Source organism: Urtica dioica, chromosome 3 (genome assembly GCF_054948205.1).
Source record: "Urtica dioica subsp. dioica isolate 48M chromosome 3, U.dioica_male_clone48M_v1_H2, whole genome shotgun sequence".
Taxonomy (NCBI): domain Eukaryota; kingdom Viridiplantae; phylum Streptophyta; class Magnoliopsida; order Rosales; family Urticaceae; genus Urtica; species Urtica dioica.
The window spans coordinates 42,817,288-42,889,376 of record NC_142758.1 but is presented as its reverse complement, the minus strand read 5'-3'; the positions used below and the strand labels follow the sequence as shown (position 1 = coordinate 42,889,376).

The 72,089-nt window shown below is 36.7% G+C and overlaps 4 protein-coding genes and 1 pseudogene across 5 annotated transcripts; all 5 read left to right on the top strand.

The window, feature by feature from the left end:
- Positions 1-18,504: 18,504 nt before the first annotated feature.
- On the top strand, positions 18,505-19,760 carry LOC149402930 (uncharacterized). The gene has a single exon (XM_089609858.1). It carries the CDS (start codon positions 18,541-18,543, stop codon positions 19,501-19,503), a length of 963 nt encoding a protein of 320 aa, XP_089465984.1. The 5' UTR covers positions 18,505-18,540; the 3' UTR covers positions 19,504-19,760.
- Positions 19,761-24,225: 4,465 nt separating this feature from the next.
- LOC149402929 (cytochrome P450 CYP749A22-like) lies at positions 24,226-27,166 on the top strand. Of its 2 annotated transcripts, XM_089610010.1 has the most exons (6): positions 24,226-24,516; positions 25,078-25,148; positions 25,209-25,304; positions 25,385-25,620; positions 25,996-26,371; positions 26,469-27,166. In XM_089610010.1, the coding sequence occupies exons 1-6, from the start codon at positions 24,228-24,230 to the stop codon at positions 26,904-26,906; spliced, it is 1,506 nt and encodes a 501-aa protein (XP_089466136.1). In that variant the 5' UTR covers positions 24,226-24,227; the 3' UTR covers positions 26,907-27,166. The 2 variants fall into 2 exon arrangements, with proteins under 2 accessions (XP_089466136.1, XP_089466135.1); XM_089610009.1 differs by having other exon boundaries at positions 25,078-25,304.
- A 2,292-nt stretch (positions 27,167-29,458) lies between these two features.
- LOC149402928 (cytochrome P450 CYP749A22-like) lies at positions 29,459-37,803 on the top strand. Its single transcript, XM_089608566.1, has 11 exons — positions 29,459-29,747; positions 30,984-31,210; positions 31,315-31,538; positions 31,616-31,985; positions 32,062-32,469; positions 35,517-35,744; positions 36,401-36,664; positions 36,834-36,991; positions 37,090-37,155; positions 37,395-37,473; positions 37,762-37,803. Exons 1-11 carry the CDS (start codon positions 29,459-29,461, stop codon positions 37,801-37,803), a joined length of 2,355 nt encoding a protein of 784 aa, XP_089464692.1.
- A 22,448-nt stretch (positions 37,804-60,251) lies between these two features.
- Positions 60,252-61,416, top strand: LOC149402927 (uncharacterized). Its single transcript, XM_089609734.1, has one exon. It carries the CDS (start codon positions 60,321-60,323, stop codon positions 61,179-61,181), a length of 861 nt encoding a protein of 286 aa, XP_089465860.1. The 5' UTR covers positions 60,252-60,320; the 3' UTR covers positions 61,182-61,416.
- A 5,291-nt stretch (positions 61,417-66,707) lies between these two features.
- On the top strand, positions 66,708-68,152 carry LOC149402926 (uncharacterized; annotated as a pseudogene).
- The last annotated feature ends 3,937 nt before the right edge of the window (positions 68,153-72,089 follow it).

Below are 72,089 nucleotides of genomic sequence, written 5' to 3'. Positions count from 1 at the left end.
TCTGGGTTTTGATTTGGAGATTTGTTACGTGGTTGGGTTAAACTCGCTAGTGGATGTTTTCTCTCGTGCTATCTGTTTGGTCTGATTAAGCTTCCTTGGTTGTTTCTAGCCGTATGCGTGTATATGTATACATGTTTGAGTTTGATATGAACCTGAGATTGATGTAGTTTATTTAGCTTGTAAATAAAATTGGTTTCAAATTTGATGTTATTGTTCGGATTCATAAATGGTCGTTAAGTTTGGTCTTGTTGTGAGTTCGTTGTCGAGAGTCTCGGCTTGGTTTAGGTAGGATGAACAAGGCTTGGGGAAGCGGCTCGGGACGGTGAGGAGGCTGTCCGAAGATTTGGCAGAGGTGCTGCACGAGCGACAACGAAACATGGCACGTTATCGTGGTTCATCGGCACGGTTGGAACGAGTTGTTGGGCCGGGGACGGCAGCGACGCTGTGGCGGCTCTCGGGGCTGTTTACGGCAGTCTCTCCCCAGTGTTTAGCGAGTCGAAATTTCCCGAGTTCCGACTCGAGTCTAAGACGTAATTAAGTAGTTTATTTTTTCGAGTTAGTTATGAAGCTTTGATTAAATTGTACGAGTGCTCCGAGTTAGTGCGTTAGTAGATTTTATTTGTAGTGTTGTTATGTTTTGTTGATTGACAATCGTTTTAGTTTCAAGTTGGTTTCGATATAGATCGTTAGAAATTATATTATTAATATTATTATTCTCGTTGATTATTCAAGTAATTATTTAATATCTTGATTAAGTATGTATATTATGTATCAGAGCTATGGTAAAAGTTAAGCATGTACATGTGATTAAAACTATGAGCTTGAAAATCATTTTTGAAAGATTACTCATTTTTTGACAAGTTAGAATTGTTTTCTTAGATTTTTTTTAATTTATTGCTCATGTCTTTAAATTAAAAATCATGTTGATTTTCTATGACCTTGAGATGTCACTAAAACACATTATAATTAGTTCTAAAAGTTTTTAATTTAATTAAGTTTGAGAAATTTCGGGTAATTTTATGACTAGTTATATTGTCTTGCTAGTTTTGTTTGTTTACTCATTTCGTTTTACGGTTTTTGTTATTTACTTTTATACTATGTTATTACCATTTTAATAAAACACATATAAAATCTTTAACAACTCTCTAAAACATTCTGTTACACTCGATTCTTTTGCACTCAAGTCCGGACTTTAATTATTTCCAGTTTTCTTTGAGCTCGAGAAAAACCTACTGTAAAAGTGGCATAACTCTCTTATCAGAATTCGAAATTTAATGATTCTTAAGTTAATTAAAGGTCTGTTTGTCCTCTTTCCAATGCCGTTGGTTTTAGGTCAAAAGAATGTCGGAGCCGCCTGTTATGGCGATTTTACTCCAAGGTGCGCAGCTACTCTAAAAGTCCAGTTTTCTAGAGTTTTTGAATTCCGGATTTCGACCCCACTCCATGAGTTATAGAACTCTAATGAGAAAATTTCCTTGAGAAAAATTGTTTATCATAAGATATAAACATAATATGAATGATTAAAATGTTTTGTTTTTTGAAAACTTTACTTGAATTTAATTTCTATAAAAACTAGTTTGATTGTTGAAAATCGTTTTGACTTTCAAACTTGAAAATGTTTTGTCATCCAAATCATATTTGTTTTTAAAAAAAAATTCAAAACTATATCTATATCACATTTGTTCAAAATCTATATGCTCTTGAAAATTTGAGTGGGAGGTCTCCTAGAAGACGAGCCGAAAATATAAAGATGTGTAATCTCAAACTTTCAAGTGTTTAATTGAGTTGAAGTTCACACTTCCCTCATGCACTTTCCCGAATAGAAAATAGGAAAATGTCTGAGTATATACCTTGTGCCTTTATGCACTAACACTGCTCTCGCTTGAACATGAAGATCTAAGATTCCTTTCTAGAAGTCCACTCTATCTCTCTAAGCAGTAGGAAAGCATGTTTCCGAAATGTATTAGAGATGATGCACCTATCCTAAAAACAAATTGGGAGGGTTATACTTGTTATTTGTAACCCATGATCCCCAACACTAATGAAAAGTGCAATTTTCGTTAGACTAAGAGTCACCCTCCTGGCCCTCTCTTAAATGAGAGTACTCAACGGCGCTTTGCTCTGATCATTTCTCAATGAGCTACGTCCGAGAGTGAGACGATGAGAGAAGGCCTCCCCTTGGTGGATTATTATTCAAAATCGATCTTTTGGATTAAGTTAATGGTTACACACTTAGACTCCATCCCAAGTAATCCTCCCTCGAGGCCCTGCGAAAGGATGTGAGTGATCAAACTATTTTATAAGGTGGCTAGTCAAATATGATGTAATGACATCTTGGCTACGTATTAATGATGAGTCATTTACTTATGAAAGGAGAATCTTTGCGGCCTTCCCTCGAAGGAGTAGAGTGTCATTTCGTTCATAACACCTTTGGATTTTTCCTGTCTTGTTCATCATTAAAAACTTACACAAACTTAAATCTTAAACCAAAAGATTAATCATAAACTTGTTTCAACTTCAGCAACATGTCTCTCGGCACTTTCTCAATCATCATTTCCTCAAACAAACTCAAAACCGAAAACTACGTTGATTGGAAATGTAACCTCGACATCACCCTTAGCGTTAACAAGCACAAATGGGTGCTCACCTACTCACCACCCCGTGTCCTCCTCAGACGAATGATGATTCGACTCAAGAGGACAAAGACGCCTTGGCGGCCTGGCTCCGCTCCAATGAGTTTGCGAGGTGTTATATCTTAGCATCTATGAAAAATGTGCTGCAACAACAACATCATGACATTGAGACAGCCACTGACATGCTCTATAATCTCCATGAGATGTTTGGAGGGCAAGGGCGTCAAGCAAGGCAACAAGCGGTCCGACAGTTTATGATCTGTCGCATGAAGGCTGGGACTCCTATCAGGGACCATATGATGATGATCATTAGTTACCTGAATGAGATGGAAATCCAAGGATCTGAGATTGACGAGGAGACCAAAATAGGTATAATCTTGGAAGCTTTCCCCGAATCTTTCAATATCTTCAGGATGAAATAATCCATGAACAAGCTAGAGTACACTGTTACCGAGCTTATGAAGGAGCTTCACACTGCTGAAGGTCTCACTAAGAGAAAGAGGAATCAAGGAGAGATACATGCTACTGAGCACAAAACCTTCACCTCTGGATCTAAGAAGAGACCTCACAAGGCCGAGAAGAAGAACTGTCCTGCCTACCGCAAAGCCAAGAAAAATAGTAATGCACTTATTACTGAAACATGCTTAGTAGCTGATAATGAATCAACGTGGATTCTTAACTCTGCTGCTACTAACCATATTTGTTGTTCCTTGATTGGTTTCAAGAAAACTAAAATATTAGAGGAAGGTGACTTCTCCTTCAGATGAGGTGATGGGAGCTCGGTGCCAGGAAATGCCGTGGGATCAGTGACGCTATCTTTTAAAGATCGAACTCTAAACTTGAATAATGTTTATTTTGTTCCTTCCTTCCGAAAGAACTTGATATCCATTGCTCTTCTTAATGAGCAAGATTATTGTTTAAAGTTTATTAAGAATGGAATTAGAATTTTTCTTTCCAATAATTCTTTCGTCACTGATGCATGTATGAAAAATGCTCTCTTTTACATTTATCCCACACAACCTTCGCTTTTAGATACCGAAGTAGATAATGATCTAGTTAGGGAGCCAAAGAGGATCAAACTTTCTAATTCCTTCGATCTAATAAAATCAACATATCTCTGGCACTTAAGACTTGGTCATATCAGTCTAGACAGGATTAAGAGACTTGTGAGGGATGGTCCACTCCAAGCCTCTGTAATAGGTTTATTACCTACTTGTGAATCATGTATAGAAGGAAAAATGACTAAGCGACCTTTCTCAGCTAAGGGTCGAAGAGCCACTGAGTGCTGGAACTTGTGCATTCTAATGTATGTGGTTTGCTCAGTACACATGCGCGGGGAGGATACGAATACTTCGTTACCTTCACCGATGATTACTCAAGATACGGTTTTGTCTATTTGCTCAAACACAAATCTGAGACCTTTAACGTATTTAAGGTCTTTCGGGCTTTAGTGGAAAAGAAAACTGGCAAACAGATCAAAACTATTCGATCCGATCGAGGTGATGCGAATATATCTGGAGAGTTCGATGACTCTCTTAAAGAAGAAGGTATCGCTTCTCATCTTATGGCACCTAGCACACCTCAACAAAATGGAGTGTTAGAGATGAGGAACCGAACTCTAATGGAGATGGTTAGATCAATGATGAGTTACTCATCACTCTCTCTTTCCTTTTGGGAATATGCCGTCGAAACAGTAGCTTACATCCCGAACCAAGTTTCGTCTAAAACGGTTCCTGGTACTCCTTACGAACGATGGCCTAGTCGTAAAGCATATCTAGGCCACATCCAAATTTGGGCTAGCCCTGCACATGTGCTAAGGCAAAAGACTAGTAAGTTGGCAAATAGGTCAGAATTATGTCTGTTTGTTGGATATCTGAAGGAAACAAAAGGTTTCACATTTTATAGTCCCGAGGATGACAAGACTTTCATTAGCACAAATGCTCGTTTCCTTGAGGAAGACTTTATGAAACATGTAAAACCTAGAAGCAAAATTGTGCTTGAAGAAAAGTTGGGTGAGGAAGCTTCTACCTCATCTGTAAGAACTGTTCTTACCCCAACTGAAACACAACCAAACTCAACAGAACCTCGTCAAGTAGTACTTCGACGTAGTGGGAGGGTTTCTCAAAGACCTGACAGGTACATGTCTTACGTGGATACTCTTATAGTCGTCTCTGATATGGATGACTCTGTTTCCTACAGCCATGCTGTTGTCAATGGTGCCCACAAGAAGAGTTGTAATCTTTATATCGTACATTTGATGTAATAAAGTCTCATGAAGACTCTTGCTTGTGATTGCTTATTCATTAATAAAAAGTTGAAACGTTCATTCATTCTTCCGTGTCTGTTTGAAGCTTTATGATAAAACATTAGTCCTTAGTCCATAGACAAACTAAACAACTTACGAAGAGACAAATGTAGATTTGCATGAACAAACTCTTCATAGTTTGCTTAAAACGATATATTCGCAATCTAAGGGTCAAAGGACTATTGACCTCAGTACGATTGTTAGAAGAATCTATGATGTCTGGTTATGAGGCATTGAGAGTTGGAGACTCTATAGTTCTTCTAGGTATCTTCCGAAGGTACTAAATTGACCAGTGCACTTCTAGAGACAAGATAAGAACAAACCATTTAACCTCTTATGTCTCGAAGTCAGTACGTATGAATTGCATCGTGCTTTCCTTAATCCTGAAATGAGACATGTCACTTCACACCTTAGTATTCTCATTTGAGAAAGTCAGAGTTCGGACTCACTATGTGATTCCGAACAAGGCCTATTGGTGAAGTACTAAGTTGTGAGAATGTCATGAGTATCTTTGTGAAGTTCTCATAGATATGGAATTCATGTACAAGATTGCTGAAATGCAATGTATATCACCTCATGCTTTGTTCCTTGGAGTGTGAATAAATGAACTGGCCAGTGTCCAAATTGAGTCTTGACTCTTTTGGATGAAACAATGTGACTTGTTAGCTCCTCGTCAATACATTGTTTCTAACTTATTCACAAGCGACAAAGGAGTTGAGGAAATAACAGCTAGAAGGGTAAAATGGTAATTTTGTAAATCCCGACTAGCTGATGATATTCATGAAGGGTAAACACTGATAATATTCTATGGATCCACTCATTACAATTAGGTTGAATTCTTGAGTAGAAAATAAATTCATTTGAACCGAGAGATTTTCAGTGTCAACTCTTTAGTGGAGTCAGTTGACATTAAGTTAAACTTGGAAAAGCTTTGTGAACTTTTGAGTCCAAGTATTTTAGCTCAAGCTTTGTACATTTCGATCCATGAGGTCACTGTCACGAATCACATCGAGTAGGAATAGTTAAACTGGAAGCTAAGTCAAAACAAGAACGAAAATTGTCAAAATGGTATTTTTATCTTTTGAGACATAGGATGAAATGAATGTCAATAAATTTTTTGACAAGTTCATTTAATGACTTAATGTCACTCGGCCAAGTTAGAATAATTGGGCCTTGTGAATTAATTTCATTTCAGAAGAATTTTATTGAAAATTCTTAATGGGCATTTTCTCATGTTGTCATGAACATATGAAGAAGCTTCTAGAAGCTCCTTCTAGATGAGAAATAGGCGCCCAACATACCCATAGGAAGAGAGAATATTTTGTGCATAAATGTATGAAGATACTTGCCAAAAGAAAAAGAGGAAACAAATTTCCCCTAAGAGGAAATAAGGTAGGCGCCCAAGAGAGAGACAAGGCAAGGCAAGGAACCAAAAAGGAAACAAATCCAAGCCTTCTAGAAGGCTTACCTTGGCCGAGTATGTCATAGAGGAAAAGAGGAAATTGGCTCATGAATATGTGATATTTTATAGAAGAGGAAACTACCTTATTGAAGGTAAGACCTCTCCTATAAATAGGAGCCTCATTCTTCTCATTCCACATAAGTTAGAGATTGAGAGCCTCTCTCTCTAGAACTTGTGGCCGCCCCTCTCCTCTCTCTCTCTAGTCAATTTCATTTTATTGTTTTGGCACCTAGGTCCTCATTTGACCTAGAGTTTAGCTCTGCGACTTCAAGACTCGTTCTTAAGTCGTAGTGTTTAAAAGTGTCCACTCGCTAATTCCTTTTATTTCGAGTGATTTAGTGATAGAAACTTTCATGGTTGCTCGAGGTGCCGAGGAAAGAAAGAGAGACGTACTGTGAGGGAGACGAGCGTTGCAACTTTCCAAAAGCTTCTCAAAGTTCAAGCTTCAAGAAAGGTTAGTAAACTTCTATGCTCATAATAGTTTTTATTTACATGTGCTTGCTCTTTGTCTAGGTTAGTAAAAACCGGTTTACTTGAAAAAGAAAATTTTTAAAATTCCGCCGCTTAACGAAGCGTTAAACTTTTTCTTAAACCCTAAATCAATTCCAACACATGCAATGGCTGGTTCTGAATCAAACATTTCGCTTGACGCCATGAAAGTTGAAATGCACTCGATGTATGTCAACAAAGTCTGGAAACTTGTAGACCTTCCCGAAGGGATTAAACCTGTAGGGTGTAAGTGGATATACAAGAAGAAAAGAGGTCCGGATGGGAATGTCGAGACGTTCAAAGCACGACTAGTGGCTAAGGGTTATACGCAAAAAAAGGGATTGACTATGAAGACACCTTATCGCTAGTCGCGATGCTTAAATCCATCTGCATACTTCTATCCATAGCTGCAGCTCTCGATTATGAGATCTGGCGAATGAATGTTAAGACTGCCTTTCTGAATGGCTATCTTGTGGCTCAACCAGACGGTTTCGTGACAGAAGGTCAAGAGACCAAGGTTTTTGAGTTGCTTAAGTCCATTTATGGATTAAAGCAAGCATCTAGGTCATGGAATATTAGATTCGATGAAACTGTGAAAAGCTTCGGTTTTGATCAATCAATAGATGAGCTGTGTGTTTACAAGTTAATACACGAAGGCAAAGTTGTGTTTTTGGTATTGTATGTTGATGATATATTAGTCATAGGAAATGATGTGGGTAAATTATCTAAGGTTAATATCTGGCTAGCGAAGCAATTCGATATGAAGGATCTAGGAAAAGCCGCGTACATTCAGGGGATCCAAATATTTTGAGATAGGAAGAACCGAACTTTATTGCTCTATCAAGCATCTTATATTGACAAGGTGATGGATCGCTTCTCGATGCAAGACTCCAAGAATGGTCAAACACCCTTTAAGCATGTAGTCTCACTCTCTAAGGACCAGTCTCCCAAGATTGCACAAGAAGGGTCAAACACCCTTTATGTCAACAGTTGATGTCATCTGTTGACAAAACTGTTGACATAAGATGTCAACAATTGACGTCAACTGTTGACATTTGACGAAACTTACGAACTTCGCTGAACAACTTCAAAAATTATCCAGAATCACGAAAACCTTATTTTTGCCCCAAATTTAAACATACCCAGAATAAACATACACTAAAATGAAATAAATGGTAAGAAAAAACATTAAAACTAACCAAGTAGAGTCTTTTGCAAAGAGATTCGTTGAAACTAACCAAGTAGAATCCGGGCAAGGAGAAGAGATTTGTGGAGAAGGAGAAGGGATTCGTGGAGAAGAAAAAGGGTTTCGTTCGCTGAAATGTTTGGGCAAGGATTTCGATTGTGGTTCAAAGAAGAAGAAGGGTTTTAATTTTGGGTGAGTTTGAGTGACGAGATTTTGGAGAGGTACCAGACTTAGGGAGAGAGAGAGAAGGAATCAAATGATAAAATGTAAAAAATAATTTTTTTAAGAGTATTTAGGGTTTTACACATAGAGGCAAGTGGTATATTTGGCCAAAATTATTGTTTGATGGATTATTGGAAATAGTTATTGAGTTGGTGGTAGTTATGGCAATCCCGTTTTTTATATTTCTCATTCGTGACGTTTTTAGTCCCATTAAACAATCCGTGTAGAAGTCACAAAATCCCATATTTACGTGACATAAAAGTCACGAAATCTATTTTTTTAGTGACAGAGAAGTCACGAAATCCCAATTTTTCGTGACATAGAATTCACGACATCCAATTTTTCCGTGACAGAGAAGTCACGAAATCCTCATTTTTCTTGACATAGAAGTCACGACATCCAATTTTTCCGTGACAGAGACGTCACGAATTCCCGAAAGTTCCCGATAGTTTGTGACATAGAAGTCACGAAGTCCGCGCCATTTACGTGAAACATGATATCTTTAAGTGGTTTGACCGAGTTGGTAATGGGGATATCGATATTTAATAGCATCTACTGCGAAAAATAGCAATAAATGGTATTAATAGCAATTAAATCTCTGAACAACCAACTTAGGAAGTTAGGTAAGAATATTTATTTTAGCATTTACTTACTACAAAAGTTAGGTAAGGAATCCTCATATTTATCCGACCTTTGATATTTACCCCATATCAAACTCATAATATTGTTCGAAAGAGTCTAACGTTGAAATGGACGCTAAAGATCCAACGACGAAGGGAAGCAATTCGAGTAAAAAGGTGTCGACGGTGAATGAGACGTAGGAGATGCCTTCAGGAAGTGCAAACTCGACCGTGAGATACTACTTGATTCCATGTTCGCGCCCTCCCAGGAAATTTAACAGGCGTCATGACATGAGCGACGCTGAATTCAACGAGTACGTAGAGATGCATGCAGGTGAGGATTACAATACTCCGTTCTTCTCGAAATATTCGGCGAGAATCGGGAGGAATTTTTGAAAGAAAAAGGAGCTATTGTCAAAGACCATAAAGATTTTTAGGCTTGCCAAATGGGGTGGACGGAAAGAAATAAAATGTAGTTTGAGATAAGGTACTCAATATTTACAATGCTTTCTGAAATGATTTAATGTTTAGACGATATCACATGTTTTAAAAATATTTGTATAATTCTCCTCCTATTTCATATGTTTAAGACTTTTTATTCATGTATTTATGTTTGGTATGGACGTTTTTTTCGTGACATGAATATCACGAAATTCTCATTTTTCGTGTCATATAAGTCACGAAATCCCGGAATATCGTGACATAGAGGTCACGAAATAGTACTGTTTCGTGACTTGAAGAGTTTTGTTTCGTGACAGGAATGTCACGAAATCCCGAAATATCGTGACATAGAAGTCACGAAATAGTACTGTTTCGTGACTTGAAGAGTTTTGTTTCGTGACAGAAATGTCACGAAATTCCAATATTTCGTGACAGGTACGAATGATAAATATAAAAATTAAAAAAGAGGTATTTTACAATACCTCATTTTATTATTTTGTAGTTGTTTAACTTGAGTACGGTACGACCTTCGAACCCGTTACCTAGAGGAAGCCACATAGCAACCATCTAGGCTATCGGGAGAGTCGTGATAGGTGGAACATTAAATTTAAATTTATACAATTAAAAGCTGGAGTTCAGGATAGACTCGTTATACTCATTGTTCGTTACATTTTATTAACAACACTTTGAATTCTGTCCTTTTGAAATGATGAAATGAAACAAATGAATGTATGTCAACAACACTTCACATTACAAAACACATTAGTTCCTCATGATGTTATAGGTAAGTAGAACTCACTTACCATTGATTTTTCTCAAATTTTCTTATTTTTATATTCGTAACAACCATTGATCCCCTACGACGTAGTTAAAGAAGAAAAAAAAGAGATTTCTCATTAAATTCCATCAAAGGTTCCAATTTCGTGACTGGGATGTCACGACAAAGTACCATTTCGTGACTTGAAGAGTTTTGTTTCATGACATGAACGTCACGAAATCCTCATTGTTCGTGACATGAACGTCACGAAATTCTCATTTTTTCGTGACATGAACGTCACGAAATCCTCATTTTTTGTGACATGAACGTCACGAAATCCTCATTCTTCGTGACATGAACGTCACGAAATCCTCATTCTTTGTGACATGAACGTCATGAAATCCTCATTTTCGTGACAGAGAAGTCACGAAGTGTGCATCAATTAACCGAACATGATCTACTTCGCTCATTTGATCTCGTTTGGTCGTCATAAATTTTCTTCTAGACTCTTAATTGAGTGGTTTTGGGAGGACTAACAACGCTAATACGTGATTTATCAATAAATTCCAACATTAACGATAAATTAGAGTTGAAAACGACAACTCGGACGGCATGACGTTCAACCTCATTCACATATGCTCATATGTTTAGACTACTTTAAATTCTATCCATTTGAAATGATGAAATGAGACAAATGAATGTATGTCAACAACACTTCACAGTACAAAACACATTAGTTCCTCAAGATGTTCTAGGTAAGTAGAACTCACTTACCATTTATTTTTCTCAAATTTTCTTATTATTCTAGGTAAGTAGAACTAGCTTACCATTTATTTTTCTCAAATTTTCTTATTTTTATATTCGTAACAACCATTGATCCCCTACGACGTATTTAATGAAGAAAAAAAGAGGTTTCTCATTAAATTCCATAAAAGGTTCAAATTTCGTGACTGGGACGTCACGACAAAGTACCGTTTCGTTACTTGAAGAGTTTTGTTTCGTGACATGAACGTCACAAAATCCTCATTATTCATGACATGAACGTCACGAAATCCTCATTTTTCGTGACATGAACGTCACGAAATCCTCATTTTTAGTGACACGAACGTCACGAAATACTCGTTTTCCGTGACATGAACGTCACGAAATCCTCATTTTTCGTGACAGAGAAGTCACGAAATCCTCATTTTTCGTGACAGAGAAGTCACGAAATCCTCATTTTTCGTGACAGAGAAGTCACGAAGTGTGTACCAATTAAGTGACATTAAGAATCTATTTGGCGTTGTTATGAAATCATATGAATAGTATTTAATATAATCACATCCAAAAGAGTATAGAGTTACTTTAATAATTTACTGGCCCCTATAGGTACATATAAAACATAGACAATGTCTTCGTGACGACCTTGTCACACAAATTCTAAAAAGGAGAATTAAGAGTCACACTGCCATCATAAAGACATTCCAAAAAAGTACACATCACCCTATTTATAATATTTGGATCACTAATCACTTCTCCTATTTTCAATTTTCTTCGTCTGACTCAATATTGTTTGCGATCTTTATTGCCCCGTGCTTGTACAACTCGGTTGCCATCTTCTTTCTGTACATGGACATATTGTCTTGATGCAAACTAGTGACCGGAATCCCATGGATCATAAATTCGGCGGCCTTTACGCAAAACATGCCACAGTCTCCCCTGTTCATGATTGCTTACTCGTATTAAATATGCATCAAAATATAACATGACAATCAAATATGAGAAGAGATCTTACCCATTGCTTTGTTGTGGCATAGGCGCAATTACTATTCTAAACGGCTCCGGGTTGCCATCTGCAAGACCGACGACGCCCAACACTATCGGGATGAAATCCGCCATCATCCGAATGCTGTCACGAACATTGCGTGCATACTTGGAGTCCATGGAGTCGTATATTGTTAGCGATCTACGAATTAAGGAAATTACGACAAGAAGCCAGTGTGCCGGCACGTGGACATGGACATAGATAGTGTTAACATCTGCCCATGGAGTGTTCGCAAAACCTGTTTTTTTTGGTAGTTATGTAGTCAAGCACCACTAAATGTTTTGTCCAGTCAAACATGTCCTTGTTCTTCGCTTTGGACCAATCGTCATGGCATCGGGTGAGCATTGGTAGAAACTATGAGTTGGTTGTCGTGAACGGCTATCGGACATTTCCATACTTCCTTTTTTTCTCAGGTAGTAGAAAATGAAGTCCATATGCTGCAAAAAAGAACAAATTCACATAATTCAGTGACATACTTCGTGACAAATTCACCAGATTCTGTTTACCTCGTGACAATATTGTCACCCGATTCTTTTCATCATGTCGTGACAACAACACAGTTTCTGGTGACAAACGTAGTAAACATTAACAAAAAACAAATGTAGTTGATCATTTCGTATGTAGAATAACAAGCGAAATCCAAGTTCAGCAATTTATTGTCACCAAATATAGAATTTATTACATGAAGTTCAAAAAACAAATTAAAAACACGTCACAACATAGCTACAAAAAACAAAAAACAATCCGAAGTGAAGTGGTGTTTGTCATCCTTGGCTCTAAAACACCTGGTCGAGTGGACGTACCTCTCCCGTAAGCCACTTAACCGGGGTCCTTAAGGCGTAAAACCAAGTCTTCGATGTAATCTCAACCACTGTAAACTGGAACGAGGGAGATAAATTTTCTTCTGGTGACTTGTACTTCACAATGCTGAAAATAACAAGCATGAGATCCCATTTTTATTTAAAATGAACAGAGAATATATGTAAGAAGGAGAAAGATACTTACGCATTTTTGTGATTCGATTTAAGACCAGCTTTAATCCATTTACCCATTGCTGCAAGATCTCCCTCGGAAACCTCATTTTTAGGGTAGGAGAATGGATAAAATGACGGTGGCCGAAGTGGTCGTGTGAACCTCGTAAACACAGCAGGCGCAGGTGTCGGGGTGTAGACCGTTGGCGCTCTCCTCTGGCGATTAGGTTTTTCTTCTGATGATGAAATCATTATGAGCTTGCCAGGAATCGTCAACAACGAGGAACATACCTCATCAACCGCCTCTGGACGTGGCATGGGCGTTTTAGACTCTTGGGTCTCTTCGGCTCGGGTCTGGTCCTCGCCGCCATCAGCGTGCGTTTGGTTCCCGTATACTTCTTTTGGTCCTTCATCTTCAGGACCTCTCCCACCGTCTTCGTCATCTTCACCATCATCTTTTTTCTTCTGAAGATCATCTTCTTTACATTTGCCTCCAACAGATGGCTAATCTTCATCATTTTTCTCGGCTTCTTTGTTGTTGTTCTCCAACTCATTTGATTTGTCCACAACTACTTTTTCATTACCCTTCTCCTCTTCTTTGTCCTTCTCCTCTTCCTTGTCCTTCTCCTCTTCCTTGTTCTCTTTTTCTTCTCCTTGTTTCTCTTCAACATCGACGTCGTTCATAGGAACTTCTGTCCCATCATTCCCGTGCCCTTCTTCTCTATTCACATCTTCCATATTCTCTTCTTCCTTCTCCTTTACATCCTCTTCATATTTCTGGAGGTTGACAAAATCATCATCCCGAGAGACTTGTTGCTTGTCCACAACCTCTTTCAAAGTTTCTGAAATGACTCGCATTTCAGTGGACAACTGCTTCTTCCACTCAAGAAACTCTATTCTGAAATGTTTCAGATCTTTTTCCATGACGGACATGCGTATCTGCAATTTACAAATAATTTTATATGAGAATAGAATCACGAAATGAAGTATTTTCGTGACAGTAAAGTCACGAAATCAATTATATTCGTGACATTTAAGTCACGAATTCAAATACTTTCGTGACATAGATGTCACGAAATCAAGTATACTCGTGCCATGAAAGTCACGAAATCAAATACTTTGGTGACAATAATAATGTCATGAACATACTTGATTTCGTGACTTTTATGTCACGAACATACTTGATTTCATGACTTTCATGTCACGAGTATACTTGATTTCGTGACTATTATGTCACGAAAATATTTGAATTCGTGACTTACATGTCACGAATATAATTGATTTTGTGACAAACATGTCACAAATTTACTTGATTTCGTGACTTTATTGTCACGAATTTACTTTAAACTATAAGAAACTAATTACTTAAGAAACCATTACCTCAGTTGATGATGATGTGGTAACAATGTCTTCTTTTTTCTTCTTCCCCCTCTTCTCAGAGGGACTCACAACAGTCCTCGGAGTTGTCGCAGACTCTACCTCACCACCGATCGGCTTGAATTCGATCTGGAAGAGGTCCGAAGTTAATTAAATTTGCATGTTCTTATAAGTAAGAGATTAAAATTTAATTAAATGTGCATATTCTTATCAATCATATTCATATATCTTGGAATCGAATCTTTTGTAGTTAGGACTCCAAGACCTTCCCTGATTTAGTAGCCCAACGCTTCATCAGCGGCGTTGCGTCGGCAACGAGTATCGAGGCGAAGTCCTGCTCCACGAATTGTGGGATGCACTCGTAACCCCATATCTGGACTGGGAGCACGAAACCCGACAGGTGGAGTTTTGGGTTCTTACCCTCCTTGATGGTCTTGGCCTTGCTCACAAAGCCCACGATAGAATCTAGAAAGAAGTCCCAGGCGACGTTTCCCCATGGGTAGTTGTTGAAAACAACCGGGTCGTCCACCATCTTGTTGTAGCTATCGCAGGGGAGGTTGACGGTCTTCTCGGCCGCCAAGAGATCATTGTACAGAAAGTGGAGGAGGAGTAGTCTCACCCTCCTCTCATCTGGCCATTCCTGGCTACTCTCAAGGACTGCACCAATGTTGGCCCTTTTCTGGCCAAGAGCACCATTACAGAAGGTGACATTGTATAGCCCTCCCTCAACCACATTAGCGTACCGTGGTTGCTCTGCGTAATTTTCGCTCGCGGGGTCTTCCACCAATCTCCATGACCAGAGATTCGTTCGATACACCGGCCCCATCATAATAACTAGATCTCAATACCAAATGACTTATTATTCTGAATGATTTTGTTAGCAAGGGCATGTCTAGAAACTGCCCAAAACACGTCTTTTTGAATAAGTCTTTTTGGTTGGCGGTCATGCCGGTCTCCTTTTCGAAGGCGTTCTTGAGATCCACACAAACAAACCTAAAACGACAACCTTAATCATCATTTGTTCGTGATTGTTAGATCCGATTTTGGTGTCAACAATTCTTATCCTCCAGAGGACTCTATAGAGTCACATAGGATTGACTTGTAAAATTTGGACTTATTAGACAACACAAATTTGGGCTTAAAACTCACAAGGCCCGAAAATACAAACCAAAAATCATGAATTTATGATGTCAACATCAAAGTCCTAGCTGGTCTTGGTGAAGCCGTGGCCACTATTAAGCGAATAAACAAGAGGTCGCCGGCCGGACTCAGCAAAGGAGAGGGGAGGGAGGATAAGGTGGCGCAGTTCTCCCACTTCTTGTAGATAATATACTGAAACTAACGAGAGATATACAAAATTAAGAATGCAATTTCTATGCGTGCAATAAAAAAACTAAATAAATAAGTATACTAACTAGCGTAGCTAAACAAGTACCTGATCAATTTTGTAGACATTCGATTAATGTAGGGTTGTATTCAATATTAAAATTTTTAGAAATAGCAACGTATAAGTTTGGCTATTTGATTAGAAACGTTACCTATTTTAAATCATTAAAATTATATTTGAATGACATTTTTTATTTATTTTTCAGATATAGTCAACAAAAAAAAATTTCCTCTTCAAAACGGAACACTTGCAAGACTCAGAGAATTCGGAAATGAAGAAAAGAAGGAAAATATTGTTGTCGCTGATTTTCGGACAACGATTTAGGAGCCCAAAGTGGTTAGACCCAAGGCCAGACCAAGTGGTCTCACTTCGGCTCGAGCGTGTCGGACTTGGTATCCCAAGTCGTCCCTTTGCCGTGAATGTCCCTTGAGTTCGTAAGAGTACCTGAAAAGGAGTAAAGAACATGTGAACTAGGAAGGGAAAACAGAGGGGGTGCCTCTGTTTACCTCTCCGACGCTCAACATTAGTAGGATTGAGGTGGAGTATAGAGGTTTTAGAGGTGGTGAGAGGCCAAAGATGAGCGAAACGAGTGAAGTACGAGTTCGACAGCGTTTCGGGACTCAAAATTGGATTACCTGGGTCAAGGGAGGGACCCTTGTATTTATAAGCGACTGATGGGCATTTTGGGCATCCCCCTGGTCGAAGGCCGACCCTGGGTCATCCATGGAGCTCGGAGGCCGGCTCTGGGTCGTCCATGGAGCTCGGAGGCCGGCTCTGGGTCATCCATGGAACCGGAGGCCGGCTCTGGGTCGTCCATGGAGCTCGGAGGCCGGCTCTGGGTCATCCATGGAGCCAGAGGCCGACCCTGGGTCATCCATGGAGCTCGGAGGCCGGCTCTGGGTCGTCCATGGAGCTGGAGGCCGGCTCTGGGTCGTCCATGGAGCTCGGAGGCCGGCTCTGGGTCGTCTATGGAGCCGGAGGCCGGCCCTGGGTCGTCCATGGAGCCGGAGGCCGACCCTGGGTCGTCCATGGAGCTGGAGGCCGAGCTCATGAGGCCGGAGGTCGGCCATGAGCTGGAGGCCGAGCTCATGAGGCCGGAGGTCGGCCATGAGCTGGAGGCCGAGCTCATGAGGCCGGAGGTCGGCCATGAGCTGAGGTCGAGCTCACGAGGCCGGAGGTCGGCCATGAGCTGGAGGTCGAGCTCATGAGGCCGGAGGTCGGTCTCCAGCTCATGGCCGACCTCCGGCCTTGTGAGCCCGGCCTCCAGCTCATGGCCGACCTCCGGCCTCATGAGCTCGGCCTCCAGCTCATGGCCGACCTCCGGCCTCATGAGCTCGGCCTCCAGCTCATGGCCGACCTCCGGCCTCATGAGCTCGGCCTCCAGCTCCATGGACGACCCAGGGTCGGCCTCCGGCTCCATGGACGACCCAGGGCCGGCCTCCGGCTCCGTAGACGACACAGAGCCGGCCTCCGAGCTCCATGGACGACCCAGAGCCGGCCTCCGGCTCCATGGACGACCCAGAGCCGGCCTCCGAGCTCCATGGACGACCCAGGGTCGGCCTCTGGCTCCATGGATGACCCAGAGCCGGCCTCCGAGCTCCATGGACGACCCAGAGCCGGCCTCCGGCTCCATGGACGACCCAGAGCCGGCCTCCGAGCTCCATGGACGACCCAGAGCAGGCCTCCGAGCTCCATGGACGACCCATGGTCGGCCTTCGACCAGGGGGATGCCCAAAATGCCCCTCGGTCGCTTATAAATACAAGGGTCCCTCCCTTGACCCAGGTAATCCAATTTCGAGTCCCGAAACGTTGTCGAACTCGTACTTCACTCGTTTCGCTCATCTTTGGCCTCTCACCACCTCTAAAACTTCTATACTCCACCTCAATCCTACTAATGTTGAGCGTCGGAGAGGTAAACAGAGACACCCTCTCTGTTTTCCGTTCCTAGTTCACCTGTTCTTTACTCCTTTTCAGGTACTCTTACGAACTCAAAGGACATTCACGGCTAAGGGACGACTTGGGATACCAAGTCCGACACGCTTGAGCCGAAGTGAGACCACTTGGTCTGGCCTTGGGTTTAACCACTTTGGGCTCCTAAATCGTTGTCCGAAAATCAGCGACAACAAATATAATACATGTGGTCATTAATATGGCGTGTATAATGTCACGGTCACAGCTATATGATTATATTGTCTATTACATATTAAACTTATCGAATCCATGCAATGAAGGCGACGATTACCTGGTCTACTTTTCAAATATGGTAAACTTTTCTATTTATATTTTGTTTTAGTCCTCATTTGACTTTAGACTATTCGGTATAAATCATCATTTAAATTACATATAGTGCATTCTTGAGCGGTGATAGTGCAATTTTCGTTTGCGATAAGGTTCCGAGTACTTCAATACTTGAGTTTCATAATATTGGACATTTTCAAATACTTGACTCGGAAAACTAAAGTTAATTAATAAGACTTTTCCATATACTTAATCAATCAAACTGCATATAGTAAATTATTGAGTGGTGATAGTGCAATTTTCATTTGCGAGAAAGTTCCAAGTACTTTAATGCATGATTGTCATAATTTCGGACATTTTTCAAATACTTTACTCGGAAAACTATATTTAATTAATAAGACTTATAAATAATATATTTCTTAAGAGTATAGAGTTGACCGAGTATATCAATTATTGGTTCAATGTACGCGTATTTTGTGTTATTTCCCTCATAGATGTCATAGTAGATTTATCAGGTAACGTATCTCTCAAGTTGTTTCAGCCTAAAATTCAAAGGTACTAACACCATCACATATTATATAATAGCTTCTCGGTCTCTCATAACATAAAACCAAAACGAATCTTGTATCTCAGTCAGCCACACAAACCATGGAATTATTGTCTTCACCACCAACACCAAAGCCAAAACTCACAACCGTACTCTCGGAATCTCATTGGCTCATCAAGTCCCATCCCCGCCAATTCTCCGCCCTCTTCCTCACCTTCTTCTTCATCCGCCTCCTGTCTCTAATCCCAAGCTTCTCCATCACCGGAGATGGAGATATGATCCCCGGCGGTGACGATAACGGTAATCTCGCCCAGTTCTTGTCAGTCAGGGTGTTCCTGATCAGCCTTGTCTTTAGATTATTCTTTCTCCTCGCCACCATTTCGGTGACCTCCGTCGCGCTCCAGAGCTTCAATGGCAAGTCCGTCTCAAGTCTGAACTCCGTGGCCAAGTCGATCTCCGCCTCGTTCTTCCCTCTCGTCATGACGAATCTCCTCCAACTCGCGATAATCTTCCTGCTGATCCTCGGCTTTGCTTTGATCTTCGGCTGCGTTGTGCTCTCTGCCTTTTTTCTCGGGTTTCACATAGATACCAACAATCCGTTCGTTCTTTTGCTCGGGATGAGCCTGGTTACCCCTTCGACACTGATAGTGATCTATCTGAACTCCGTGAGTTGGGCGTTGGTCACCACAGTCGTGGTGGCCGAGTCGACGTGGGGTTTGGCGGCCTTGAAGCGGAGTAATAGTTTGGTCAAGGGAAACAGATCTCTGGCCATAATCATGTTCCTCGTCTTAGGGGTTTCGTACATTATCATTGACTTTCTTAAATATAAGCCTTTTTATGCCGTGGTTGGTCTGGAAGAGAACAAGAGCTTTGTGGCAATGGCGTTTGTCTCTGTAGCTAGACTGGTCGTGACTTCGATGGTGACGCTATATGAAATCATTGCATACACTCTGTTTTACATGTTTTGCAAGGCGGCTCACGAGGAAGGGCTTAATGGGGATAGTAAGTACGTGAAATTGGCCATTGATGATTGTGAGAAAGTCGGGCAAAAGTTCCAAACTTGATGGTCATGGTCTACTTTAGAGCTCTCTCTCTCTCTCTCTCTTTCTCTCTCTCTCTCTCTCTCTCTCTCTCACACACACACACACACACACACACACACACAAACATCTGTGTGTATTATACCATAAAAGGGTTATTATGGGTTTATGTAGCGGATGTGTAATCATAAATTTGAAATAGAAGAAGCAATTATCTACAAATTCGGATCCTCTTTGTGTGGTAGTCATGTGATAAATAAGGTAATTTGCGAAATGTACTCAAATTGTTACCGATGCATAATTTTCCGTGATATCAGGGTAGTAAGTGCGGTATTTGAAACCTTGCAATCAAGAAATAATCCAAAAATTAATATCCCGCCAATAGTTCATATTTTTAATTAAGGACGCCATGCATTTATTTATATTAAATATATAAATTGGATTGGAATGAGTGTGCAAATAAATCATTAAAATTCAATCCACTAATATATTATAGTGGCGTGAACGGTCCGATCCGATCCGATCTAAAACCGGTCTTTAAATGGGATTGGATAGTTTTAAACGGTTTGAAAATTTTTAGATCGGATTAGAATATTTAAGAACATAAAAAAAAATCTCACCAAACCCTTTTAGATTGGTCCGATCCGGCCTAGATCATTTTAAAACGTTTGACTAGCTTTTATTTTTGTACATAATCAATTATCAAATAGCAAAAAGAATGAAAAAAAAAAAAAAATTAGTATGAATATGAACATATATTAATTAGGGGCAATTAGGTTTTTAAAAATAGTTCAAATTTCATTTTATTAGGAAAATAGCTCACCAAGTCGAAATGAATTAAATTAATTGTTCTAATTAATTAAATTATCACAAAAATCAATTTAACTAACTGAACAATGAATTTAATTAACTTCGGCCTGGTTGACTATTTACCTAATATAATGAAATTTGGACTAAATTCTTAAAATGGGTTCGAAGATTTGCTAGTTGCGACAAATACTTGTATTAATTACGATGTCCAAATCAAATTAGTTCATTTAAATGTCTTAAAATTATTTAAAAAAAATAAAAAAAAAACTTTAAAAATTAAGACCTGTCTGATCTGGTTTAAACTGCGATCTAAAATTTTCAAATCGGATCAGATCGTATTATATCGGTCAAAAAATCGAACCGAACCAAAATAGGCATAACCGTTTTAAACGTGATCGGCGGTTTAAAAAACTTGGTGGTTCGGTCCAATATGAAATTTCTCAGACCTAGTAATCTCTTTAACTGAGTGCCATATTACGTATTTCTCATAATGAATGAATGAATCTCTATACCAAAATCATTATGATATGCTACAAAGTTTGGCTTAAAGTCCTACTTGACGTAGAAACCTATTATTCATATGTAACGCCTGATGAGGCATTATTTATTCTCTAAGCACAAAAGTATTGGTTGTTATAATCCAATTTCATTTTGGGAAAATAACACATTTATACCCTGTGTTTTAGTGAAATGTCGAGTTTAACCCTCGGTTTTCAAAAATGTCGGGTTCATACCCTCTGTTTAACTAAAATGACGAAATTATACCCTGAAATAGACAACAGTGTCACGAATATTCTTTTTATTGACTTTTCATTGACGTTGACTAAAATATTTATATATAAACACCAATTATCTTTATTCATTCGCGCCATATATGTAATTTATTTAAAAACTAAAAAATAAACAACAGTCTCTTAATCGTGAAGAACACAGAAAGATGCAAATGGGTAAACATCGATAGTTGATAGTCATCAAAATCGCATATTCGAACAGAGAATCCAGGATTTAGAGTTACAATTCGAATACGGAATGAAGTAATTTCTTATGAGGTATGAGTTTTATTATTTAATTTCAATTTAAGGCTATTTTTATTTCAAAATTGAGAATTTGGAAGTTAGGGCACTGATTTAGATTTGATTTGGTTTTTCTTATATAAGAGTTAATATCAATGAAATTGAGATTTGTGACGCTGTTATTCATTTTCAGGGTATAATTTCGTCATTTTAATTAAACAAAGGGTATAATTTCGTCATTTTAGTTAAACAGAGGGTATGAACTCGACATTTTTGAAAACCGAGGGTTAAACTCGACATTTCACTAAAACACAGGGTATAAATGTGTTATTTTCCCTTTCATTTTTGTTGTTTGAATTGGGGGGAAATACCATTAAAAGAAGAGAGAAAATAAGATTAAAAAAATGTATAATTAAAATGAGATTCTAATTTTTCGGATAAATCGGATGGAAAATGATAATCTCTTAAATAAAATATTTATTTCGGGATCACGTTTTTGTGTATTTTCCCCTCTCTCTCTCAATTTTTCTTTCTATTTTTCATAAATTCCGAACACAATCTAAAATTTTGATTTTCCCTTTTATTTTTTTTATAATATTTTCAATTTTTTTTTGGTAGTTTTACTGTTCTCATATTTTTCGGGTTCGAAAGAACTTTACTCGATTAACATAAATTCGCATGTCCGTCCATCAGTCCTCGACCTCCTCATCATCGAAAGTTGAGAGTTTTCCATTGCTCCAGAAATCAAAATTTCAAAGAGTACCATCAATAATGATTGCGTAGGGTATTTAATACCCTTTATTTTTTTTATAAAAATTAAAGCAGCAGAATCATCGGATTTATATTCATTTTGTCGTTATTTTTTTTTAATGTGATTTATTTCATCAATATGCATATCTTTATAAAAAGAAAATAATAAAAAAGACTTTGAAGGGTGTACAGACTTTTCTTTAGCTTTTGAATTATATAGACAGAATTTTTTTTCAAGGTGACTGAACATAAATTTATAACATTGTAAGTCGATAATTATTTTAATCATCCAATGAAATAAAATCGATTTAAAGATAACTATTTAGATTATAAGTTGTAATCATTTTTAAAATAAATCATGTGGATAGTTATTTTTTAAACTAATTTAGGGATTTGAAGTTATAATATATAATTATGTTTTTTATGATAAGTTACGCAGGGAAATTATTTTTAAAGAAAATTAGGTTAGGTAAAACCCTTTCTACCTAGCTTCGTTATGTGTGTGTTTATATATATATATATATATATATATATATATATATATATATATATATATATATATATATATTTATACCCCTTTGTATTCAACGTTTTAATAAGACTTATATATAAGAAATTAGTACGCATAAAAATACGACTTATCGTAATCAGGCCGGCTTCAATTTCATTATGGCCTACTTTTCATTATCCTTGTTTTTTTTTTTTTAATAAATTTCATTATCCTTGTTGAATAGTTAAACGATCGTATATATATGGCCTAATTTTCATTGTCCTTGTTGGATAGTTACGTATAAATTTACTTTATAGAGTACTAGCTTCATTAAAAAAAAAAAAAAAAAAAAAAAAAAGAGTACTGGCTTCATTTAAAAAAAGAAAAAATAGAGTACTTGCTTCTAGAAGGAAAGATAAAATTAGAACACACGACGTTACATCGAAAATTAAAGCGTCTCGTCAACCTACAATACTTGAGATACGTCTGTGATTTAAATGACTTTTTCGGATTTGATTAGGATCACTTTTAATATATTAATTCGTATGGCTCTTGCGTCTAGACACACACATTTAGCAAAATAGGAAAACCGGGTAAATTTAGCCCACTAGTTTAATATAAGACATAGGAGCGACATATATGTTATTTACGTATAAAGATGTTACACACTAAAAATAATGTCGACAATATTACTTGTACAAAGGTTTTTCTTTTGCAGTTTTACTCTTCTTATTTGTCCACTTATGGAAATCATTTGCTCAACCACACCACTAAGTTTAGTGTCAAATTACACTATTTCAGTAGAATTTTAGCACCAATTTTTTCTACTCCAATTAGAACAATAAATTTTACGCTAAAAAATATTACTATATACTATTCTGTTATTAATATCAATAAAAATATAATAATGTAATTCGATAACAAAATATAAGCATTGAAAATATAATTTATTTTTTTTTCGTATGCTAAGTACCCATAATTTAGTGTGATGGGGCATTAGAATTTGGTACTTATTATACTGTGTATTTGAAGCGTGAATTGTGCAAATTTTAGTAGTTTGGAATGTAGTTAAAGATGCTCTACTGCGTCTCTAGGTCGTAAAGCTTCAAAATATTAGAAGCTAATTTAGTGAAATTACCATAACACAACATTTTATAAGCCCTTTCAAGAAAAAACAAATCCAAGATATTTATCACGTTTTTTCGTCGTAATTTGACAGTAGAGTTTAATTTATAAATCTAAATCAGACATAGTTCTCTGCAGTGACGGAGCCAGTATAGGCTCAGCAGGGGCTTAAGCCCCCCCTCAAAAATTTTTTTTTGCACTTTTTGCCCATTTTAAAAAAAATTACATTTTTTTCCCTTGAAAATTTATATTTTTGGCCCAATTTTTATAAATTTTTTACAATCAAGCCCCCCCGAGTTTTTTTTTCAAATTAACCCCCCTGATGGGCTTTTCTGGCTCCGTCACTGGTTCTCCGTCACATTCTACACGATATCACTGAAGATATAAAGTGGCAAATGGGACAACATTTATAGTAAGAGAGACAAAAGAAGAAAAATGTCTTAATTTCTAAAAGTCAGGCAATACGCAAACATCATCATGTGCATCATCAAAATGTTGTTATATATAGAGTCCCATTCAGAGCTATGTTATAATCACTGAGTAAAGCAAAGAAAAAAAAAATGAATGAGCTAATGACAATCTTCTTCTCTTCGAGCTTATATCCTATTTCTCTCCTTCTCTTAGTGGTCACCTTGAAGGTCTTCCACAAGCTATGGTGGGCTCCGAATCGGTACCGGCGCTTCATGGAGTCGCAGGGAATCGCAGGACCTTCTTACAAGCTCTTCCATGGAAACAACAAAGATATTCTTAGGATGGAGAGCGAGGCGGCTTCGAAGCCTCTCGCCTCGTCGTCTCATAATATATTTCCCAGGCTTCAGCCTCATGTTCACCTCTGGACTAAACTCTACGGTAATTGCTACTAAGACACTTAATTTATAAATTAATATCTCATTCCCGAGTTTCCTTCCCTTTAAACCTATTTTCTTTTTACTTTTAGTATACTTCTCAATATACTTCTCAATATATCAAAATATATATATTGCTACTTTTACTTTTAGTATACTTCTCAATATATCAAAATAGATATATATAGATATATATATATATAAGGTATAAAGTATGAGTAAAATATATATTTTTTCGTTAGTTAGCAATAGTTTTTATAAATTATATTAAAAAATGATGATTTAGCTAAATAACCAATTTAAAGTTATGATTTCGCAAAATAACCAAAATTTGTCTAAAATGAGTTAAATAGTCAAAATGTACAATAATCTGGTTTCAAACCTTTTTTTTATCATAAGATTAATTTTTTGAAAGTTATAAATTGCTTGTATTAATCGGCTTCTTTGTTAAAAAGTTTATACTGTGACTATTTTGATAATCAATAAGTTTCAAATTACTACTTTGTATAATTTAACATTTTAATTTTGACACGTTTTTTCTTTAATAATGGACGTTGCGCAACAGGAAAGAATTTTATTGTGTGGAAAGGTAGTCAAGCTCAGATGGTGATCACTGACACAGAGTTGGTGAAAGAGGTATTGATTGATAGAAACGGATTGTTTCTCAAACCAAAGCCCACAGGCTATGTGTTTAAGCTCTTTGGCGATGGAATTGGAATGTCAAGAGGTGCAAAGTGGGCAAGGATGAGAAAGTTAGGCAACCATGCATTCCATGCCGAGAGATTGAAAAAAGTACAAGTCCTTCAATCTCTACTTTAAACTATACCAAATATGAATTGAGAGAAATAATATTGTATCTTTGTTCGGAGCAGGATATGATTCCATTGATGCTCTTGAGCTGCGAGGAGATGATGAAGAGACTGAGTCAAAGCGAGGGCAAAGCGGTCGATTTACACAAGGAATTCATGCTCATGAGCTCGGATATTATTTCAAGGGCAGCTTTTGGAAGCAATTACAGAGAAGGGCAGGCGATTTTCGAGTCGTTGGACAAGCTGGCCATTTTAGTGTCAAGAAACAGATTCGGACGGTGGATTTCGGGGGGGATGGGGTAATAATTATTAGGATATATTTATTATCAGAGTCCAGTGGCTATCTTACCATTTTAAACGTTAGAAATTTCTAAATAACCAACGTTTCCTTAATTTTTTGTAAATATAATCACGTAAATCTATTTACGCAGAGTAAATTTCTAATAAATATTTGTAAATAACGTTGATTATGTAATATTTTTTATTATATACGAAATATTTATGGTCACTTAAAAAAAATTTACAAAACGTTGGTTAAAATGCAAATGGTTATGTTTTTTAGGCTTATATCGCTAAATATTTGTTATTATTAATGCAGTTATTCTCTCTAGCTCACAGCATTGAAAATGAATCCAGTGTTTGATTGCTGGGTGTGATATTTTTTTTTTCTTCAGCAAATACCGTGATCACGTAGAATCCGTGAGGCTCGAGAAAACAACGCGCAAATCCGTCGTGGGAATCATCAAGAAAAGAGAGGACAGAGCGATGAAGAACGATGAAGAAGGGTTTGGCGCTGATTTTCTCGGGGTATTGCTTAAGGCCCACCATAACCACCGCGAGAACGAAAAACCGAGGGTTTCGATGGAGCAAATCGTTCAGGAATGTAAGGCTCTTTATATCGCAGGACAAGAAACGACCAGTGCTACGCTTGCTTGGACGATATTCCTTCTGGCGGTGAACCCGAAATGGCAAGAGATCGCGAGAAAGGAAGTGATTGATTTGTTCGGGAAACAGAATGCAACACCAGATGGAATCTCAAAACTCAAAACCGTAAGAAAATCAATTTTGTAAGTTTTTTATTTTTTTTTTTCAAAAACTATTTTAAATATGATCATAATGTAAGTATTTTTGAATATTTTTTAATCAGATGAGCATGATCATAAACGAGTCCCTGAGACTGTATCCCTCGGCTCTTGCGACAATGAGAACCGTCGAGCAAAATGTTAGATTGGGAAAACTCGTTATTCCGGCCGGAACAGATTTTATCATATCGATTCTAGCGATTCACCATGACCCCGAAATATGGGGAGAGGATGTTCATCTTTTCAAACCCGAGAGATTCTCGGAAGGGGTTGCCAAAGCTACCAACGACAACATCGCCGCATTTATTCCCTTTGGACTCGGAGCTCGGAGTTGTCTTGGCCTAAATTTCGCGTTGATCGAAGCCAAGATTGCTCTGGCAATGATATTGCAGCGCTATTCCTTTACGCTGTCATCGAGCTATGTCCACTCGCCACACAATGTTATTCTAATGAAACCTCGGTTTGGAGTTCAGGTGATGTTGAAGCCACTCTCTGAAGATTGATTTTTGCAGGGTCAGAGAGTAACAAGGAAAAGTAATAGCTTCAAATAACAAATTATGCTAGTTTGTTGTCTTCATAATAAGTAGAACAAGTTAACTCAGGTCTTGCTGTATGTACCCATTGCGATACCTCTAAAATAAATAAGAAGCGTTTAAGTGTGTTTTTTTTTAATTGATATTTTTCAATTTAAAATTAGTCTTGGATGTGTTACTTACTGCTTGCCTATGTGAAATTAATAATACAAACATTTAAAATAATTGTTTATAGTTGTTTATAAACGAAAAAAATATAATGCAGAGTAACCCTACCCTGCGCACCACCACGATCGATCTCGTCATTCGAATTCTTCTTGCATCTCTGCTCCGATTAAAATTTATTTTAAAATTTTAATAATTTCAAACATAACAAATTCAAGTTTCTAACAACGTCAAACATAAAAGAATTCAATTTTCCAATAGTTTTCACTTCTTAATAAAATTATAACAATTTCAATTTATAAAAAGCGTCTAACATTCCAAATTTATAATTGGCGGAGATTAACCTGTAATCGGCGTTATGCGAAAAGACCGGTGACGACTCTTATTGTTTAGAAGGTCGGTGACAGCATTTGAGGGAGAAGAAAGAGTTAAAAAGGGGAAAAAAAATTACACTGGGATTTAAGCTAGAATTTATCTGCGAGTTATCGCGGCTAAGTTACGTAGCCGAGTCAAGTCGCTGCTAAATTATTTTAAAACACGAATTTAAACAGTACCAAATGCCTCTATTTTAAGTTGTAGAAATTCGAATTAGCAGCGACTTGTCTTGATTATACGTTGTTATAGCCAGGGTTATAGCGCGTCTTGGCTGTACCATTCGTTGACTAAATCCAATATTTGGTGAAGTTGCTCATGCAGACATTTTACAAGGAGCTTCACATTTGACCTTCCACTCATATTATCTTAGTTAAGTACGAGAAACCTACTTTGGTTGATTAAAATTACAACCAACTTTGTCTTGCATTATTCATCTCATAAGAGTTATGAAATTGTGGATATAGTGATAGAGATTTTGTTCTCCATGGGAAGCAACCGATAGTCACATTGTCAGCTTGTGTAGCCTACTACAACAACCGTTTGTCACATGCAATTTGGTTTAAGGAACTTATTAAAAGAGTTAAAAATTCGACAAGAAGATCCAATGGAGATATGTGTTGATAACAAGTTAGCACTTGCTTTGGGGAAGAATCCCATCTCATATGAAAGAGCAAGCACACCGATACCCGTTAATTACTTAATATGGGAATACATCGACAACCGTTTGTCACATGCAATTTGGTTTAAGGAACTTATTAAAAGAGTTAAAAATTCGACAAGAAGATCCAATGGAGATATGTGTTGATAACAAGTTAGCACTTGCTTTGGGGAAGAATCCCATCTCATATGAAAGAGCAAGCACACCGATACCCGTTAATTACTTAATATGGGAATACATCGCGCGAGAGGAAGAAAGTCAAGTTGGAGTAAGTAGTGTCTTAAAAAGAAGTCGCATACAATCTTCACCAAACCACTCAAATATGAAACTTTCGTGAAGCTAAAATATATAGTTGGAGTCACAAATTGTGTCAAGGGATACTGAAATATAATCTTGATTTTGGTCTTTCGATTGTTAACATATTAGTATACAAGCGGTATGTCTCGCGCATTGCAGCGGAATAATTAATATATTTTAATTTGGAACATTTGAAAAAAAAAATTAATTTTCAAGTTTTTTTTAGACATTTTTATCTTTTTTATGAAAAAAAAATCGGTACGAATGAGTAGTATTTGTGTCTAAGGTCCAATCTCTTCTTTTTTCTAAAAAAAAAAGCATTGTTCATTGAACAGTGATTTTGTCTCTTAAACTTTATATATATATATATATATATATATATATATATATATATATAAGAGTCTTTTAGCTGTATAATCATTTGACTAATGGCGTTTTTGTATAATAACGAACTTTTTGTTAATTTTCTGTAAATAGTCATTTCAACTTATTTACGGTATTCGAAAAGACAAAAAACCCCAAAATAGGCGAGAATGTTTTTGGATTTTTTTATATTTTAAGTGCCTTAAATAAGTTGAGCTGGCTATTTGCAAATAAATTATAAAGGTAGACTATCTAGCAATTCTTAGACTTTCGGTGGCTTATTTGACTAATTTTTTGTATATATATAATATGGTGCCTCTTTGTTTTGAGTAGAAAACTATAAGTCTAACTTTTTTTTTATAGAATGTAGCACTTCTAGAATAGTCTTCTAGTTGGTATATTATCATTAAGTAGGTGGTTTGAACAAAATTCTCTATAATAGATGTTTTCATATGGCACTATAAATAGGAATGTAAACTTAACATTTTCTATCAAACTAAATACAACGTTCTCAATTTAAAAAAAAAAAAGATTATCCAACCACTATCAAGTTTTATATAAAAGCCTCTACTAATTCCAAGCACTTTGTCTAAAACAAAAACTTCCTTCCAAACACCAAGTAGGTAGTCATAGTGGAGCAAAAAATTTAAAGACAGCAGAAAGAATGAGTGAGATCATAACAATCTTCTTGTCTTCGAGCTTATATCCCTTTGCAATCCTTCTCTTAGCCGTCACCTTGAAGATCTTCCACAAGCAATGGTGGGCACCGAATCGGTATAGGCGCTTCATGAATGCGCAGGGAATCACAGGACCTTCTTACAAGCTCTTCCATGGAAACAACAAAGAGATTGCTGAAATGCATAGCGAAGCGGCTTCGAAGCCTCTCAACTCGTCGTCTAACAACATATTGCCCAGGCTTCAGCCTCATGTTCACCGCTGGACTAAACTCTACGGTAATAACTAGAACACATCGTTCATTAATATCTGGTTTACGAGTTTCCTTCCCCTTAAATCTATTTTCATTTTACGTTTAGTAGTTCTCAATATTTTATATGTGTAATAATATAATAATTGGTCACTGGCCCTTAACTTTTGCTCTTACTTATGTATCACTGAAATCATATATTTTTATATTTTTATGTTAAAAACATAAATAAAAAAAATGGAGGATTTAAAAACCGGGGGAACCGGACGGGAACCGGTCCGGTTCCCCCTTTTTGGAGCTCCCCGGCACCGGAACCACCAAAACCGGAACTTTCCGGTGGTTTCGGGGAAACCGCCGCGACCCAGACCATTTTTGCCAGCTTTCCGACCGGATCCCGCCGTCTCGCCCAGTTCCCGACGCGACGAAGGCCAAATCTTCCCAGATCCCGCCGGTAACCCCTTTCCCGGTCCACTTCCCAGCCAAATTTTATTTTTTGATGATTTTGAGTTTAAAACTTGAAATTTCTTGATAATTTTTGAAGATTAAGTATAAATTGATAGTTGTGAACTTAAATGTAGTGTTGATTTAAGGTTTGTGTTCATGATTCTAATTTTTTGTAATTAATCCGAATTATTTGGTAATTTTTTGATTATTTAGTGATGATTAAGGTTATGATGAAGTGGTTTATTGGTTTATGAAGATATTTTGTGACTTGTTTTTAATTTTAGAAATTTTGTGTTGATGTTTGTAATTTTTTTGGATTTAATCCAAATTATTTGATAATTTTGTGATTAGTTAGTGATGATTAAGGTTATGATGAACTTGTTTATTAATTTATGAAGAAATTTTGTGACTTGTTTTATCCTACGTACTTTGTATGTTTTTTTATATATTTCTTTTCTGAATTCCCCTCGGTAAATACCGGTATTTGACGGTATTCCTCTACGGTAACGGTAAGTTCAACGGTACCGGTTTCCTTTTTTTTTCTCGCTTCCCCCGGTATTCCTTTACGGTACGGGCGGTTACCAGTAAATTCGAAGGCTCGGAACGGTAACGGTAACGGTATTTCGATCCTTGGTATAAAGTAAAGGAAGAATTTTTTTTTTTTTTTTAATAAGTTAAGTACCTCACTCTTGTATATTGTAAAATTAGTACCGATAAGATTTAATTTTTGTTTTAATAAATTTGACCATTTGAAAAATTGATTTCATACTTAAAAAAATATTGATTTCTACTTATTTGTTATGTAAACGTTGTGCAACAGGAAAGACTTTTATCAAGTGGAGTGGTAGTCAAGCTCAGATCATGGTGACTGACCCAGAGTTGGTAAAAGAGGTATTGATCGATCGACATGGAGTGTTTCTAAAACCAAAGTTCTCAGCGTTCGTGCTTAAGATCCTTGGAGACGGAATCGGAGCGTCAAGAGGTGCAAAGTGGGCCAAGATGAGGAAACTAGCCAACCATGCTTTCCGTGCAGAGAGATTGAAGAATGTAAGTTCTTCAAGCTCTACTATAAACTAACAAATATGATTTTTTTTTTTTTTTTTTTTTGGGTAAATGGATTGAGAAAAAAATGGGATGTTCATTTGGGGCAGGATATGAGTGCATTGATGATTTCGAGCTGCGAGGATATGATGAACAGATTGAGACAAAGTGAGGGCAAAGTGGTCGATATGGACAAGGAATTCACGCTCTTGACTTCGGATGTGATTTCAAAGGCAGCCTTTGGAAGCAATTACCGAGAAGGGCGAGAGATTTTCGAAACGTTGGACAAGTTGGCCGTTTTAACACAAAGGAACCGGTGGATTCCGGGGATGAGGTAAATAATAATCATTATTCTCAACTTTGAAAATGAATCCAGCCTTTCATTGTTGGGTGTGATATTTTTATTTTCAGCAAATATCGCGACCGCGTTGAATCGGTGGAGCTCGAGAAAAGAGTGTGCGAATCCATCAGGGGAATCGTAAAGAAAAGAGAGGAAAAGGTGATGAGCGAAGGAGAAGGGTTCGGTGATGATTATCTCGGGGTATTGCTCAAGGCCCACCACCACGCCGATGACGAAAAGAAGAAAGTTTCGATAGAGCAAATCGTCGAGGAATGCAAGACGATTTATGTAGCTGGACAAGAAACGACCAACGCGTCGCTCGCTTGGACTATATTCCTTTTAGCGGTGAACCCGAGCTGGCAAGAGAAGGCGAGAAAGGAAGTGTTGGATTTGTTCGGGAAACAGAACCCGACTGCAGAGGGACTCTCAAAGCTCAAAATCGTAAGAAAATCAATTTCGTATTTTTCGACTAATGGAAATTTAAGTTTTTTTTTAATTATTTTTCTCTTTAATCCAGCTGAGCATGATCATCAACGAGTCCCTAAGACTTTATCCGTCGGTTCCTTGGGCCCCAAGAGTTGTTGAGCAAAATGTTAGGTTGGGAAAACTCGATATTCCAGCTGGAACAGAGGTCCTAGTATCGGTTCTAGCGCCTCATCACGACCCCGAAATTTGGGGAGATGATGTGCATCTTTTCAAACCGGAAAGATTCTCGGAAGGTATTGCCAAAGCTACAAAGGACAACATCGGCGCTTATATTCCCTTTGGACTTGGACCTCGGATTTGCCTAGGCCTAAGTTTCGCGTTGAACGAAGCCAAGATTGCTCTCGCTATGATTTTGCAGCGCTACACCTTCACGCTGTCCCCGAGCCATGTCCACTCGCCACATTATCTCATCACATTGAAACCTCAGTTTGGAGTTCAAGTGATACCGAAGCCACTTGAAGCTTGATTTGTGATGTCTGATGAAAAGGCTAATTTTTTCTGAGAGTGACAAGGCAAGTAATAGCTTGAGATAGCAAATTATGCTAGTTTGTTGAGATCATACCAAGTCAATTAAAATGTATGTAGTGTTTATGTAGTATTTACCCAGAGTGGAACCTCTAAAATAAATAACAAGCGTTTAATTGCGTGTTTTTGGAGAATATTTCTCAATTTAAAATTATGGTTATATTAAAAGACTTGCATTTATTTTCAATTTCATAGATTAAAATAATTGTTGATTGTCTACAGTCTTATTTTAATAGAAAATCTTTAAAGGTTAATCATGGTATAATGATTTTTAATTTATTATATATAAAGATATCTTGAACAAATATAAAAGCAAAGCAAACAGAAAAAGAAAACGCCTTAAAACGGAACACTTGCAAAATGCAGCACTAAACAAATTAAGCAGAGAAAAAGATTACTAAAATGTATTTATAATTTATGTCTTCAGGGCACTTTAGTTAAATAGTAAATTATTTTATTAGGAGTCATAAAAAACCAGCCAAAAATTTATTGTAAAACAAAATATGCATAAATCATTGTAAACCACTTTACTCATCAGACGGTGCGATTCCATCCTCCATGCCTCTCCATCAGGGTTCAGCACAATTCCTTTGTGTTGGTGTTGCGTAATTTTCGCAAACGCAAGTGCACGTGATCGTAAAAATCGTAATTCGTAAAAGGAGTCGATTCCATGAGGATTAAGTTAAATTTAAGGTAATTTAGCAAAATAACCGACTTAAACATTGAAAATTATTAAATAGCCAAGGTTTGATAAATATTAAGTAAATAACCATTTTTATATATTTACAAACGTAAATATCAAGTAAATAGCCACTTTCATATTAAGTCACGTCATCATTTATGGCTATTTACCTAATATTTACAAAACTTTGGCTATTTAGCAATACCAAACGTTTAAATTGACTACTTTTCTATTTTTTTGTTAAATTTAAAGACACAAATTTTGACTAGCACGAAGAAAACTTAAGAGGGAAAAGGGACTATGGCTTCACGAGTTCACTCTACGGTTCGGATTCATGGAAATTACGCAAGATTTTTATCATTCATACTTTGCTAATCACACTCACGTTAATCATGTTACCGAATCTCTCTCGAGCATCTAGCAACCTAAACTTGTGCCGGAATTTTATCTTTCGATCTCAACTCCTAAAAAGCACGGCAATCATTAAATACAATAACATACACACAATTCTATATTAATACAAATTAGGCACACTAACAACCTAATATTTCTCAACCATTAAATCGAAATTAAAGTTCATGCATAAGGTAGCTAAGCTTATGCAAGAATTCGGCACATATTTGAATTAAACGAAGCAATTAGAATAATAACAATTCTTCAATATTATAATAAGGAATCCATCACTGTTTCATGAACTCGCTACACCATAGTCCTTAAGGGATTTAGTGCATGGTGACGAGAAGAACAGACATAAGAAACGAGGAAGAAATAATCAAAAGCAAATAAATGAACGACATAATTTTCATTAATAAAAACTGGAGTTCAAGAGATTAAAGGAAGAAGAATAAAACTGTGAATCGATGATGAACGGAATTGATGATGGCGGCTCTCTAATCTATATCTCTCCAAAGCTCTCAAAATTCAAGCAAAAACAAAAGGGAAAACTAAATTAATCTTAAGGCGATGTTTTTAGGTCATATGAGCCCTATTTATATCATTTGAGGCTATTTTCGGAGCCATCTAGGTCTTTAAGTGAGATCCAAAGGCCAAGATTTGTGCATATGGAACTCTTGTATGTACACACTCAACCACAACACTTTTCTTCACAAATAAGTGTATTATCCAACACACTTTGAGCATCAATTTCTTACTCAACTTAGCTCCAATTTTGGAAAATAAATATCCTATATCACTACTACAAATACAGTCTTTCGGTGCGGATGACTTTTAGGTGCGAATTTTCGCACCTAAAAGTCGCACCAAAAAAGACTTTCGGGTGCGAAAAGTCGCAAATTCGCACCAAAAAAGACTTTCGGGTGCGAAAAATCGCATCCAAAAGATATTGAAGCAACTAAAAACTTTTGCTGATTTTTTTAAATTTAGGTGCGAAAAATCGCACCCAAAAGTTTATTAATACCTTTGGGTGTGACAAAGTCGCACCCAAAAGTCCAAAACATTTCGTCTAAAAAATCAGCGGGATTTTGTTCCCTCTTATTTCACTTCTAAAATTTCACTTCCAAAAAATTACTTCTTGCGAAAAGAAAAGAAATCAAGAAAGAAAAGAAAGAAGAGAGAAAGGGAAAGAGAGAGACCGAGAGAAGGAGAGAGAGAGCCGAGAGAAGGAGAGAGAGGAAGAGAGCGAGGGAGTGAGCGACGGGGGTGAGCTCACGGAGGAGGAGGAAGCTCGACCAACAGCAAGCCACCGAGACCCGAAACCATCTCGAGCGCGCGCGTCTCAGCCGAGAAGAGGAGGACGCCGTGAGCCGCCGAGGACGCCGGACCGAGAGGAGACGCCGGAAAACGAGGCTGAGAGTACCGGATGGTTGGTTTCACAGCCATAAAGGTGAGAATTTGTTTCTCCCAAATTTGTTTCTTCTTCTTCGTCTTTTCTTTCACCCGCGTCCTAAAGTCGTACTTTTTCTTTCACGAATCGAGCTTTCGAACGTCCGATTTTTTCAATCTCTGTATGTCGAGACCCTATTCACCCATTCGAATTTCAATTCAACTTTTTTAGCGCTCTTGGATTTGTATTCATATTGTTAGCAAGTTTCTACATGATCGAACCGATATGCGTACGCTGAAATCATATATCAGGGTTCAAGAATGAAAATAGAAATGACAAGGATTTTTAGGATTTTTTTTTTTAATTCACCTGAACTTCCTGATGATACATATCCACGAAAATGACTTTGTTATTGGATTTTTATTTGACTTTCTCATTTCAAAGTCAGCTAAATTCACCGACCTTGGTTTTTGTATTTTTCATTGGTTTATTGTAGCACTGTGTTGAAGTTGTTTCGATGGACGATAATAACTGGACGCCTATACAAGTTGGAGAACCACTGGCTATGGATTACACCGGAGATTGGCGAACACTGTTGCAGTCCGATTATCGGAAGCAGTTCGTCAACAAGATTGGCCACGAGTCACCGAAGCACGCCAACCATGAGTCACCTCCAGGAAAAGGACGAGAGAGCACCAGGAACAAGAAATTTCACGAAATCAAGGTAAGAAAAGTTCTTACCCGAAATGGATTTTTGAAAAAATTAAGGATCTTAGTTTGGATTTGTGGCTTTTGATTTCTGAGCTTGGGTTGTGGAATTTAAGTGAGTTTGAGCTCGTTTTGGTGCTCGGATTTTATTGCTTGTGCTCGGATACGTGAGTTTGAATCGATTTTAAGTTCGCTGTGAATAGCCTCTGTAAATTGACGTGGTCAGATCAGTACCGATTTAATTTGGATTTGTTGATATTTTTCCTGGAAAGTAGACATTATGGGCTTTCTAAAATGACCAAGAACGTGTAAATCCGTTGAGATTTGAGTGAGTTATGAATTTTTGAAACAGGGTTTTAAAGCTGGGAATTCTGAGCGTGTGTTTGAATTTTTGGCCGAAAATTGGAAAAAAATTAGGGTCGAGGAATTATGATTTGGGGCTTTTAATTTATGAGATTAGTTTGATGATTCTGGAGTGTTTTGTGGCTTGTTTGGTGTTTGGGTTTCGATCGACAAGCTTCGTTTTGTATTAAAACGATTTTTGGACGAATTTTTGATGTTTTTGTTACTCTTGGCCAATCAACGACTACTGCTCGCCCTACGTATCAATTGAATCAATGAGTTTCAATTGAATCAATTTGCTGACAGTTCAGATTCTGTTACTGCTTCTAGGGGAGAACGAGAATGGATGTGGATGACCCCAATCCAGAAACAGCATTGCCTTCTACCTCGTCTTCTTTTGTGCAGAGGCACGGAAATGGCATCAACTACAGTCCCTATTCCAGCCAATTCCAACAGGGTTCAGGAAGTTCTCAGCTCAAGATACCCGATTTAAACACTCCGGCAAACTTTCAGTGGCTCAAGCTCAAGGATTCTTTCCAGTCTATCACTCCGTCGGGACTAGCTATATCAAGGAAAAGGCAGGTTCATTCACAGGTCAGTTCTCGTTTGATATAAACTAGCTATGATTAGAACGATCTACAAAAGTTGTGGAGTATCTGTACTTTTAGACTGATTCATTGCTTCGCATAACAAGACTTGTAAATCAGTTCGTTAATATTCTAATTTTTTCTGTTCTCGTGATTTTTTTTACATTTTGCTGCAGTTCAATGACTTGCAAGAGTGTTACCTGCTAAGGCGACGAAATTTGCATACGAAATCACAAAAATGGGAAGATTCCAAATATAATATTTCGAATAGAGGCGGATATAGTGCAGGTCTTGTAGATTTTCAATCTGTTTTAACTACCTTCACAAAATATAGGTACGGACTTCCACAATATATGAATTACCCAAGCGTTATAGAATCCTATCCGACATGCTTGCTTATAATTCTTTTTCTTATTTTCTTGCTCCGGTTAGTCGATTAAAAGTCATTGCTGAACTGAGAGAAGGCGATCTTTTCAACGCTGCTAACATTGTGTCCAGGTGAGTCAAAATGCATCTCTTGCTGTGTCATGTTTGTTCCGCGGATGATGATCCTTTCAGGTCAGAAATTTTTTGCTAGAATGTTAGTTACATTTCTTTGAAGTAAAACTCTTCGTGCCATTAAACTTTTTTACATGGACTCATTTTTAGCACACCACATATGAATTTAATGCCATTAATGGTCGTTTTTTACTCTGCCTGTTTCATCATTTGGAAAACCACGATTATATACGCTGCAGTATAGAATTTGATCGTGATGATGAACTATTTGCCACTGCTGGAGTTTCACGGCTCATCAAGGTCTTTGAATTTTCCACGGTTAGCATCAAAACTTAGTTTGAGAGTCATAGTCTGTCAAATTCAGTACAAAATCCTTAAACATTGAAAGCCATGTCAATTCGTGGCTCCAATGATGTGCTACGCCGTAGTGTTGGGTTTGATAAACATTATTACCTGAATTGGCCATCCAGCTTATCATTTATCAGATACAAGAGTTTCGAAGAGGATTTTATACAATAACACCAAGATATGTACAGTCACAGATTGTTTTTTTATGTTTCAATGGAATCAATTTGATGACAATTAAGATTCTGTTACTGCTTCCAGGTGGTTAATGAACCAGCTGATATTCTTTACAACGAGCAATAGTTTGTGGGACTTATTTTATTGACTAGCACTTGGATTTGAGTTGCATGTTGTTTTTCAAATTACTTATATTGTTGGGATTGATGGATATTATCTTTATATGCTTTGTGTGCCTCCCATTATGGGACGAGCCAAAGTTAGACTTATATTGTTGGGATATGATATTAAAAAAGTTTGAGGCTGAAGATCTCTTGTTCATACGTATGTTGAGGATGTGTTTCAAAGTTTGAGGTTGAATGTATTTAATTGCTTTTTATTTTTATAAATAAATTAAGAATTGAAGTCACTTTTAAATCAGGTGACAACTAAAGCATGTTTTTCCAAAGATTTAAAGTCACTTTATAATAGAGTGACGTCTAAAGCACTATTTCTTGTCATAGCGGGAAAGTATTGGGTGCGACAAACGAATGCTCTTTTACCCGCCTTTTCCATGGATTTTGGTGACATTTTGGGTGCGACTTTAGGTGCGGAAAGTCGCACCTAAATGTCGCACCCGAAAGTCAAGACTTTTGGGTGCGACTTTTCGCACCCAAGACTTTTAGGTGCGGACTTTCGGGTGTGGAAAAGTCGCACCCAAAGTCGCACCTAATGATATCTTTGGGTGCGAAAATTGACTTTTGGGTGCGAAAAAAGTCGCACCCAAAGGTCTTTTTGTACTAGTGTATTATACCCCTCGCTACGAGGATTACAAATATACTTGAATTATCCAATTCCGTTGAGTAGACCTCACTCAAATCTTAGCCACAAATCATACATATACAATGTATTAAATGCTCTTTAATACTAATATTCCAACCGAATGTCCGGGGTTAAGGAACCCCGAGGAATTCCAGGAACACCGAACATTCATAGAGAGGTCTTCCCCGGGTCTCGTGTTCTTTTGCTAGACTCGGCTTTATGGAAGTCATGCAAGATCAGTGGGTGCTCATATGGGTTTCTAGAATAGTTTGGCGATGGATAGTTGCAGTGTTAGTGGAGGGTTGATCCTTTTCTGGAACAATGATTAGGTAGTGGAAGTGAAAAGTTTCTCTACATGGCACATTGACTCTATAGTCCAACATCAGCTGAACAAGAAGTAGAGGTTTACCTATTTTTACGGGAATCCGGTCACTAGTCAAAGAAAGCATACGTTAAAGCTACTTCGTCGTCTCAACAAAATCATGAATCTCCCGTGGTGTTGTGTGGGTGACTTCAATGAAATCCTTTCTTTCAAAGATAAATTGGGAGGCTCAGATCGTCCTAGAGTGTGGATTGCAAGATTTGCCTTTCTCGGGCGATCAATGGACCTGGGATAATGGGCAATCTAAGCCAAAAAAATATTCATGAAAGATTGGACTATGTGGTTATCAATGAAAAATGGGCCAATCTCATGTCCAAATCCTTATAGATCCCAAGCGGGTTTATCGAGCTCATAAACCTTGTTAATTACGATTGGAGCCCTGGTGGCAGAAAGAAAAGGAGTGTCAATATATATATCATTCAGAGTTCGTGGGGGTGATAATGACTCACCCTCTTCTATTTCTGTGCTTTATCAAAGATTGTCATCTTGTGGACACTCCCTTCAATGATGGAGCTTCAGCAGGTTCAATTATCTCTCTCGCCGAATTACAGAAAGGCTCAATAAGCTCCAGTAGGGAGACATATAAGCGCACTCGGTTGACAATATTAGAATGGAGGATTTCTAGCGGAACCGGTCTCGGATTTGGTGGCCAACACATGCTTTTTCCATACGAAAGCATCAGAGAGAAAGAAAAAGAACCAAATTCGAGAATTAGAAGATGATTTTTGTAATTGGCACACTAGCCAAGAGGAGATCACGAAGGTAGTGGAAAATTATTTTTAGAATATTTTCCCGTCCTCCAATCCCGGTGCTCTAACTTAGAGCATGCTTTGGAGGCTATTGATTCTCGTATTGATGACTGGACCAGAATCGAGATGGAGAAGTCATTCACCCATGAAGAAATGAAGGCCACAATATTTGAAATGGGTGTTAAAATATCTCCAAGGCCTAACGGATTTCACGTCTCTTTTTTCGAGAAAATGTGGGGCATTATGGAGCAGCATGTGACTTCGGTCTGTCTCTCGATCCTCAACGGTGAAGCATCGGCTCGAGAACTAAACAGTACGACGGTGGTTCTTATACCAACGACTAAGAATCCGACTAAGATGGGTGACCTTCGATCTATTAGTCTTTGTAATGCGATTTATAAATTGTTACAAAGTCTATCGCCAACCGTCTCAAGGCCTTCCTTAACCCTATTATCTCCCAGGTCTAGAGCGTGTTCATCCCCGATCGTCTGATACATGATACTATTACTGTGGCTTATGAGGTGATGCACTTACTCCTTAAACAAACCAAGGGCACCCGAGGTTGAGCGAGCTTGAAACTCGATATGTCCAAAGCATATGATCGTGATGAGTAGAGCTATTTGGAGAAAATAATGAAGACGATAGGATTTCATGAAAGGTATCAACATGTTATTATGGATTGTATACCGACTTCTTCCTACTCATTTGCGATAAATGGGCAGATACAAGGGCGAGTCACTCCTCAACGGGGACTAAGACAAGGCAATCCCATGTCCCCGTAGCTATTCTTATTGTGTGCAGATGGGTTCTCGTCACTGATCTGGAAGGCAGAGCGGGAAAAGAGGCTAACTGGATTTGCTTGTACTCTTAGAGGCACGCGAGTTAGTCATCTTCTCTTCACTGATGATTCTATGTATTTCTGTCGGGCTACGCTAAGGGAGATCAATACGATCGATTGAATTCTGTAGATTTATACAGTGGCATCGAAACAAATGATCAATTACCAGAAATCTAAAATGTACTTCACTCCCAATGTTGATAGCGATCGTAAATCGGGCCTGGCTCAATTGTCGGGAATCATCAGCATCGAGGCTCCAGATACCTATCTTGTCCTCCCTAATTTTTTGGTCGAAGCAAGATACAAATTTCGCTCAATCCGCGGTAAAGTTTGGTCTCGTCTCTCGTTGTGAAAGGGGTGGCTTTTTTCTCAAGAAGGGAGATAGACGTTAATCAAAGCCATGGCATTAGCTCTTTCGACTTATGCGATGAGTATATTTCGAATTTTTGCATTGATATGTGGAGAAATGGCAGAAATCTGTTGCGATATTTTTGTACGCAAGAGCATGTGTCGCCCAAGTAATATAGATTTGTAATTAAAGATGTCGTACCCTCGAGGACTAAGCTTAGTCAATAATTTAATTGAATCGAACTTAAAGATAGAGAGGAAGAATAATCACTAATTTAAACGAAAAATAAAGGAAGCAAAAAGAAGATGGTTTACGATTATGCGAATGTAAGGACTATGACTTTACAATTCTATCTGATGGTTTAGATTTACAGAAATAACGCACAATTTAAACATTCATAATCTGCCAGTCACATTCATAATAATAATATTACTAAATATCTCTCAAGTATCTAGTAACCTTAATCTATGCTGAAATTTTATCTCTCGATCTCAAATCCTATAAACAAGGCAAGCATTAAACACAAGAACGCTTAAACGACTCAGTAACAGCCTAGCTATCTCCAGCCTATGAATGTATTACACTAATTCAATTAAAAAACACAATCAACCTAATCTTTCTCAAGCATCAATTCAATATAAAATTCATGAACGAGGTAGGTAATCACATTCAAGCATTAAGAATAGAATTGAATTAAGCAAAACAATATAGAATGAATAAATACTTCAATAAAGTGAATTTGAATCCATAACCATGTTCAAGACTCGCTACACAATAGCCCTTATGGGTATTAGTTCTTGGCGTCAAGAGAAACAAAAACACAAAACAAACTAAAGCAAACCATGAAAACTAAATTAAAATAGAATAAATTAACAAAAAATTGGCTACGTAAGCCACCTAAACTATATGAATTGTATATTAGTCAACCTTTGGTAAATAAGTTGTAAATAGCCAACTTGCATACGTGGCAGCCTATTAACTACCTAAAATATATGTTTGGTTGTGTTAAATAAGGCTTTTATTAATCTGTTAATAAGTTTACTTGGCTATTTACAAGAAATTAATCAAAGGTGGGCTATATCTCAATCCACTATATCCGTGTGGCTATATAACTTAATAACCCATAAATTAAAGGGAATTCCAAGTAATAGAGATAGAATGAAAAAAAACGCTGAATCATGGTTGTCAATCGCGACGAACGGTGACATTTTTCTCTGGTTGCTTTTATCTCCCAAGTAGCCAAACAACCTAAGAAAAAGTACGAATAAAAGATAAAGTAAAAATGAGGTTACAAGGCTGATTATATAGGTTTTCTACTGATTTTCGGAGTGATCTATGTCATTAAACCTGATCCGACGGCTCAAATCGATTAAAAAATTGTTAATTTTCTGTTTTTCCGGATGGGACCTCGCTACGCGCAGATTGATGCTTGCGGGGCACGGAAGAAGGTGTGCGGCACGCAAAAGGAAGGTCGCAACGCGCTTCGAAACTTTTGGAAAATGTACGGAGCACGCATATCATTCGGAGATGATGCACAAACCTCGCGCAGAGGGTAAAGTGCACGGCGCGAGGTTGATCACGCGGGTAGTGCCCGGAGCGTGCATATTGCTCGGAGATCGGATGCAAACTCAACACGGTGCGCAAAGGGGAGTGCGCGGTGGGTGGAGTCCCAGCCTTTTGTCCCATCGCATCTCGTGCTCTGTTTTGACACGTTTAGACTCTCGATTGCTTCGTTTTATCTGAAAATTACTCCAAATAGCTTATTCTTAGGAATATTGCCCACTGAAGATAATAATTAAACATGAATGATTACTGAATTGGATAAGAAGTTTACTTTATTAGCATCATATGATTAGTGGGTTGTTTTCTGAATCAGAATCAATAACAACTATCATCCATAGCCTCCACATTAAACTGAATCACATGCTGGGCATCTAAGTTCGGGCGGTGAGCTAAAATATGGTCAATGATTGATACATGTCTGGATAGCTATATCTAAAATCATATATGTGGAACACAAGTTAAGGTTGATCACTTTGTAGGAGCATTTTTCACTTGTGGTAAGTGTACGGTCTGGACAGACTTTCATTGTTGATGCGTCGTTTAAGTACCCTTATGACACACTAACCAGTTTCGCTATGATGGTCACAATGAGACTTGATCTAAATCCTGAAATGATCATGGACTTTTAGGTCATATCGCCGGGTTCTTTGACTCATTCATTAAAGGCTACTGCGACGCTGTGATACTTATGTCTTGGGAATCCGTGATGTGGTATAAGAAGAAAGTGGTTAACGGATATGGAATCCGACCTTCCTGAAAGAAGGTCAATGTTCATTCACCTAAGGGTTGATTTCATAATCGATATATTGCTAGCACTTTCGTAGTAAGTAACATACGGAAGAATCTTTCGCTGGGGAAGCAACGGTGCTTAGGGTATATATGTATCAAGAAAGGTATAATGTAATAATTAACCTTACTCGATACGGGTTGAACCTGAAGGATCCTGATCACGAACTGAGTAGAACTGTAGACACTCGTCACGATGAGTAAATATATTTCTAGTAGAAGAGTGTAGTCTTAGATTACTTTGTTGAGTATAGAACAAGATTGAACGAATCGATTGAAAAGATAAAGGACTATTTTGTCTTATAATCGGATTTGTAGGAGCTTCTGTTACTAGGTCCATAGTCCCCGATTCGGCTATGACTAAGGGAGACAAGAACTCTCTAGTAATAATAAAGATAATAAAGATAAAGATTATTTATTATTATTACAATCTCATAGGTGTAAAAGGTATTAGCAGCATTAATTCAGAAATCTGGGTATTTGTTGAATAAAAAGTTATTTATGGTAGAATTATTTATTTATAGTTGGATCAAGTAAATAATAAATAATTAGTAATTTATTTATTTTTGGATCAAGTAAATAAATAATTAATTAGATTTTGATAATGGGCCTTGCACAATATGCAAAAGTCGGATTTCCTCACTTGGTCATGGGCCATGTTGAGCGATTTTTTTAATTAGTATTTACCAATATTTTTTCTTTACTTGTTTAAATAATTGAGACATAATAACATTTAAAAAAATAAGATATTGTCATTTATTCTCTCTCTCATGATATTTATGAGAGAATATATTTAAAAGCAGATAAAATATTGCCGTTTATTCATATTCTTTATTTAAACACAAAATAATATATCCTAGATATTGACATGATGGATGAGAGAAAAAGTGGGATTCATGAATGAGATCGAAAGGCTGAGATTAAAATACTTAAATAAAGAATGGATATAGGAGAATAAATATTCTCGAAGGTTCCAGGAATATCTCATTCTACTACTATAAATACGGGTCTAAGCGAAAGCAAAAATCACTCAAAGCAAATTGAAAAATTCGACCAACCCTCCCTAGGTCTGGCTGTGTGCTTCTTGTTCTCTCTCCTCCTCGGAATTTGTTTATTCCATTCTTATAAAAAAAATAAAAGTATATCTGAAACTCCATAATCAGATCTTGTGAGACTAAATCGAGTGTGCCCACACTGTATTCTTGTTCGTCCGGAGATTACGTTTCGGAATACTGCGGTGTCATCCAAGGAGATCCAAGAGATTCAGAAATATCCCAGAGATAACATCGGAGCCCAAAGATTAGAGAGGAAGACAAGAAGAAGAAGGTGGACCCATTTCATAAGCTTAAGGAGGAAGCCGTAAATTTTCCGATAACTCGTCTATTTAATTCAGTTGCTTGATAATTTCTCTTATGGTTTGATATTAATTTAATAAATCTAAATCGAGTTAAATAATCTTAATTAATTAGATAAGTAGTGAAATTAATTTTTTCAGCATGGTTATGATGAGGTGAATAATCACCAACACTTATAGAGGCTCTTTTACTCCTTCGAACGTGTAAATCATCATAATCACTCTAAAACCATCAAAAACACCCGAGAACTCGCTAAATTCAAGTCGGAAAATAGGAGTTTAACGCGTAGAAACGCACATATCAATCTCTTATGGCCAAGTTTTAGTGGGGAGGTAATCTAGCAAAGCAGAAGATGCACTGCCGTTCGCGGGATAAGCTGTGTCCCCTAAAATCTATAGGCGGTTTGGGTTTCAAAAGTCTAGTTCAATTCAACCAGTCGATGTTGGCAAAGCAACAGTGACATATTATTCAATCTCCAAACTCCTTGGCAATGAGGCTTCTAAAGGCATATTTTCCTAGGGATACTTTCCTTACCACATAGCTAACTTCTTCGGGATCTTTCCTTCGGCGCTCATTCCTTCGGCGCTCATTCCTGTGGGGACGGAAAATAGTAGAAACAGTAGCACGGTGGAGAGTTGGCAATGGTCGCGATATTCATGTCTTCGCGGAATTACGGTGCCACAAGTGACGCACTCGAACTTTACGGTAAACCATTTATTTAACGAAGAGTCACATACTTGGTATGTGGAGAGGATTAGAGAGGTCTTATGGACTTCGGATATTCCCTCGGTCTTGAGCATTCTCCTGAGCATCAGAGACTGATCGGACTCTTTGACGTGGCAGTATGAGAAGTCGGGAGTCTACAGCGCTAGGTCCGGATACATAGCTGCTTCCCCGAGGGACATATGTTCAACAAACATCGTTTCACTCCTGGTTGAAGTCAAGAGTGGCATGTGTACGTAACTTTGTCCTGGTTGACGTTTGGGAGATTAAAGCAACGTCAACGCCTCAATTCCATCAAATGGGGCTGGTACCGGAGTTGGGGGTGTTTTACGAGGTAGCCAGGTTGGGTGATTGCTGCTTTCGCTTCGCGTGTGCCTAACATATACGACCCACTAGTGGCAGAATGTATGGCGACGAGAGAAGGTGTGCTTTTCGCGAAATAGGCGGGTTGGCAATAGATGTCATAGAGAGCGACTGTCTCCTTACCACGAAGGCTTTCAGCGAGCCCAGTCCTCCGGCGATCGCTGCAGACTTAGTCCATGATATTCGGTCACTCCTGATTGAAGTCAAGAGTGGCCAGTGTAACTTTGTCCCCTGCGACGGAAATCAAGCAGCGCACGTCTAGCCCAGAAAGCATTTAATTATAGCCACAATGTTTGTTGGCTCTTTGAGATTCATTTTCCTATAGATCCTCTAATAGTTGTTGATTCAGCTAGCTTTTGTTAATAATAGGAAGTTCTCAGTTAAAAAAAAAAAAAATAAAAAAATTAATAATAATAATAATATTAGCGCTATTACCCTTCTTTAGTTACTGAGTGCCAACTACAAAATAATAATACAACAAAATCACTTGAAAAAATAAAGTTAAATCTGTTTCTTAAGACTTGAATTAAAGTTTCCTATAAAATAACAAAAAATAAAAATAAAAATTAGTGACTACGTCAAATAAACAAGTGGGGAATTTGTAGCCTATTCTATTTATCTAAAACTGTTTATCTTGAGTTTATATAAACAAGAATATGAAGCAATATATATATATATATATATATATATATATATATATATATATATATATATATATATATAAACTTGCTTATAGTGGTTTATAAAAGGCCGATATCTTCTCGGCCGATAAATATTTACTATGTGGCTGTAATTTTTATTTTCGATGGATTTCTGTTAGTTTCTTTGAAGATTTTATGACAAACTTTTCATTAAATATTACATTTCTATGATAAATTGTTATAATATTATACAATTTTGCCTTAGATTTGGCTAAACATCATGATATCATTTTCCTTACATAGTAATGGCAGACATTTTTCTCCGCTTGTCAAGTGTAGTTGTACCTGACTCCACAATGGTGTATATAAAGAGAGGGAATCTCTTACGCTGTAGAAGCATTTTACGACAGTTTTGTATCGTTGTAAAATCTCAAATTTGTACCATAGTAAAATCTCAGTTTTGTAGTAGTGTACATTATTAGATACGAAACAATCGTGGCAATAAAACAACAAATGATTAGGTAACTAGTCATATTTACACTTTTACATTGTTACATAGCCACCATTTTAAAAATACTAGGTAAATGGCAACAAACATGTGGCATTTCTAGTTTGTCATTTCATTTAAATCAAAGGATGGGGTACTTACATCAATTTATGCGTGCAAATACATGGACGTGACCATCTACCTAGTATTTACAAAAGTTTGGCTATATAACAATGTGAAAGTGTAAATTTGATTATATACCTAATGACCCATAAAACAAACATCGGTACATCAAAGTACAACCAACTTTGGCTTGCATTATTCCTCTCGAGTTAGGAAATTGTTGCCTTTAATGATATAGATTCGAGTGAAGGCTTGATGGTAGAATAAACACTACTATACTTGTGGTCTTCATGAGCAATACTGATTTTCATGTTGTCAACTTATGTAGTCGAGTATTGCGGCACAAATTTGTCATGTAGTTTGGCTAAGGAAGTTGTTGAAAGAGTTAAAATTAGACCAAAAGATTACATGGAGATATGTATTGATAGCAAATTAGCCTTGATTTTTCAGAGTTTCGTCTTTCATGAAAGAATCAAGCTCATCAACACCCATTAGGGGTGAAATCGGTTCGGTTCGGTTCGGTTTTGGACCAATTTGAAAACCGAAACCGAATTTTCGGTTTTGAAAATTTTGGACCAATGACCGAACCGAATTGGTCCAAAACCGAAAATCGGTTAACCGAAAATTCGGTTAACCGGTTTTGTAAAACCGATAACCGGTTTTATAACCGTTTTGAAACTGGTTAACCAGTTTTAAAGATGTTACAATTATCCAGATCGGTTATCCGGTTCAAATCGGTTATCCGGTTTTAAAACTGGTTATCCGGTTTCAAAACCGGATAAAAAAAATCGGTTAATTAACCGATAATCGAATTTTTGGATTTTCAAAACCGATAACCGAACCGATTCTTAAATTCGGTTTCGGTTAACCGAACCGAATTTTCGGTTTGATGACGTGGCACCGAATTTCGGTTCCGGATCGGTTCGGTTATCGGTTTAACCAATTTTCGGTCAATTTTTGTACACCCCTCACCCATTATGACTTTATACAAGAATGTATGTTGAAGTATGTAATGTCATCGCCCGTAAGAGGTTTTCATTTAGCACTATAATTAGGGATGTAATCTAAGAATTTTCTATCAAACTAAATGCAAAGTTCTCTATTTCAAAAGAAAAAAAATTACCCTAACTCTCAAGTTTTATATTAAAGCCTCTACTACTTTTCAAACTCTTTGGCTAAAATAAATATTTCTGTCCAAACACTTACTATAGTAGTAAAAATCGAGAATATAGAGACAACAAAAAGAACTAGTGAGCTTATAACAATATTCTATTCGAGCATTCCTATTTTTTATTATCAAATTGTTTCGGGTTTTAAGTATTGGACTATAAGAGTTAAATAAAAAAATTATGTTGTCTACGTCCAATTTATAGAAACTAATTTTAGAAAAATCCATGGAGTTCTCTAGAAAATAAGAATAATGACCAAATTCGGTAAGCGCAACATGATGACCCAGAAACGACTTGTTTTCTATCGTGCAGATAAAAATTTACTTTGAATAGAGTAATTGGGCTTGAAGGCCCAATTCAATAAGTAAGCTCGGCTCTCCTACGTTGATCAGGACGATGAAGAACACCAAGTCACCCGAAAGACTCATTCTTCATCCGAAGGACTCAGATCCTTCATCAAGTCATATCACATCTACTGGCTCAGTGTGGACACGCATCCTGATGAGTCGAGAACGAGGAAACTAATTGACAAGTGTTATAAGAGCATGTTGTGACACGCGTCCCTTCAAAATAAATACATATTATTTTTACTTATGATAACTATGCCGAATTTATTTCCGCTCGATTCTTTTTGTTATAAAAAATGTTTAGCTCGACCCAAATGTATTCATTATCATTCATTGATAAAATCGTTAAGTTTGCCTTCACACTTATGTTCATTTCATATAATTATTTAACCGAATTCATCTTATATTTTTATACGATAAATTCTTGAGATCCACACAAACAAACCTAAAACGACAACCTTAATCATCATTTGTTCGTGATTGTTAGATCCGATTTTGGTGTCAACAATTCTTATCCTCCAGAGGACTCTATAGAGTCACATAGAATTGACTTGTAAAATTTGGACTTATTAGACAACACAAATTTGGACTTAAAACTCACAAGGCCCGAAAATACAAACCCAAAATCATGAATTTATGATGTCAACATCATAGTCCTAGCTGGTCTTGGTGAAGCCGTGGTCACTTAAGCGAATGAACAAGAGGTCGCCGGCCGGACTCAGTAAAGGAGAGGGGAGGGAGGATAAGGTGGCGCAGTAAAGGAGACTCAATATTAAAATTTTTAGAAATAGCAACGTATAAGTTTGGCTATTTGATTAGAAACGTTACCTATTTTACATCATTAAAATTATATTTGAATTTTTTTTATTTTTTAGATATAGTCAACAAAAAAAAAAATTGCCTCTTCAAAACGGAACACTTTCAAGACTCAGAGAATTTAGAAATGAAGAAAAGAAGGAAAATATAATACATGTGGTCATTAATATGGCGTGTATAATGTCACGGTCACGGCTATGATTATATTTTCTATTACATATTAAACTTATCGAATCCATACAATGAAGGCGACGATTACCTGGTCTACTTTTCAAATATCGTAAGCTTTTCTATTTATATTTTGTTTTAGTCCTCATTTGAGTTTAGACTATTCGGTATAATATCATCATTTAAATTGCATATAGTGCATTCTTGAGCGGTGATAGTGCAATTTTCGTTTGCGATAAGGTTCCAAGTACTTTAATACTTGATTTTCATAATATTGGACATTTTCAAATACTTGACTAGGAAAACTATAGTTAATTAATAAGACTTTTCCATATACTTTATCAATCAAACTGCATATAGTATATTATTGTGTGGTGATAGTGCAATTTTCATTTGCGAGAAAGTTCCAAGTACTTTTAATGCTTGATTGTCATAATTTCGGACATTTTTTAAATACTTTACTCGGAAAACTATATTTAATTAATAAGACTTATAAATATATATGAGTTTTTCATTTTAAACTGTAATATTATATATGAAAATGAACATTTTAAAAGAAAATATAAACATCAGTCTTAGCCGCGTTTACCTACAATAACACAGCACAATGAAGAACTAACTATGCTTAATAACTCTACATGCCCTCGAATCAATATATTCTTAGATTTCATATATACCAATCAATATTTTTTTAACATAATTACAAATAAACATATATAAAATATCTAAAATATAGCAATAACGTATAAGATAATTATGAGTGCTTTATTATATTTTCATAAGTGGACGAAGTCGATAAATTTACTCCCTTTTTCTATTTTTAATTTTTAATGATTAGCCAGCCAAATGACCTACTACTAATTACAATAAACTCACCACTTATATATATATATATATATATATATATATATATATATATATATATATATATATATATATATATATGTTTAAATGACATCAATTCCTCTACTTTTAAAATGATAAGCCCCATTCATATTTTTTTTAACAATAAGATTCATATTTAAATATAATTTCAGCAATAAAAAATAAAATTGATTTGAAAATCAATATAAATTTAGGTACAACTATAAAATTAAAAAAAAAACACAATCGTGTCCAAATTCCTTTAATTTTGGCTCCTAAATCTTCAATTCTTTTTTCATTTTAATCTTTATCTCTACATTATATATAGAATTAATTATTTATTTGCCTCTAAACCATGTCACTTATTACAAACGTCTCTTTGAACCATTTTTTCTATTTTTTTCCCCTCAAACTTATAGTTTTGGCATTCTTAACCCATCCGTTAACTTTTTCGTCTAAAACTCTGTAAAATTGTCACGTGTTCAGCACAATGACTTACACCTTGTTGGTATGAAGGATTTTGGAGGGATGGATTAGGATAAATGGATTTGGGAGGATGGATTGTATTTATTTGTTGTTTGGTATTAAAGATGAGAAGATTGTGAGGGATGGAGGGATGGATTTATATCCATGTGTCATGCCCCGAAAATGAGGTGTGAACTAAACGAAGATAAGCGTTATTAAACAAACTTTAATAAACACTAAACGAGTAACTAAACATCCCACAGTGCATACTAGTTGTTGTTACATTGAAGTTGGCGTTTTGTTTCAGGCAACTCTTATGTCTCAAGGGTTATTATTGACTTTGCACAGAACATTCCTCGCCCCTTTTGCCAGGACTCGACGTGGCTTTTCCTGACAGCTTTTTATTTGTCTGTGTCCTGATGTGTGTCATCTGTCATGGTGTCCGATCTTAGGACATTCTCCTTGGTTATCTCTTATAAAAGGAGAATAGTTTACCCTAGGTAGGGTTACACATTTTACACGCCGAAATAGTTCTTTCAAGAAGAGTGTGGGTTCTTCATGTGGGGTTTTGGTTGTCATCGGTGAAGACGAATCTTGCCTTTTATTGTTATTGTTGTTATAAGTGATGTTATTGTTATGAAGTGAAACACTGGGAGAGTATGAGTGTGAAAAGTGATGGGAGCTCAAATCTAGGGGAGCCTAGGTTAGTATCTTAATAGAAGTCGTTTTGGAGGTAGGAATTGTGGAAGGTGATCATCCATTGTATTCCCGTGTACACTCATTCTATTATCTTGTGCAAGTACTCTTTTCACTGGGATTCAAATCCCCCTAGAGTAGGCAGTTGAGGACGAACTGGGTTATCACTCTCGGTGTTCTTATTGTGTTTGCTGTTTATGATCTGGTGTTCTATTGGTTGTCCCTAACAACATCTAACTAGACAGGTTAAACAGTGGATCTAGACTTTCAAGTGGTATCAAAGCAGGCACCCTAAGCTTCTGGGTGAGATTCTCTCGATCCTAATGTTTCATTCTTCTTCTATGGACACATTCAGGGAAGGCGGCTCGATTTCTCGGGCTCCTCTGCTCGATGGGCAAAACTACGCATACTGGAAGGCTAAGATGGGAGCGTTTATAAGGTCCATTGATCACAAGACCTGGAAGTCCATAATCACCGGTGGGAAGCTCCCAAGAAGGCTCTGGAAGATGGTATTACCTTCATGAAGAAAGCAGAGATTGAGTGGAGTCCCACAGAAGATGAAGCTACTCTCTCTAACTCTAAAGCTCTCAATGCTATCTATAATGGTGTTGATAAAAATGTGTTCAGACTTATTAATACCTGTGAGAGTGCCAAGGAGGCTTGGGATATCCTTGAGACAGCTTTTGAGGGACCTGATAAAGTGAAAAAATCTTGATTATAACTTGTCGCCACCAAGTTTGAGAACATGAGAATGCATGAGGATGAAACCATCAGTGAGTTCTATGTGAGAGTTAGAGACCTCTCTAATGAGTCACACTCTCTTGGGGAACCCATGTTAGATGCCAAGCTTGTCAAGAAAATCTTAAGATCTCTTCCTGAGAGGTTCAAGATCAAGGTGACTATGATAGATGAAGTGCATGACACATCTGCAATGAAAGTAGAGGAACTCATTGGGTCCTTACTCATATACGAGATGTCCTTCTCAGGTTCCTCTGAGAAGAAATCAAAGGCCCTTGCTCTTAAGTCCTCTATCCCCAATTCCCCGTCTCTTCAAGCTGAGGCATCCTCAGAATCTTACGAGGAATCTTTGGCCTTACTGGTCAAAAATTACAGGAAGCTGTTGAAAAAGTTTGAGAAAAGATCCCCTAACTTCCCAGGGCAATCAAATGCTCCCTTCAACAGGGAAAAACCTTCCCAGGGGTATAAACTAGGAATTCCCAACAAAAAGAGAAGAGAAGAACGAGGAAGTCCTCATGTGTTCAAAGGAAAAGGTATACAATGCAGAGAATGTGAAGGCTTTGGTCATATCCAAGTTGAGTGCCTAAACTATCTGAGAAGACAGCAGAAGAACTACAATTCCACGCTTAGTGATGAAGAAAGCGAATCTGGGAGTGATGCTGGAGAGGATGGATGCAATAACTTTCTGGCCTTCATGGCAGACAGTTCTGTTCCGGAGGAAGATCTACCAGATGAGAATAAAGGGAAAGTTCCTCTGGCTCCTTCTGAGTGCTCAAATGATTTTTAGTCAGCTGGAAGTGGGGAACTCAGTGACGAGTTTCTTCTGCATGCCTATGAAGTCATCATGTCTCCAACTGCATCACCAGAAAGTATCAAGTCATACTCTGGAAAAGTGGAGGAAGAATTAAGTGATGAAGTCCTACTGGAGGCTTACAAAACTCTTTTTGTCAAATGGGCAGACGAGTCCAACGCCTTTCTCAAGCAGAAGTTGAAGATAGAAGAATTGGAAAGTCAGCGTATCAGCCTGCTTGAGGAAATTGAAGAACTAAAGAAAGACTCTCCTAAGATGCTGAAGAGCATAATTGAATCACTCCTGGGTGAGAAAGCGCATCTGCTTGAAGGTCATTGGGAGTTTGAAAAAGCAAATCTCTAGACTGGCTACTAATCTGGGAAATATGACCAAATCAGTTCAAATGTTGAAATCAAGAACTTCTAATCTGAATGAGATTCTGAAGATTGGCCAGCCCTCGTCCAGCCACAGGGCTTGGGGTATAAATCTGGCTCTTCCTCCTATAAGAAAACAGTTTTTGTACCTTCTTCCCAAGTTCCTTTCGTCAATGTGCGAAAGATGTCTCCAACATCTCCAAAGACTTCAAATCTCGGGCTACTAAGGTCAGTCCCTAAACCTCACCGGAGATGTCATTTTTGTGGAAAATGGGTACATATTCGCCCGTTCTACTATTCATTCTATGGCAGATTTCTTGAATGGAAAAATACTGGTCAGAATGTACTTTTTGGTCAGAGCAGATTTCCCAAGTTGAAGGTGGACTTGAGAGAACGATCTGAGAAGCAGCTCTCTCAACCTCCAGCCCATCAAGTATGGAGGATCAAGCAAGATCACAGAGCTCTTGTCGCCTACACCTCTCTCAAGACCATTGCTAGAGAGGACTGGTATTTTGACAGTGGGGTTCAAGGCACATGATAGGAGATGGCTCGTTTCTCAACAACATAACGAGCTGCTCCAAGGGTAGGTAATTCTGATGACAGAAAAAGCACCTCAGGAGGCTGTTTCTTTCTTGGGAATAACATAATCTCCTGGTTTAGCAAGAAGCAGAACTGTGTCTCTCTCTCTCAACTGCTGAGGCAGAGTATATAGCAGTTGGTGCATCATGCACTGAGCTGTTTTATTTAAAATCTATGATGGAAGAGTATGATGTCCCTCAGGAGGTTGCAACCTTGTACTGTGACAACACTAGTGCTATCAACATTGCTAAGAACCATGTGCAATACAACAAGACCAAACACATAGAGATCAGACACCACTACATCCGAGACCTAGTCAATTACAAAATTTTGTCTCTGGAACATGTAAGCACAGAGAATCAACTCGCTAACATCTTCACCAAGCCTCTGGATATGATAAAATTTGAGAAGCTGTGTCCTGTCTTGGGAGTTTGTATCTCTGACTTATAGCAGTTAGTGGATCGATAAGGACATGGTTGGGCTTTTGTCTTGATTAATAAAAGGCCCACTTGAGGAGGATCTGTGCTGGTTGATCAAAACGCTGCGTTCAGACAGTTAAGTGTTAAGCTCGCTGAGATGGTTTACTTCCCGAGAAAAGTTGTGAATCTCTCAACTGTCATTATTAGTTCCTCTGAGCATTTTCGTGTCAGGAGTTTCATTTCAAATTTTCTTCCTTTCCTCTGTTATTGCTTCTTTCAGCGTAGTGGTTTGGGTAAATTCGTAAGAATGGTGCGCACTAGAACAGGAAATTATTCTCTAAAAAGGGTTGTCCGAAATAGTAATGGGAAGAAATAAGTGTCTGGGTTAAAGAAGATCATCGTCGAGGTCAATCGCCATGGAGTAAAAATCATAAAGGGAAGGTCGAGCGGGGTCGATGGTTCGGTCGGAGATCCCTCCTCAACGACTGAACCCCTAAATCTTCGGGAAAACCTGGCTCCCTTTCCTCAGGTAAAAGCTACTGTTCTCCCTCACTCTTTCACTCTTCCTAGGGATACCCCTCAAGACTTGCATCAGGATATCGCCTCTGGGTCTGGAGGTGTTGAGAAAGAAACTGTCTCGTCCGCAGCAGACGCTATGCTGAATCTTGGAAAGTCTGACAAGGTTAATGTCAGAAACACCTCCTCAGACAACCCTAGATTGTTCCAGGGTGAGAAAGAGTTCAAAAATCCTACATTGGTAGAAATGACCACGGATTTGAAGGGCGGGGTCCCTGATGAGGCTGAAGAAACTGTGGGTGTCACGTCTTGGATCACTCCAGAAGAATTTGAGAGAGTCATGAACACTGGTCTCCCCCTAGAGAGGGAAAACACTTCGGCTCATGTGCCTTCAAAAAGGGGGAAAGAAAAACTGTTGAAGAAGAAGGGCAAAGAGGAAATGAAGTCTAAGAAAAAGGAAGAAGGAATCTGACATACAAAAGCCACCCTTTTCTCGCCTCCCTCACGCCAATTTTTTCTCCACTGATGCTCCAGTTGTTCCTCTCATGTCTGCTGACATCCGGAAACTGCTCGCTCTTTCTGCGATGGATGAGATCAGGCATTTGGAGATGGTGATTGCAACGTCTCGGGAACGCAAGGAGTTAGAGGAGGCTCTTGCCAAAATGTTGTCGAGTGCATCTTTTTACAAGCTCTCCCTGAGTGTTGGTTTGTTGGCTCTCTGCTATAATTTGTTTTCTTTATTCTCCTTCCTTCTCTTGAACTGATGTTTTGCAATATTTTTTTTTTGTGTTTGTTTTTCCCTTTGCCTTTGCTTGTCAAAAAGGGGGTACGTTTGCTATACTCTGATACTGTGTCTCTTTGATAGTTTGTTATAATTTATGTATCTCATTTGTTCTGTGCTTTCCTCTATTAGTCACTGTGACATGAGTGAATCTTGCAGTGCTTGGTTCGTGTAGAGTTTTTCCTTCTCAAAGCCAAAGGGGGAGATTGTTGTTACATTAAAGTTGGCGTTTTGTTTCAGGCAACTTTTATGTCTCAAGGGTTGTTATTGACTTTACACTGAACATTCCTTGCCGCTTTTTCCAGGACTCGACGTGGCTTTTCAAGACAGCTTTTTGTCTGTCTGTGTCCTGATGTGTGCCATCTGTCCTGGTGTCCGATCTTAGGACATTCTCCTTGGTCGTCTCTTATAAAAGGAGAATGGTTTACCCTAGGTAGGGTTACACACTTTTCACGCCGAAATAGTTCTTTCAAGAAGAGTATGGGGTTCTTCATGTGGGGTTTTGGTTTTCATCGGTGAAGACGAATCTTGCCTTTTATTGTTATTGTTGTTATAGGTGATGTTATTATTATGAAGTGAAACACTGAGAGAGTGTGACTGTGAAAAGTGATGGGAGCTCAAATATAGGGGAGCCTAGGTTAGTATATCCATAGAAGTAGTTTTGGAGGTAGGAATAGTCGAAGGTGACCATCCATTGTATTCACGTGTTCATTCATTCTATTATCTAGTGCAAGTACTCTTTTCACTGAGATTCAAATCCCCCTAGATTAGGCAGTTGAGGTCAAACTGGGTTATCACTCTCGGTGTTCTTATTTTGTTTGCTGTTTATGATCTGGTGTTCTATTGGTTGTCCCTAACAACATCTAAATAGACAGGTTAAACAGTGGAACTAGGTTATCAATTTACGTATGATAACATATAGCCAATAATATACAATTGACTTCACGATACCAACAATAATGTATCGAATTAATTGTTTTCAAAAACTAATTTAAGTAGTATGTCTAGTGGTTTTCCCATAATTTATAATTTTCAATCTCAATAACAATAGTCTCATAATAATGTATCATATTCAATTTTATTTGATTTCTATTCAATTCAATTTATATCGAACAATCACAATTTACAATTCACAATGACAATAACAATAGTCTCATAATAATGTATCGTATTCTACTTTATTTTATTTCAATTCAATTAATATCGAACAATCAAAATTAACAATCTACAATCGCAATAACAATAGTCTTATAATAACGTACTATATTCATTTTTATTTGATTTCAATTAAATTCAATTCATATCGAACAATAGTCTCATAATATGTAATAACATATCGTATTCAATTTTATTTGATTTCAATTCATATCGAACAATCACAATTCATAATTCACATTTACAATCACAATAACAATAGTTTCATAATAATGTATCATATTCAATTTTATAATTTAATTCAATTCAATTCATATCGAACATTCACAATTAACGATCACAATAACTATAATTTCATAATAACGTATCATATTCAATTTTATTTGATTTCAATTTTAATTCAACTCATATCGAATAATCACAGTTCACAACACAACCACAACTAATATAGTCTCATAATAATGTATCATATTCAATTTTGTTTGGTTTCAATTTTATTTCAATTCATATAAAAAAAAATCACAATTCACAATCACAATTACTATAGTCTCATAATACGTATCATATTCAATTTTATTTTATTTCAATTTTAATTCAATTCATATCGAACAATCACAATTCACAATCACAATTACTATAATCTTGTAGTAATGTATCATGTTCAATTTTACTTGATTTTCATTTTAATTCAATTCATGTCGAACAATCACAATTCACAATAACTATAGTCTCCACGTATCGTATTAAATTTATTTTATTTCAATTCAATTAATTCATAATTCACAATCACAATAACAATAGTCTCATAATAGTGTATAGTATTCAATTTTATTTCTACCGCATTCAGTTTTATTTGGTTTCAATTATAGTAAAATAACTTATTACCTCCATTTATTTTCGAATTCAATATCTAATTTTATCCAAAATAAAGACACCAATTTTAAGGTTTTCAATTTTTTCTAAAAAAATTCATTAATTCACTTTACTTTATGATTGTTATTTTTTTTAGGGTAAATTAGCAAAATAGCCAAATCAAACGTTATGATTTGCTATATAGCCAACGTTTTGTAAATACTAAGTAAATAGCCACTCGGATGACGTGGCCCAATAATATGTTTTTTCATATCTGAAAATTGCCCTTGTTGCGTTTGAATTTTGAATTTTATTTCAAATTTCGGATTATATAACTTCCCGAAATTTTTTGAAATTTATTTCCTGATATAAGTGTGAACAGGATTTAGTCTATTAACGATTCCCTTTATGTAGGAACTAATTTGGACGTGGCAGTTGCAATTTATTTGTTTCCTATTATATATTATTTTTTTATATTTACTGCTTAATTTATCTTGTTTAATATCAAATTTTTTTTTTCCAACGCACATGAATGAATCAGGTCTATATGCTTTTTTTTTTTTTTGAAATTTAGGCTATTTTCGCACAGGTTTTCATAAAATTAATATTGTATTTACGTATATTTACTATCACTGTTATGCTGCAGTTAAGCTTTTTGAACGTCAATGGCTGGAAAACCATAATACATTGTCAGTTGGTGTAAATACAGCATGTAATCAACATGATTTACAAACTGTTTTCGGTAGACGGCGTTATTGTGAGCGTCTTATTTCTTACGGCAGATATTTTTATTTTCGCCGTCGTGGTTGAGTCATATTAACCCTGTGTACGGTAAATACACGTTAATATTTTAATTTCATTAGATATAACAAATACATAACTTGACATATTCAGCAATAAATACATAGAAATATCTTCGTCACAACTTTTTAATTCATAACAAAATCCATGTTTTTGAAAAAATCGAACCAAAAAACCCATATTTATATTTCTATCATGTGTAAATTTTTGTCGGAAAGTAGTAAAACCCCTTTATTCCATAACCGCTACAAAAAAAATCATGTTTTCCTTGTTTTATTGTGTAAATCGATGAAGAAAAATTGTAAATACGAGTTACAATAGGTAAAAATCTATACATGCATACCATCTTAGGATAAATGAACAATAATCCAAAGATTCATTACACAGAGGAAGAATAATAAGCAATACCATCTTATTTCATAACCGATAAAAAAAACACGTTTTCCATGTTTTAATGTGTAAATCGATGATGAACATTAGTAAATACGAGTTACAATCGGAATAAATTACACATGCATACCTGTTTGAGATCCCCTCGCTGAAATCGGTAGTCGAAGAAGATGAACGCAGATCGTCGGAGAAAGTGACGCGTTTTGGAAACTTTTTTTGGGAGAAATCTTTTTTTTTTCTTAATTGCTGAGTGGAAATCGGTTGTGAAATACGGTTTTAAATTTGCAGTAATTACTCTCCTCGATTCTCAGAATCACGTTTTTTTTTTTAAAAGTCAACAGCTGTGACTTATGGGCGGGAAATCATTTGAGCTTTTTTTTGTAAATTTAGACGTGTATTAAATGATATCTGGCTATTTACTTAGTATTTACAAAACATTGGCTATTTAGCAATTTTAAAGGTTTGATTTGGCTATTTTGCTAAATTTTTTTATTTTTTTATGTAATTAACAAGCTATTATTGTCCATATAATTATAAAATTCTATTATCATTTCATTTAAACTAAAAAAATTTAGTTTAATATTGAGATTTGATATCCTCCATAACATTTCCTCTATTTTCTCCATGAAATTTCAATATAATATTTTGTTTTGCTTTTACCCTCCATTTCCCTTTGATATTTGGCCTAATTTTTGTGTGAAGAAATTTTATATTTATTTTATTTTTTATAAGACTATTTTTTTTTCTTTTATAACTACTATGATTTTGATAATCTAATCATAATTAATTAAGTTCGAATGTTTAAGCATGATTAAATAAACCATTTAACACGACTATTAAATGATTTAATTTAAACGGTTATGGATCTGTAAAAAAAAAAAAAAAAACCGGTTTTGTTTGGATATAGATTTCAAACATGATTATAAATGGTCGGATTTGATTATAACAATAATTTAAGCAAACACGATTATCACAACACCATTATCACGACATAATTACGACACAAACACGAAATTACCATCCCTAATAAAAAAAACTGCAAAAAAATGGTTTTATTCTTGCTGTTGCTGATGTTGTTCTTATTGTTATTGTTGCTTTGTTGTTATCCAAATTTCTTTTGCTTTTTAAGCAGATGATTATGTCAACGCAAGCTCATAATTACATGGCCTGGTTTTTATTATTCAGAGATTATTAACATTCACAATCACATTGTTATCGTTTTGTTCTGCAAATCAAAGCACTATTTTTTTTTTTTTTTTTTTTTTTATGTTTTTCACTTTTAAATGATTTTTTTATTTAATTTAATTTTCAATTTTTGTTTTAATTTTTATATAAGACTATAACTTTACCCTTTCCTAACATGTAACAAGTCAAGTCACACTTAACTTAACTGACGGTTTGATAATAAATTTAACAGAAGGATAATATTTGTCAACAAAACAAAGTTAAACTAAAAGGGCAAAAAATTATATATGTATCGACATAATTGAGTCCATAAATGAGCAATACATATACTATCAATCAACGACTCCAATACAGCAGAAAAAAAAAAAAGCATCGACCATGGAAACTCCATCACCGCCAACGAAACCCCATATCCTCTCCGAAACCCGTGAAATAATAAAATCGAACCGCAGAGTGTTTAACTCCCTCGCCGGCCTATTCCTCCTTCCCATCGCCACTGGCGTCGCCGTCCTCAACTCCTACCGTCGATCCCTCCCGCCCTCCGTCCAAATCGCCGCCACCGTTATCCTCACCATCTGCTCCTTCATCGTAACTCCCTGCGCCATCGGCTCAATCTCCTACGCCGCTCTCCTCGGCCGCGCCGGAGAAAAACTCTCCGTCTCCGCCGCCGTCAAATCCCTCTCCTCTTCCTTACTCCCACTCCTCGCAACCCTCATCGTCTCCCAATCCGTGATCTCCCTCATCACCGTAGCCCACGTTCTCATCGTTTTCTTCTCGATCCACCGCTCGATCTACGCCATCGTGATCTCCACGGTATTGTTCCTCGCGCTGTTGACTTACATCCAAGTCAACTGGACCCTCGCGTACCCGGTCGCCGTCTTCGAGTCGGCGCGGGGATTCGCGGCCCTGCGGAGGAGCCGAGCCCTGGCTCGCGGAAACCGGTGGCTCGTGCTGTATCTGAACCTCGTGTTCATGGTTATGTATGGGGTGGTCTTTTTTATCGCGGCCATATTCGGATCGAGCGCGACGATCGGAGCCGGAAGCCAGGATGGTGATTGGTGGTCAATGCTGTTCTTGGATGTGCTGCGGATTTTTATGAACGCTTGTTTGTTGGCTCTGGTTCAGAGAAACTACATCGTCGCGAACACTGTGCTCTACGCTTACTGCAAGGGCGATGGTTTTTCCGGCGAGTACGTTAGTTTGCCGGCTAACGACCGGAATGTTGGTTCTCTTGCCTGAATTGAGTGGTTATTTATTATTATAAATATTTACACCTTGTTGTCATAGTTTCCGTGTTGCTATGTTAGACTTTTGTAAGTTTAAATTATATTATATTATATATATATATATATATATATATGATATGTACGTGTGTATGTATTCACATTTTTATTTCTGAGTGTGCAATTATGATGTAAGTCAGACAAATATCAAATTAAAGATGAGACAACTTAGTTGCCTCCGTTAATCTGTTTCTTGTTTTGTCATCTCTCTATTCATGAAATCCCAAATTTTAAGTTTAATTAAAAAACTAAAATATTTATGTTGGAGTGATGTTAATATAGTGTGAATGATTTATTCATGTGGTAGTTTTTGAAGTTTTATTTTTTTATGTGTGTTTTATAATATATTTGAATTTTAATATACTCTTTATAATACAAATTATAGATATATATACATATATATATTTGTATATAAGTTATATATTATAACTAAGTTATCTTTATATATATTTTATATAGTTACGATTAATTTTATTAGGTTATTATATATGGTTATGTAATATTATATAATATAATATGATATAATATTATACTAATAAGTAAGTAAGAGTTAGGATATATATATATATATATATATATATATATATATTATACATATGCGTACATATATAAATATAATAATTAATATGTTTGGACCTTTAGGGTATGAGCTTTTAGGGTTTAATCAAACCATATATATAACATCAAATTCTTTTTTTAAGGCTTCTCTCAGTCCCCTCTCTTTCGTTTCTCTTTTTCCTTGAAAATTCGTAGCCTAGATAGACAACTCAATCTTTGAAAAAAAATATATATCTTTCTTATATTTGGTTCGGATTTAATAAACAATCGTTTCTTAAAACGCTTGCTGTGGTTTCAAAAATCGTTATTTTACATCGATTTTTTTTGGAAAAGTTAAGTTTAAATGTCTTCTGTCTAAATCCTTAATCGAAAAATATTTTCATGAAGTACATAATATTTTCTGATTATTGTCAAATCAGTGCGCTGACCTGATTCGTTGGTCTGACCTATTTCCGATTTTCAGACTTTAAAACGTTTACTGTGGATTCAAAAATTATTATTTTATGTTGATTATTTTTGGAAACACTAATTTTACATGTCTTCTTTTTAACAAGTAATCGAAAAATATTTTCATGCTATACATAATATTTTCTAATTATTTTACGATTGATCCGCGGATCAGTTTTTCACAAGTTTTTAAAGTAGAATGTTATATTTGTTTTATTATTAATAAATATTTCTGATTTACTTTTGGCCGTGGTGACTTCACAAATAGTGCTCAAAATCACGTTTTATAGTTACTAGAATTTTTATAAAAACTTATACCAGAGTTTTAGTTTTTCCCCGAAACCTTAATAGCCAAGGGTATTTTAGTAATTTCACGTCGAATCTTGTTCGGAAAATTTCCAGAACCTAAAGTATGTCTTGAATCATTTCCTTAGCTGATCCCTGGTAGCATTTTATTCCTTTTAGGTCCCGAGTCGTTTTGAGTGTCCAATTCCTTCGATGATCTACGATCGTAACCTCTAATATCTGGGTGAGAATAATCTCACTGCAACACAGATTAATTCAAAAAACAAATTTGATGAACATATTATTTATGACATGTCTTATATGTAGTTTAATATACTTAAGTATGTGTTTTACTATCTGATGGCGTGTTTGTTCTTTTGTGGTTTGATATTTGAGTGAGCTATGAATTGCAAGTTATGTGTTCATGCTATTTATTAGATGTAATTTAAAGTAGTGATTTATGCCTGGTAAGCTATGTGGTGTTAAGTTAAAGTAGATCTGAGAATGTACATGTTTTATTATTTAGTCATGTTTTGTATGAGCATATACATGAAAGTTTTTATTTGCATGTCATATCTGTATGTAACGTAATTCTCAAAGTGAAAAGATAAAGATAAGTAAGGGAGTTGTACCGCCTCGAGAGGTATCAAGGAGAAGTTTCCCGGGCTGAGACTCAAATGGGGAAATTTCTCGGACCGAGGCCCTAATATATGTTTATTAGATAGAGCGAAGTGTGGGACCTTGCAACCCCATATCTTCGTCTCTAAATTGCACAATGAAATAGGTACGATTACCCTAGTGGCACTCGGCCCGAACTAAAAGTTGATAGAATCAAGAAAAGAAAGATCAAGTCACCAATTAGTTTTAAAATACTAATAACCGGTTCACATTGCATTACTCTTTTTATTTTAAAATAGTGAGTTTTGATCTTTTACGGTGATTCCAGGGGGATCAGAAGTCGATTCCACGCCTATTAAGTTTGGGTCTTCATGTATCCCACGTCGTCCGATCCGATATCGATTTCCCATATATTTCTTCTAGGAAATCCCGTGTAAGCCATCTTGCATCTTTTGGCATGAATCTCGGGTCTCCTTATATATCTCCCTTATGAATAATGCATTAATATCACCCACAATCAACCAGGGTATTACCAACCACGTTGATATCCAAGGTCAATTGATTCCCAAAGACATCGTGTTGACCACAATGTGGAGGGCATCGTATAGACCTGGCGACCATAGAGCCGGTTTGGTTTTGAATTTGACTTCAGCCATGATGATATTTTCGTTTCTAGTCACAATCTGATAGTCCAAATCACCCATCCACCAAAAAGAGAGCCTCGATCTCGATATCCTTTTTGAAGCAATTGAAAAAAAAATGTGAAGCTCAATCTATTTCCCAATTATCACCAAGAAGAGAAGACTATGCCTAGTCTTATTATATGTATACCCGGACCTCAAGGCCCTCTAATGCATGTGATCGTGTATGATCACGACGATTTCACAAAATTACCCTTATCTTGACGAGGGGCTTGATAAGGCCCGCCACCTCGGCCTTACCAATATTTTTTATGTGAGAAACACTATTTTCGATGACTTCATCTTTTGATATTTTCTCCGCCCTATCCTGCTTGCTCTAGCTCTGCAGCTTTTACTTCGAGATGGTCATGTTGGACTCGCGCGGTTCAAATCGTATTGCTTCAATATCTACTGGCTTATTTGGATTAACGCAAGGGTGCTTAGCCTTGAAAGGAGATGACAGATCCAAATACTTATCAATAGGGATCATAACATAAATAGGTCTTCATCTTCTTAGAACCCAAAGCGTTATTTAGGGTCTCTCCAAAGTGGGAAGGGTATTTAGAAGAGTTCGATTAGTTTGGTAATGGACCACACAGTGAGGCCAAAATGTTTCAATGAACTCTTTTATTAGATCCGCGGCAGGTATCCAAGGGATAGGAATAACTTCTTGGCCCACCGTGCTACCTGTCTTCTCTACCTTATCTTCTCAGACCCCGGCCCTGAAAAGATTACGTGGCGATTGAGCACTGGTTTTAACTGTATTTTACACTACCAAATCTTTATTTGTCGTTGACCTAGCGCCACCTTTATTTTTTCTTTGATGTACTCCTTCTGACATGTTGGGAGCCACCTTGAGAATTGAATCAACCTCTGCTCTTGGTTTCACCATCGCTAGAACATTGTTACTCCACTCTTCACATTGTCTTCATTGATCTTCATTTGTTTTAGTCTCTTGTTCATTCTTTGGATGGATACCAAATAAGAACCTCTCGCAGCTGAGAAGCAATCACCTTCAACGCTATCGGTTCTCAACCACGTCCTTCTATGGAAACCACCATATCTTGTAATTTCCCTCACAGCTCTTCATATCGTGATCAATAACTCTACCTCATAACATAATTTTGCCACCCTTTCATATTTAACTTGAACTCACAACTTCCTTATTCCTTGCATCTTTGGGGAGAATCCATCAAACAATGGTTTAGCGAAATCGATCTCGATACACAATTGCACAACTCGAAAATTCGGTACATATTTAACCTTGGACGCTCTCAATCACAATGGGTTCCCAAACTATTTTAGTAATGTTGTCAGTAGATGTGGTAAGGCAAAAAAAAAAGAACGCCCACTAATTTGAATCCAAGACTTCGTTCTGTTCAGGTCAATCTCTTTCCAAAGTCCATCTGTCGGGCAACCAATAAGGCTCAATTGTATGTTGATGATGTTTCACATCCTTATTTTATATTGTCCCCACATTCCTTGTTCGATGATAAAGAGAATGAGAAGGTGTTTTCTTTCGATCTCTACATTTTCTAGAATTTTGTTCTTCAAATTTGCATAGAGCTGTCAATAGAATTTTGTTCTTCATATTTGCATAGAGCTGTCAATAGAGCCCCCTTGGGAATAGACTTCCAACTAGTTTCCTAAGAGCAAGTCGCCTTGTTGTCTCTTAAGCAGCTTTGAAAGTTCGCAACACGGACAAAGTCATCATCTTATGGAGCACTTCATCCATAGTCGCCTTTGGCTCTGTCACCGCCTAAATATTGCCCTTGTCACCCATGGTAAGTTGTTGTTGTTGATTGTTATGTTCGTCGTCCATTGCTAGAGACATGTATCTCTAAAATTGGGTAAAAACCTCCAATAAAGAGTTGCTAATTCAAGACGAATAATATAAACAAAGTTTTTCCAAAATAGTGTTTCTCAATCCTTAATCCTTAATGTTCACTCAACACACAAGTGTTTCCCTATCCAAGTTATTAATGATTGCTCTGCATTCAACAAAAACAACGTCAAAAAGATAAAGAAAAAAACTGCGACAGTAGAAAAAATAGCTATACTCTAAAACTTAGTTCTACAAATCATTTTAAAACATTTAATACAAGACATTATAATGTAAAATTCGACTAAATGTCCCAAAACTATCATATTAGTTAAAAATAAATTATTGAACTTGATTTGATATGGAAAAAAAAGACTGTATGTGGAGAAGGGTTGAGGAGGCGGGAGGGTTGGAGAACACGTTATTAATGGAGGTTTCGGAGAGAAAATCACGAGAGTGAGGCAGGAGAAGATAAAGTACGGTTATGAAGAAGACAAGATATATACTAATTTGAATTAAAACTATATACGGCATTTATATAGAAACGCCGTGTATATTATGACATGGCCATATGTCAACACATAAGTGGACCATGGCTTTAGACTGTGCTTATATATAAGCGCATATTTAAGTTCTCCGCCAAGGCCACATGTCGTGATATGGTTGGATGTCGGCTTTAGACTGCCTTTATATGACCGCTCCGGGTACGACGACGATTACCTTTGCAGTCCACGTGTCCTTACGCAATTGGATTAAACCGAAAAAATTCTTTAACTGCATTTTTTTTAGCTGAGCGCAGTCTATAATTGTGCCGTTAAAAGCATATTTTCTAGTAGTGGTACTTTTAATTTGTTTTAGGATACTTTGTTGTCCGCGCAAAATACAGAGATAAATCTACTTGTTAAAATTATTTAATATATTAACCATTAGTCCCATTTTCAAATTTAATTTAAAACATTAAGTGAGTAACATACTTATTATATTAAGGTAGATATACATATATATATATATATATATATATATATATATATATATATATATAGATAATGCCTTGTATAATAATAACGGGTATTACTAAAATTGTGTACTTCTTTTCTCTAACGCGTATGAATGAGTAATACAAACTATTTACTTTACAATATTTTAAACACACATATATATAATCATCATCATCGTCATTGATCATACCAAAATTACCGACAATGGAAACTTCACCACCACCGCCACCACCCCAAATAAGCTTCATACAAATCCTCTCCGAATCCCGTGAAATAATAAAATCAAACCACAGAGTGTTTAATTCCCTCGCCGGCCTCTTCATCCTTCCCATCGCCGTCGCTGTACAGCCCTCTACCCCGCGCTCCGATCCTTCCTGGCCTACATCCAAATCGCCGCCGCCGTTATCCACTCCACCTCCTCCCTCATCGTAACTCCCTGCGCCATCGGCTCAATCTCCTACGCCGCCCTCCTCGGCCGCGCCGGCGAAAAACCCTCCGTCTCCGCCGCCGTCAAATCCCTCTCCTCCTCCTTCCTCCCACTCCTCGCCACCCTCATCGCCTCCCAATCCGTAATCGCCCTCATCTCCGTAGCCTACGTTCTCTCCTCAATCCACGGCTCGATCTATGTCATCGTTATCTCCACTGTTTCGTTCCTCGCTCTGTTGACTTATATCCAAGTCAACTGGACCCTCGCGTACCCGGTCGCCATCTTCGACTTGGCCCGGGGATTCGCGGCCCTGCGGAGGAGCCGGGTCTTGGTCCGTGGCACGAGGTGGCTCGCGCTGTCTCTGAACCTTTTCTTCTGGGTTTTGTATGGATTGCTCTTTTGGCTCTTCTACAAAACGTCTCCGGGGTTGAGCGAGTTCTTTGACGGCACGATCAGAACCAGGAGCGACGCTGATTGGTGGTTCCTGCTTATCTTGCAAGTGATGCAGATTTTGATGAACGCTCTTTGTATTGCCGTAGTTCAGCGCGGTAACATCGTTGCCATTACCGTGCTCTACGCTTATTGCAGGAAGACCGATTACAGCGGAGAGTATTTTTCCGGCGAGTACTTTAGTTTGCCAGTCAACGCCCAGAACGTTGCTTCTCCTGCCTGAATTGATGAGTCATGCATGAAAACGACTGTAAAAGAAAATTGTATCCTTGTCTAATATTATTGTTCTTTAGGTAATTAGACTTTTATTTTTATTTTTTATGTATGTATATACTATATATATATATATATATATATATATATATATATATATATATATATATATAGATATAGCGGATGTAACAATGGTTGACTGTAAAATACTCCGTGGACTTGGTAGCTGGGGGAAATTATGATCAAACCCACACGAATTAATGATGACTATGAAGTTTTATTATGGCTTGGTCTTGAAAATACGGATCAAATATTATTTTTTGTCGGTGAATGGAAATGTACCAATGGTGTATTCATGCGAAATTCTACAGCAGTACACATGACTTCTCATCCAAATTTTTGAAGTCTCCTCGCCACGAATCCGTAGGATTTGGAATCACTCAATTTCGAGTTCATATGAGGAAGATATGAATTTTTGATGAGAAAAAAAAAACTGTATGAGAGAGAGGGAAAGAGTGACGAACTGTACACACACAAAAAAAAAAAAAAAAAAAAAAAAAAAAAAAAAAAAACTACTGCTTTAAACGAAAGACAAAATAGAAAATTCAAATGACTTATTCAAGTGCGTAGAACTCTTAACCTTTAATCTATTGAATGATCTGTTTGGTTATTTTTTTTAGTAAGTTTTCAAACATTAGTTATATCCAAAACGTGATTTTTGGAATGGTGTAGTAAGTTACAAATTTGTTATTATATATACACATATCAATTTAAAAAAGAAAAGATCATATGTGTGATCATATATGAGAAAAAAAATCATACATATATATATATATATATGATTTTTTTTCGGGCCGGCTAAACAACTAGCCAAAACAACACATCTACTTTAAAATTATAGCCCAACTATTAATATATTTAGGAAAATAGCCGATTTATCATGACAACATTCCAATATTCCAATACTACCCTTAGGTTAATATTATTAACTATCATAGTAAATAATATTGTCCATAACAAAAAAATTAGTAAATCTAATTAACAATAACAAAAACTACAGTAAATCTTATTTACCGTGACAAGAACGACAATAAATCTTATTTACCGTAACAAGAACAAAAGTAAATCTTATTTACCGTAACAAAAACGACAATAAATCTTATTTACCGTAACAGGGAAAGTATCAGAGATGAGAATTAGTTAATCTAACTGTAAATACAATTTACTAATTATTTCCGTGAACAATCGAGGACAATAAATATAACAGTAAAAGTATCAGAGATGAGGATTAGTTAATCTAACAGTAAATACGATTTACTAATTATTTATGTGAACAATCGAGAATAGTAAATCCGACAATAAATCATATTAACCATTGACAATTAATAGTATTAAGTGTTTCAAATTCTTTGAGTTTCATTCGCAAGTTCATAGTATTTTTTGGTTGTAAATATTATTTACATTGACAGTTAATAATATTAAGTGTCAATGTAAATAATATTAATTATTAATATTTCGCAGTTAAAACTTCTTTTAACCCCAAAACCATCCCGAAAAACCCAAACTCGAGTCCACAGCCGCGGAGCAGCGAACCTCCTCGCCTCGTTCCTCGCCCGACAACTCGTCTTCGGCTCAAACTCAGCAAAGAACAAATCGAACCCCGACGATTGGGTTCTTTGAGCCCAAAGGTTCTTCTATCGTCATCTCTCCGATGCAGAGAAGGTTCAGATCACCATCGAAAGATTTAAAGGCGAAGTACTCGACTGGATTTAGGGTCGATCCTTCAGGACTTGGTCCGAGCTTCTTGCGGACGCCGGAGCAAACTGTGTCCCATAGATCGGCGGTGAGGCGAGTTGATCGGATTAGGTCGAAGGCGAGCTTCTTGCAGACCGCGGAGGCCGGCGAGGCCACGATCTCTTCCACGGCGGACTTGGCGATGACGGAGATGTCTCTTCCGGCGGCGGATTGCTGTAGAGCTTGGAGCAGCGCGCCAGATTGCCGGAGAGCGTCGTTGGAGCGAAGGTCAGCTTGGATCTGCGCGAAGAGAATGTCCATTGTTGATGGCTGAGAGATCAAGGTATGGATTTTAGGGAATTCGATGGAGTTTTAGGGTTTCAGAGGTGTTTGGACATGGATGAATGACTGTGTGAGACTATGGATTTGCAGAGTTGTTGATGATGATTCCTATTTCCATTTCCACTCTGTTTTTTTTCCTCAACTGTTGTTGGAGCTTCAGCGAGGGAAATAATTCGATACAAGGCACCGAGTCTGTGTGAGCGACACCGAGTTCAGATCCGAGTGAACGACAACGAGTGACACCGATTGGGAGAGAGAGAGAGACAGGTGGAGTTGGAGAAAGGGTATTTTAGAGACTCTGGGCTAATATTGGCTATATTCCCAAATAAATGCATAATCTGGCTATTATTTTAATATCCCCTATAGAAAAAGGCTAGTTATTAACAAATCTCTTTTTTTTCTCATATATATATATATATATATATATATATGATCTTTTCTTTTTTAAATTGATTTCTCAAGCACTCCGCTCATGATGGTCATAGAATTTACAACAGATTTTAAATGTTTGAAATTTTATAAGTAGAAAAATGAACTTAGTAGAAGCCCAATAAGCCATGATTTTATACGTTTGCAAACAAATCTTCCAAGGGAAGTTTTTAAATTTGTATTTATTTATTTATTTATTTAGTTTTATGGTTCTAGAGAGCTACGTGTGAAACATAAACCAAGCTAGAAAAACTATTTGGTATTATAAAATAAAATAAAAAAATGGGTAACGGAAACACACAAAAAGTAGTTTGCAAACTGTTTTTGTTTTCATATAGTTATAGTCTAATTTTTTTTGCAGTTGTTTTCATATAACTGTTGGGTAAGGATTTTAATTTTTTTTATTCAGTTTTTTATAATTGTAGTGTAATAATTCACATAAGAATTAGGCGTCGAGATATATACTAATTAAAAGTCTTTTCTGTGAATATAATGGCCGTACCTTTAGTTATAATGATTGTTCACAAGTTCATCGGAAAACACCGTTTGTCTTTGTAGTCAATACAACAAATATCAAATTTTTATACCTAATGTTGACTAAAAATAGTGAAAACTTATGTGCTCGACGAGAGGATCACGACCAATCAACAGTTTGTAAAATGGAATTCCGATTGTTTAAAGTTTGTCATAATTGTAAAACTTAAGTTTTCCAATGAACGAAAAAAAAATCGATAATCAAAAGTGAGGAAAATGAAATGATGTTGATAGAAGCGAAGGAGATGTCAAGAGGAGATATTAAAAAAAAAAGAAAAAAAAATTAAAAAAAAGTTGAGTTAAAAAATTGAAAAACACCTAAAAAATGTTTTATGATTTTCTTCATTAAAACAAAAAACAGTTTGAAAACTTTTTTGAGTTGTATTATGAGAATCATAAAAAAAACACTGAATTCAGTTTTTTCATAAAAATGTTCAAGTTAGAAAAGTCAAAAACAGTTTTCAAGTTAAGAAACAAACAGACTTTTGATTTCTTGAAGGAAAGTAGTCATTATTTGATTTCTTTTTTTTTTTTCTAAATTTTGTTTTATCATAAAATTTGATTGGAAATTCGCAAAAATATAAAAGGCGACATATTTTCTTTCTTTTTTTCTTTTTCATTTATAATATTGCGGAATAATTTGACTTATGTTTAACCGTGAGTGCGATTTTAGTGGAAATAACGACCCCACTACGCATTTGTAAAAAGCAACCTCAAAATAAGAGATGAATTGTTAAGCGGTAACTAGTTTGGTCTCGTGGTAATCTCACACATACTTTGATTGAAAGATCTTGGGTTCAAAACATATAAGCTGCAGTAATGCCTACCTCTTTAGGATTTATCCTAAATCATATAATCTTCTCCAATATTGTTATTTGCGCTTGCACTGCTATCATATTATATAATTTTGGACAATAGTGTCACTTCTTAAAAAAAAGAAAAAAAAGAGTTGTTAAATAATACATTAAGTGAATACAATAGAAAAAAAAATATTATGAAAAACTTTTAGGGGATGAAAATTCGAAGGAAAAAATTGCTTTGAAATATTATATGATTAGTGCCCGAAGCTCCCTAGGCTGTAGGGCTCAAATTGGATCAGTTCGGTTCGATTATAGCTATTTTTCATTTTCGAATCTGAATTTTCGGTTTTAAAAAATTTAGTTCAATAACTAGTTCAGTTTAGTCCGAAATCGAAATTCGATTATCTAGTTACTTAAATCCAATATCTAGCTTTAATATCTGATATCCAAAATTCGGTTATTTTATTTTTTAAAATCCAGATCCATTTTTAAAATCGGTTTAAAAAACCCATTTATCCAGTTCTAAA

What these genes read in the sequence shown, in the direction of transcription:
- LOC149402930 (XM_089609858.1), top strand. Translation starts at nt 18,541, where the DNA reads ATGGAATTATTGTCTTCACCACCAACACCAAAGCCAAAACTCACAACC.
- LOC149402929 (XM_089610009.1), top strand. Translation starts at nt 24,228, where the DNA reads ATGAATGAGCTAATGACAATCTTCTTCTCTTCGAGCTTATATCCTATT. An exon ending in TGGATTTCGGGGGGGATGGG is followed by an intron (nt 25,621 to 25,995) that starts GTAATAATTATT and finishes TTTTTTCTTCAG; the next exon opens with CAAATACCGTGATCACGTAG. An exon ending in GAATCTCAAAACTCAAAACC is followed by an intron (nt 26,372 to 26,468) that starts GTAAGAAAATCA and finishes TTTTTTAATCAG; the next exon opens with ATGAGCATGATCATAAACGA.
- LOC149402928 (XM_089608566.1), top strand. Translation starts at nt 29,459, where the DNA reads ATGAGTGAGATCATAACAATCTTCTTGTCTTCGAGCTTATATCCCTTT. An exon ending in GACTCTCAAAGCTCAAAATC is followed by an intron (nt 31,986 to 32,061) that starts GTAAGAAAATCA and finishes TCTTTAATCCAG; the next exon opens with CTGAGCATGATCATCAACGA. An exon ending in AGAAATTTCACGAAATCAAG is followed by an intron (nt 35,745 to 36,400) that starts GTAAGAAAAGTT and finishes TACTGCTTCTAG; the next exon opens with GGGAGAACGAGAATGGATGT.
- LOC149402927 (XM_089609734.1), top strand. Translation starts at nt 60,321, where the DNA reads ATGGAAACTCCATCACCGCCAACGAAACCCCATATCCTCTCCGAAACC.